This window comes from Dipteris shenzhenensis, chromosome 7, assembly GCF_047967505.1.
Source record: "Dipteris shenzhenensis isolate YYH24624 ecotype China chromosome 7, Dip_SZ_1.0, whole genome shotgun sequence".
NCBI classification, from domain to species: Eukaryota; Viridiplantae; Streptophyta; class Polypodiopsida; order Gleicheniales; family Dipteridaceae; genus Dipteris; species Dipteris shenzhenensis.
Genome location: NC_141602.1, coordinates 22,625,971 through 22,698,059, shown reverse-complemented (window position 1 = coordinate 22,698,059; position 72,089 = coordinate 22,625,971). Strand labels below are relative to the sequence as shown.

At 42.7% G+C, this 72,089-nt stretch overlaps 1 protein-coding gene across 13 annotated transcripts; it reads right to left on the bottom strand.

The window, feature by feature from the left end:
- Window positions 1–35,433: 35,433 nt before the first annotated feature.
- Window positions 35,434–61,767, bottom strand: LOC147900112 (uncharacterized). Of its 13 annotated transcripts, none has more exons than XM_087377104.1 (5): window positions 60,882–61,767; window positions 60,653–60,739; window positions 36,394–37,168; window positions 36,181–36,285; window positions 35,434–35,990 (listed from the first exon to the last, which is right to left on the bottom strand). In XM_087377104.1, exons 1-5 carry the CDS (start codon window positions 61,260–61,262, stop codon window positions 35,599–35,601), a joined length of 1,740 nt encoding a protein of 579 aa, XP_087233230.1. In that variant the 5' UTR covers window positions 61,263–61,767; the 3' UTR covers window positions 35,434–35,598. The 13 variants fall into 13 exon arrangements, with proteins under 13 accessions (XP_087233230.1, XP_087233231.1, XP_087233228.1 ...); XM_087377105.1 differs by having other exon boundaries at window positions 36,253–36,285; XM_087377102.1 differs by having other exon boundaries at window positions 36,181–37,168; window positions 60,882–61,386; window positions 61,484–61,767.
- Between the last annotated feature and the right edge of the window lie 10,322 nt (window positions 61,768–72,089).

The following is a 72,089-nucleotide window of genomic DNA, read 5'->3' as shown; positions in this document are numbered from 1 at the left end:
TTGTTAGCTCGGTGGGAGCAGCTGATACATACTATACGAGTGCCTTTTGTCGACTCGCAGAGATATATACGTGCAACTCGAGCCCTGGTGATTTTTGGCGACTTCACGTTCCAGGTCGGGGGTCCAGTTCATACATACTTACGTTTTGCTTCATCAAATATCCATGATATCTCTGGATTTATCCCTAGTAGCCACAGGGATTTTGTATTCAAGGTTAGAAGACCAACTAGAGAGTGAGAAGATCTTTCCTCACTGGATTATGATGAAACTCACTGGTTTGACGTGCCTTACCGTATATAGATTGGGAGCAATCGACGTGCTTTTAAGAATAGCCTCTTCTATTCGAGACAGAAGACCAAGAATTGTTATTTTGTTCATAGTAATGGAACATAGCATACTCGATGCAGTAGTAGTACTGAGGCTCTGTAGAGAACTCAAAAGCCTCTTCGTTACGACTCCCACCTGGATCATATACTTGTGTGTTACTTGTGATATGATACTTGTAAAGAAGTTAGATCCCGTAGCATAGTACTAATGCATAAGCCAAAGACAGTCGTTCTACTTTCTCATACGTTTTTGTGCTCATTGTTCAGAGCTCCCAGCGCTGAACAAATGGGAGACGCTCATGGAACTAGAACTTAGAGCTTGACTGACGAGCTTGGGTGACCGAAAAGTAATGGATAGCCTTGAACATTACATAGCTGCTGGTGAACACTACATTTGGGTTTCCACCTACCATTCTAGTTTTTTGGAAACATTATAGCTAGCCCTACTCTCGAGCTATACTCGCTAGCTCCACTTTGCTAAGCACACTCAGATCTGGAAAAGAATATATGGGAAAGTGGACAACCCGGGTGTCACTTCTTTGCCTTATATTTTGTTGCGAGCCTACGATTTTTGAATCGGACATAGTTACTTTGAGATGTAGATGTGATCGGGCCAAGCTGAGGAGACAAACTTATCTGACTGCCTCTACAGGCCCAAAACTAAGCATACTGCCGCTGCTCTGCACCCAAAAAGGGCCCTCCATGACAACCACTTAGCTATAGTGCACCAATATAGAGCTCTCGACTCCAAAGATCTCTGGTGATCATGTAGCTCAGCAATTTATAATGTATATCCCAGGCTTCCGACACTCACGCAGACTATGAAAATTCCCACGCTGTAATATATACTATACCATAAGGCTTACGTGTGGAGTCTTCTACCTTGCAGAGGGGAAGGACGGCTTGCTTATACTCCTTTTGAATAGGCTGTGTCATGTTCGTGGAACCACGTTTATGTGATGTGTGCAGGCAGCCTCGAACTACCTGATTACCTTAGAGCGTTGTCTATGTCATATGACTGCCTCTAATTCCTCCCACTCCTCCAACTACCTTATTACCTTAGAGTGTTCCATACCCTCACGGCCTCTTTAATTCCTTCCGCCCAGCAAGTTTGGCTCATAGGGATATCTATTATTCCTTTGGGAGCATAGTTGTCTGGGGTAGTCTACTCAGTAGTAGTAGTGGCATGGGTGGCTCAGCCCATTTGCTTTGTAGTGACAAATGACTGTCATTTTTAGGCTTGCTGCCTTGATATTTGAAGTGGCTGGTAGCAAAAATTGGCAAGGTAGAGAATAGCCAGGCTGACGACTCTTCTTTGATGCTTTGGAGCTGTATGTTCATAACTCTGTAAAGTGCCTGCAATGATAGAATTTCATTTACATGATACTGTATGATCACGGTTCCACAACTACTATATGATCACGATTACTCTGTGGAATGCTTGATGACTAAGGACTCATTGTATAAATAATTTAGAACCTTCTAAACTATTTCTTTTTAAAGCGCATGGCACAACTTTGCCTATACATGAATTTGTCTCACTAGCTTTGGATCAGTTTGCAACTTGAATCACAGGGCCTTTTGTTGGACTCATAGCGGCATATTGTCACATATGGTTTCCGTTATATCACTAGGAATCGTCATGGATAGATGGCTTAAGTGTGGACGAGAATGCATGGATAGATGGCTTAAGTGTACTAAATGGATATCACACGAGATTGTGATATTGTATAGATGGCTTAAGTGTACTAAATGTTTGAAAATGCTTGACGGGTAGATTTATATTTAAAGCCTCTATTGAATGGCAAGTTCTTTGATTGAGATAAATTTCTAAATATATAAATGTATAGAAGTAGATGATGAAATTTAGAAATATAAGAGTATATAGTTAACTCTACACACACACACACACACACACACACCCGCACACACACACACACACACCTTGTGGACCCTTGTAGTCCTTGGGGTTTATCAGTACTTTAATATAATGATAATGATTATTGACACACAGACTCATCCCCTTGGGGAGCAGTGTTTTTTGAGCTCTTGCAAAATTGTAAAAATTAAAATGTTAGTACACTAGAATATGTGACTTGTTTCTACCTATTTTAGGTCAACTGAAAGATTTGGGATATACCTTTGGTGGCTTTACCATGGTTTGAGATTTAACAAAACTAGTCCCTTGGATTTGTGGGAATCATATCTCTAACTTTTCCTTTCCTTCCCTAGGGGACCCTTCAATCCCTTGAGAACTTATGGGCATTCTACATGGACTAACTCGATAGACGTATTGGATTTTTTAGGAACATAAATTTGGGATATATTTATATATATACACCCCCATGGCCAATCCTCACGTAGCCAATCCTGAAGGTAGATTTTCAAGGATGATTTTTGGAAAGAGGTATGTTGGAAAATTATGGAGGTCTTTTGCAATGGCAGGATCCGAAGGACCAAGTGGTCCATTTCTACAATTAAAGACATTTACTTTTATCACTCTTAGATTATAGGCTGAGCACTAAGTACACTTAGGTGGAGTGTAATGGAGAGATGGAGAAGGAAGTGGCCACGTGCCCATTGGCCTTGAGAAGAAGGGTCTATTGTTAATTGCCTAGGAAAATACATCTCTCCCATTCATTGCCAGCCATAGTGGGTGGTTTGTCCAAACACAGCTCATATTGCCATGTTTTCAAAGAAAGAATGATCTTATTAGGTCTAAAAGTAATGACTGATGGGCTACTTATCATTTTGTGGTTGCTCTCTTAATTTTTTTAAAAATCATGTGCAAGGGACCAAAGTTATAGCAAAAATGACATCTTGTAATTAGTGGAATCCTTAAGAATGAAAACATAGAGGCACTGTCAAAAAACAATTCTCCATAGGATATCCCACTAATAGGTAATAAATATGGACACACACACACACACACACACACAGAGAATTGAGATATGCAAAAGCTATTTTAAGTATCTTTATATTAATATATAAATAGATAATTTTATATATATCTATTTAAATATTAATATATATATAATTTTATTGTGTTATATGGTTATAAATTCAAATGTATAAAGGTACAATTATTTATATATTTGTTTAATTTGATCATTCAATTATGTAAAGTCATCTTTTTCTTAAAACTGATCAAATGACTATTCAGTATCAATGTAGTGTCGTATTTGGCCTTTTGGCACAATATGTAGATCGCTTGATTTGTCATGTAATAATTGAGTTGTCTTTTGGGCCATGCATTTGTATGGTGCTTATCGGCTTGCATTGGGTCGTACCACTCAACTATAAGGGCAGTTTGATAAGTAAATCTGCATTTTGACACTTGGTGTAATACTCGACTTTCGATGTCACTATAAGGTCTCCCTCCTCTTGTTTTAAAACTAGATCAACACTTAGTTGTACCATTCGGTTGCATGTGTTGTTCACCAATCTTAGAAGGGTAATAGGATTCAACACTTGGTTGTTTATTCAGCTTGTGGTGTTGTTTTCTTATGTACATATTCTGTAAAATAACTAGTCTTTGACACTTGGTCGTTCATTTGGCTTTCGGTGTCATTGTATGTTACATTATAGAATAATTATTTAGCCTTTGACATGTGGTCATTTATTTGGCTTATGGTGTCATTGTAGCTTGTCACAAAATATAATTGTCTAATCTTCAACACTCGGTCGTTTATTCAACTTTAGGTGTTGTACTTTATCATTGTTAATTGTAATTATCGAGGTTTTGATACTTCATCATTTATTCAGCTTTCGGTGTCATTGTAACTTGGATATGAAATGGTTGCATATGTTTTTTCCTTTAAAATGCTTGTTTAGTATGATTAAGATGTATGAGTTGTAATTTTATTGTGTTGAAGTAAAGTTGAAATAAATTTGAAAACTAAGTGCTATAGAGATAGAATTTCTCATAACCATTCATATGAGGTTAAAATGTGCCACATGGTAGTAGCAAAGATAGAATCTCTATCCCTTCTCTTTGGGTGGTAACACGTTTGGTCGGTATGCTTTTTGTGCTTAAAAGCTAATAATCTAAGAAGTAAAAAGCACATGCAAATAACATGCCAAAACACATACAGAGCTTTGCTAAAACACTACCAAACCAATCACAAAAGCAAGTAGTGAAAAAGCACCACTAAAGCATTGTCATAGCACTGAAAGCACATGTAAAACACTCCTCAAATAGAAAGCCAACCACAAATCAATGTTAAAGCACTTATAAAGCAGTCAAGAAAAGGACAAAGCAATCATAAAGCATAGCTAAAGCAGTAACAAGCACATGCAAAGCAGTGCTAAAGCACATGTAAAGCTCTGCCAAAGCACATGCAAAGCACATGTGAAGCACTCTTCAAATAGAAAGCAGTGGTGGACAAGTTGCCACCACAAATCATGCAAAGCACATTACAAGTGGAAAGCAGTGTGGAAAAGCACTCATAAAGCAGTCAAGAAAAGGACAAGCAGTCATAAAGCACTACCAAATTAGTAACAAGCACATGCAAAGCACATGGAAAGCATTGCCAAAGCACATGTAAATCTCTAACGAAGCACATGCAAAGCACATCAAAGCACTCTTCAAATAGAAAGCAATGGATGAGTAGCCACAAATCAATGTTAAGGCACTTTCAAAGCAATCACAAAGCACTTACAAAGAACTTATAAATTTCATGCAAATCACATTACCAGTAGAAAGAAGTGGAAAATAACTCATAAAGCAGTCAAGAAAAGGACAAGCAGTCATAAAGTACTGCCAAAGCAATAACAAGCACATGCAAAGGAACAAGCATATGCAAAGCACATGTAAAGCACATGCAAAGAAGTGCCAAAGCACATGTAAATCTTTGCCAAAGCACATGTAAAGCACTCTTCAAATAGAAAGCAATGGACAAGTTGCCACAAATCATGCAAAGCACATTACAAGTGGAAAGCAATGGAAAAGCACTCATAAAGCAGTCAAGAAAAGGACAAGCAGTCATAAAGCACTGCCAAAGCAGTAACAAGCTCATGCAAAGCACTGCCAAAGCACATGTAAAGCTCTGCCAAAGCACATGCAAAGCACATGTAAAGAACTCTTCAAATAGAAAGTAGTGGATAAGTTGCCACAAATCATGCAAAGCACATTAGAAGTGGAAAGCAGTGCACTCATAAAGCAGTCAAGAAAAGGACAAGCAGTCATAAAGCACTGCCAAAGTAGTAACAAGCACATGTAAAGCACTGCCAAAGCACATGTAAAGCTCTACCAAAGCACATATAAAGCACTCTTCAAAAAGAAAGTAGTGGACAAGCAACCATAAATCAATGTTAAGGCACTTTCAAAGCAGTCACAGAGCACTTACAAAGAACTTGTAAATTTCATGCAAAGCACATTACAAGTAGAAAGCAGTGGAAAAGCACTCACAAAGCAGTCAAGAAAAGGACAAGTAGCCATATAGCACTGCCAAAGTAGTAACAAGCACATGCAAAGCACTGCAGTGCCAAAGCACTGCCAAACAGTCGAAAAATCAAGCTGTAAAAAAGAAGTTTTTAAAAAGAAAGCAATGGTAAAGTAGTCACTGAGCAATTTTAGTAGAATCTAAGAAGTCAAAAGCACATGCAAATAACATGCCAAACCACATATAGAGCTTTGCTAAAACACTACCAAACCAATCACAAAAGCAAGCAGTGCAGCACTAAAGCATTGTCATAGCACTAAAAAGCACATGTAAAGCACTCCTCAAATAGAAAGCAATGGACAAGTAGCCATAAATCAATGTTAAAGCACTTTCAAAGCAATCACAAAGCACATACAAAGAACTTGTAAATTTCATGCAAAGCACATTACAAGTAGAAAGCAGTGGAAAAGCACCCATAAAGCAGTTACGAAAATGACAAGTAATCATAAAGCACTGCCAAAGTAGTAACAAGCACATGCAAAGCACTGCCAAAGCAGTCACAAAGCATTGCTAAAGCACTAACAACCAGTCAAAAAATCAAGCTGTGAAAAAGCAGTTTTTAAAAAGAATGCAGTGGGTGGTAAAGTAGTCACTAAGCATGTATCCAATACCATAGAAGCTTCTAAAGTGAAAAGACAGCCCTGTACTTGCAAGAGCACTTCTAAAGTGAAAAGATAGTCCTAAAGTACTTGCAAGAGCACTTCTAAAGTGACAGACGTTGTTGGGTGCATGTGAAAACACTTCTAACATTGCTAAAGCACATGCAAAGCACACTGTAAAGCACAAGCAGAAACTAGTCACAAACCATTCTCAAAGCAATTACAAGAGAAGATATGAGTGACACGGCCAAACAAGAGGACCAAGCAGCATTGATAAAGCAGTCCAATAGAAGATCCACTTGAATGTATGATTCCTTAACTTGGAGTCTACACGGCTCCAAGCAATCACATAGAAGTGAGAATGCAACCTCAAATCACTTTATCATGGCAAAAACCAGTCTAGAAGCAGCTCATTATAAAAAAAACCAATCTAGAAGCGGTTCATTATGGTAGAAACTAGTCTAGAAGCAATTCATCATGGCAAAAACTAGTCTAGAAGTAGTTCATCATGGCAAAAACAAATCTAGAAGCAATTCATTATGACTCAGATGAGGAATCATGGGGAGGCAAATCCATACCTGAGGTTCCTGAAGAAGATGGATAGGGTGCTTCACATAGGTTTTTCTACTTATCCTCTTTCTACAAACATCTTCCTTATTGGGGGACACTCGTGTTTCTTGAGTCCAAAATGCAAACATAATATCTTGAACCTCCTGCGTAATGCTGTTGCATTGTTGTTGTTGTCTTCGGCAGGAGGATACTGACAACATTCCCTAGTCTTCAATGGGCAAGCGAGATTTTGCAGAGTAGAAGTTTCTCCTGTGGACACCCAAAAGCTTGGAAGCCTTTGCAATGCTAAAATCTTGGCATTCTTGCCCATCAGAATTCATCAACATCATCATAGTAGAGCTTTTGAAGAAAACCATGGCTTCGTGGTTGTTTGACATGGGTTAAGGTGTTGCGTATATTGGTTATAATTGCTTCTTGCAACAACTGAACTTCTTCGTTGGCACTGTGCAAATGCTTCATATTGGGATGAAACAAGTTTTGCATGAAGATATCCTTTTCTGGTTTCTAAGTCCATTCCTCTTGTTTGTTCTTCAAAGAAGGAAACAACCTCCTTTGCTATATTTTGTCTCTTGTCCATGTCAGATACAACATTTTCCTGATCTGCCATAGCTCGCTTCACCCTTGCTTTATGTCGTTTCTTTCTTTTCTTTGTAGCCTCGTACTCTCTGACAGCGTCTACCTCTTTTTCTTGATGGGCCAATTGCGTCAATGTCTCTGCATTGACATCCTCAGGTCCCAGAGACAAATAAACTAGATGCACCTACAAAAAGTAGCATCTCATTTGCAATGTCATTTAAGAAATAAAAAAGAAAATGTGTTTCCTATAGAGGCATGCACAATTTTTCGACAAGAATTCTGAGTATAAACTTTGATGGTCCTGGGGACGCTGTTAATTCAGCAGGATTGTTTGTAAATATTTTGTTGATTTGAAGTGTTGCTACTCTGCTCTGGTCTCAAGTTGATTTGTTCCTCGCTAGTAGTGGAATTTTTAGACTCCACTCCACTTAGGATCTCACCTCTTTTGGCATCTATTTGAAGTGCTGCTACTCTGAGGCCGTTTCCGAGAGATAGAATGCAAAGAAAGAACGAGGAGCACACACACACAAGAGAGAGAGAGAGAGAGAGAGAGAGAGAGAGAGAGAGAGAGAGAGAGAGAGAGAGAGAGGGAGGGAGAGAGAGAGAGAGGGAGGGAGAGAGAGACACAGAGAGAGGGAGAGAGAGAGAGAGAGAGAGACACAGAGAGAGGGAGAGAGAGAGAGAGAGAGAGAGAGAGAGAGAGATGCTGCGACTGCATATTCAAAGTGGAAGGTTTGAGAGAGAGAGGTTTCAGAAAGAGAAGCATGACTGGGAGTTACAGTGTCTTTGTTAGTTATGCATCATGGACATGGGACGTGGTTTTTATTTTTAAATTTACACTCCTGACTAGTCTCATAATCAGTTTGAAAGATGCTTTTACAAGCACTGAAAAAGCAGTGTCTATGGACATTGCTTTTTAGTCCATCCAATCGTGCTACCACCCCTAGACGTCGATGAAGGGCTTAGAATTTTCACAACAGAGTACTCTTGATTTGTTGGGGGGGCTGTAATCTCAATCCTAGCAATGTGCATGGTCTTCGGCCTCTCCATCGTCTCCTCCATCGGCTCTCTAAAACGTTTTAATTTGCAACAAGTTGGGCTGGTGGAAATACTGAGTTGTATAGATTTTCTCTTGCTCAATGAGGCTCATAACCACTCAAGGTTTGTGCACATTTAAATAACACACCTCAAATACTACTTTTGGCGGTTGTGCATAATACTTGATGAAAAAGTGGGTTTGTGCCGACTTTGACTATCCAAAGCATATCCAATGGGTGCAATACTTTGCACTCACCTCAACATAGGTTTTATTTACATGTGTGCAAATTATCCTCTTCTCCACTTTCCATTTTAGTCCTCCCATGTCACCACTTCATCCCTCTTCTTCTCTTCCTCTCCCGTTGGTGGGCATTGAAGGCCTTTGACGAGCATTGAATGATGGGGCACAAATCTTACAACAACACAAAGACTGAAAAAAGCACCTGCAAATTAAAATCACCTGCTCAATCCAAGTTGCCTCTCCACACCACCTCGCATGAACTTGCATCCCTCTATGTGCCTTAACAATGGCTAGATGTAATCTTTTGGCCTCTAAGGCTCTCAACAATCTTTTGGCTCGGTGGATGGCTCTCAACAATTGCTGAGTTTTTTTATTACATTTATGTAATCTCTTTTTGTTCAATTTGAGGCTCTCAGTATGCACTGTTGTTAACTTTTATATTTGAATGATTATGGTCGCTAGATGAAATCTTTTAGCATTTAAGGCTCTCAGGAATTGTTACTACGTTTTTATAAATGTAAGATCCTCTGTTCAAATTTTGCTCAGTATAAGCTGTTAATTTTTATATAACCTGTTATTGGATGTAGATCTACATTGTAATATCTTTTGCTCAATTTTCACTCGATGAATTGAGCCTCCAATCACCACCGCGATGGCATCAAATAGCTCCAACGACCCACCATTGTGGTTTCGTGGAGATACATCTAGGAAAATACAATTAAACTTTTAGAAAATGCAATTAATGATATGGCCCTCCCCTGTAGGGGCAAGGGCCATACTGACATGCATTATACAATATTCAGGATGCCACTGGACAGATATATGCAAGGGCCATATCAACATCCATTATACAATATCCAGGATGCCATTGGACAGATATGGCATGTCGATATGGCCCTTGCCCCTAAAGGGGACCCCTCAAGGGCCATATCATCATTTTCATTTTTCTTGGTTGCACACGGAAATACATTTTTGTTGGTACACAAATATATAACTCCAAGAACCCACACGGTGGCTATCATAGATCTCCTTCTATTTTCCAACGTGGTGGTTGTCATAGACCTCCTCCTGTAATATGTAAAAATAGGTAACAGAGCTATAACTCTAAGAACCAACGTGGTGGTCAACCTTGAATTCTGGGCAATGACAGGTCATCTCTAGAGACTATACTGAGGCGATGTTCAGAATGATAGATTGCATTTCATTATTATGCTAACAACCAACGCAATGGTCTCTCCAATTAAACCTATGATCTGCATGGGTGCACTACCAAGTGGCAGGTAGCAAAGCTACGGGAAAAGTTTGCACGATGATAGGTAGTCAGAGACTATGCTGTGATGATGTTCAGAATTATATAGATTGCATCTCATTATTATGCCAAGAACCAGCACGGTGGTCTCTCCAAGCCAACCTTGAATTTTAATGATATGCATGGGCTCATTGCCCAGTGACAAATGGCAAAGATGTGGCAAAAGGTTACGCGATGATAGGTGGTCAGGCCAAAGATTGTGCTACATGAAGCAGTGCAGAGATGCACGATGTAGTGTAGAGATGCCATCTGTTGAGCTCTGTGGTGTTCAGAATAAATAGATTATGTCTCATTATTACGCCAGTGTTGAACCATGATGTTAGAAAAATTTTTGACAAGAGCACGAGCCCGTGAAAAATTCAAAATCTCACCCAGGAGCACGTCACGTTGCAGCCCCAAAATGGCCCCAAAAATAGTTTCGCGATTGGCTACACCCAAGAAAAAGTTGACCCATCAAGCTAGCTTAGGTGCTCCTTGATCTACATCCCAACCCCCTCCATCTAAGTCATGCAGACTGACAACGTCCACCAAGATGACTGAATTAAAGACCATGGCTATGGTAGGTGCTAAGTAGGTGGGTACCTAGCCAATGGCATTAACTATGCCTCTTTCCAATTATGGTTTTATCACCCATGTACTTTTGTTGCTAGATTTTGAGCCTCATCATTCCCCACAAACTTTGGCCACTCTTCCATTCTTTCTCTTTGGTCCTTCCCTAGGAATGTGGTTTGAAAAGATGAGGAGAGAGCTGCACGGTGAGCTTGCCCCCTGCCCACGGTGGCCTGTTGCCTTGCTGCTCGTTGCCCTTGTCTGCCCTGCTGCCCTCTGCTCCTCCTCGCCTCCCTTATGCCTCACTCTTCCCTCATCTTCCACTCCGCCCCACCTTCCCTGCCTTCTCGCTCTCCCACCCCCCTTGCTACTCCTCCCCTCCCGCCTCCTACCCCGCCCGTTTCACACCCCCCGCTGCTCCTACCTCTTCCATCCAAGTGCCTCCCCTCGCCATTCCACCTCCCCCCTCCATCCTTCTCCTCCAGTTCCCCCCTCCGCAGGTGCTCCCCCCCCCACCCTCTTTCCACTCCTCCACTCCATCCTCCTCTTCTCCTCTCCTTCCTCGCCCCTTCCCCTTTTCCCTTCACCAGGGTGGGTAGTTTGGATGGGAGTCAGTCGGGAGAGTCCAGGATTGAGAGACTAGACCGTTTCTATGTTGGGGATTGGACACTACACAGAGATGGCTCTATCAAGATTTTGGTAGGTACCACGATGTCAGACCACTTTCCCGTAGTACTTCACTTAGAGCAGCCCGTCGAGATCTCCCCCATAAGGGGGTCCACATCCCAGAGGACCTCTTGTAGGATGAGGAGATTTAGTTGGCCATGGCAAAGATTTGGGAGCACTCAAAGATAACACCAGATGAGGGTTGGGCTTCGTGGGTGGCCGATGTGATCTAGAGGAGCAATGAGGAGCTACAGGCTCACACCCTTAGGTAGAGGAGGATGCTTTAGGATCATGAGTGAGCTTTGAAGAGGGACCTCGCCTCTATAGAGCGGCTCAAGGAGTAGAACCTAGGTTCCTAGTGGTTTAGAGATAGGCTCGAGAGCGCTCGCCTTGAGCTTCAGGACACGAAGATCCGACGGGCTGAGTTCTCTTATCACTCTTCCCGGGCACGGTGGGTATAGTAGGGGGACATGATGATGAAGCAGTTCTTTCAAACCACCGGACCTTGTTCAATAGGCACACAGCTACAGCGTCTCTGGGATCCACAGGGCATCATGCACATTGACCCATAGGAAATACTAGACCTGACCACAGATTTCTACATCCAGACTTTTCAGACGAAGAGGATGACTCTAGCTGGTATAGTGGTCGAAGAGGTAGTTTGGGATTACATTCTAGCAATGGTCTCGCAGGATTTATGCAGCAAGATAGAGGAGCCTTTCAACGATGGGGAGCTCTGGGAAGGTATCTGGGCTATGCTAGAAAGCAAGTTCTTGTCTGTAGTATGATCAAGGATCCAAACTAGCAAGGAAGAGCTAGGCTTGCTCTGGCTTGCATGAATGAAAACTGGACCACTGGGCCCCTTTACAGCCATCCCACGATACACATAATTACATTACAAAAAATTAAAAAACAACAACATTAAACACTAAATAACCACTACACAGTACTCAAAAATAAAACACCAATTAAATCAAGTCATTTTATTCATTTCATCGTCAATAATCTTTTTACCAAAATTCGAATAAACCGGTAACAATAGAAGACCATAAAATTTTGGCATTGGAAACCTTCATATAACTGGTATCAACCCCCCAGCAACCTTCATACAACCAGGAACTCATAAACCACAATTGTCAATCCTTCTAGATGAATTGGATGCAACAATTATTGAACACAGCACCATGCAGAACTGCAATAGGACCTCTGTGTGATAAGTAAGCCCTGATGCATGCACTACAACAGGTGACACATGAGCAAACTATTCCAAAATGATAGAATCATCTTCACCACCATACAGATAACCATAATCAACTGCAGGAGAAACTTCTCAACACTAATGTCATGTGAGACCTCTTTACCACTACCATTCTTCCCCAGTGAAACCTCTCCAGCACAAACATCGCCAGCAGAAACATCCTTCAAACCAGCACAATCCATAGCAAAAAATTCCTTCACAGATTTGCCAAGTCACACTCACCACTACAACAAGTAACATGACCAACCAATTTAGGATGGCAGAAATAACACATTCAATAGAACTCCCAGAACTAGCAAAAAGAAATGCTCCACCAGAAGCCAAATTAAGACCACCATTTGCACCAATCACAAAAGTTTATCCATCATACACAGCAGCGTTGAAACCCGAACCACCAAAAATTGCAAAACAAGGAACAACAATAAACCAAAGCAAGCAACCAAAAACAATACAAAAAGCAAATACAAACCCACAGAATACCTCCACCTGGAGAACACATACCTCCACCAAGATCAAAAACTGAAGAATTAACCTTGACCATGTACAATCTCACAACTCCATTAACTTTCTCACATAATGCTTCACAAGCTTTGTGACAGACTATGCACCTATATGAAAAAATTATGTGAATCTCCACTGAAGTAAGCTTTGAAACAACAACTGCAAGATTAAAATATAACTGCACCCTTACCTACACTCTCCATGTCATCCTTCTCTTGTCTCGATGGACTAGGTGGTTCTTCATCTAAATGGAAAGGAAAGAATAACATTATTACACTATGTCAAACCTACATTATGGACAACAATTGGAACTCAACATGCGTGTATCTTAGGCTTACATTTGTTTTGAGTTGGTTCTTTTGTTTGTGTTTTCTTTTTCCTTGAGCTTCCCTCCACTTTATCCTTACTTTCTTTGGTCACTTTACCTGAAGCATAAGTATTATACAAGTCTCTTTCCCACACCAATACTTGTCCTTTAGGGAAATCAATCCACCAAGGATAGTTTGCCAATTCCCCAATTGAGATAGGTTGTGCATGCTAGGTGGATACACGCATGCATCATGTCCGATCTCCACCCAACTCTTGCACAAATTTGGAATCTCTGAGATCTTTCTCTCTCTCGCTAAGTGTGCAAGATACCTTTGAATCAACAAACAAACTAGTTGGAATTCTTATACCTAGAAAAGGTTCACAAAACTAGTAGAACAACCAATAAGTTCTATGCAATAAACACACAAACAAAAGGAATGAATAATGAGCACTATTAAAAGTATTAAGAGCAAACCTATAAACAACCCTATGAGCACCCATGTTTGGCTCAAAGAGACCATCTCCTTTTTTTCAACCCTTATCCTCAATCTTTAATTGTTTTGATTTTAGTGACATAAACACATGTTTTCTCCCTTCCAATTTTGCGTAAGGGACCTTGGCCATCATGGCCCTCTCCTCATTTGATTTAAGATTATCTTCCTGACTCAGTTTCACATATGGAGGCAATGGAGTACTTATTGCCTTCCCCCCCTCCATATTGAAACATTGCAACACTTTTGTAACATACTCCTTCTGTGAAAGCCAAAGGAGTTTCCTAGTGATGCGCATACCAAGAATATGTCCCAAATTCTTCATGTCAAAGGACTCATGCAACTTGCCTTGGATGCATCAAGCTCATAAGTGTTCTTGCTAGCCAATAGCATATCATCCACATAAAGTGCCAGGAGCATCGGGCTATTATCCTTAGCCCTTTTAGTATAGAGGTAGTGATCAATCTCACTCCTTCTGAAACCCTGGGACCGAATGAAAGCATCAAACTTGTGATACCATTCTCTAGGCGCTTTCTTAAGGCCATACAGACTCTTTTTTAGCTTGCAAACCAAATTCTCTTTGCCCTTTTCTTCAAAGCCTTCCAGCTGTACCATGAAAATTTCCTCATGCAAAACCCCATGCAAGAAAGCTGTCTTGACATCCATCTGCATAAGCTCCATATCCTCTGTTGCCACAAGTTCAAGTACACTGTGGTCCAGACCAAGTTCTTATTGGACCAAGAATTTCATAGTTATAATGATCAGGTATCATAACTGTGGACAGAGCTTGAAGAACACATCCAGGATGTAGAGAGATGCTCCAATTCAGGGGTTGACATGCAATTCGTTCCATCTATGTTCCCTGTCAAAATAGAACCGACTGTCTAAAGAGCTTCCTCTGACACTCACATTTTCTATTACAGTGTTCCTCTGCTCCCAGGTCCACTTCATCTAGCTTTACTGCCAGGTCTATTGCAGCCTTGGAGGTTTCTAGCACAACAACATCAAATTTTGTTAGAACAACTGTACTTTTTTTGGACATAAGATCAACTACAACAGATCTTCCTTTCTTTGGATGGATAAGGAGGCATCTTGGTTTCAGGATATAAGATACAATCATCCTTCAACAAGCAAAGCAACACTTGATAAAGTTGTACTGATCAGAACAGTGAAGCTGAGCTCAAGCTCCTCCCCTCTTTGGCTACCAAATTTTCTGTTTCTCACTCTTAGTCAGTGGTTTTCTTGTATGCAAGATAGAAATTCCTCTCTAGAGGAGAATATTCTATCAACTTTTGACATCATTGTACAAATCATATGATTATAATATAATCAACTTTTTCTTTTCCCAAAAAAAAAATCGTCCTTGTTCTAAGTAGCTCTCAAAATATTTTTCCTTGCCTGAAATAGCTCTCAAATAGCTTTAGGAAAAATTTCCATTAGCAAGGGGTAGTAGCTCCCTAAGGAGAGAGTAGGCCGACGAGAAATCTCTGTGGCTATATTAAACCACATTCCTTTTTTTTTTTCCAAAGAAAGGAACCTTCTATTAATGCTTGAAAGACTTCATACAAAACAATAGCCCCGAAGGTGCTGAATATGGAGAGAAATCAGGAAAAGACTGAAAGAAAAACCAACCTCTTCCAGAGAAACCCAACTCATTGCCTAGGGAATATCTGGTACTGGGGCTAATAGCCAAGTAGGGGGACTGTACAACTAGCAAATCCCTCGCAGAGTGAAGATGTAGAAGACTCATGTAGGCCAAGCCTTGTAAAAATGAGCTCGCCGCTCAATAGTCACTCTAGAGCCTGGAATCCCATGCTCCTAGGTGGAGCGTAGAGTATAGATGATATCTTGCCAGATGGCGACCATGGTAGCCGAGGGTGGAACCTGATGCTCAACCATCATGAGATTGCAACAAGCCACCTAGATGTTCCACGCAGTGATGCTGTGGCTACCACCTCCCAAACACTGTCCTCTAGAGCAGAGAGGGGAGCTAGGCTATCTGGAGGGACTGCCTCATGGAGCACTATCCTCTGTATGCTATGACTCTGTATCCGATAGGCTGGGGAGATCTCATCGATCTGGAACGCGTGTCCTCCTAGGCCACCATCCCAGTCCCTCTGAAGACTCTACATGCAGGTCATGATCCGGAGGGCTCTCATCTAGATCCTTGCTACTCTGCGGCAGCTCCATAGGTAGTGCGGAATCACACTAGAGCAACAATGGCACTGCCCCTCCACTCGCATCTACTCCAACCATGGCCTGATATGGGTAAACCTCCATGGGCAGCCAGCCAAAAGAAGTAGTATATCTTCCTCAGTCGCAAGCTGGACCATAGTTGTGTCCAAAACCTAGAACGGACATCCCGAGGCACTCTATGGGTCACCCAATGTTGCTCCCTCAACGGGGTCCACCTCAAAGAGTCCATCTGAAGCCTCCTACCAATCCATGTGGTATATGAAAACAAGGGCATCTCATCCATCTGCTCAGCAAGGCCAGAACCACTCTCCTGGATCCCACTAGACCTCCCTCAAGGGTCTACCCTCCCACAGCTAGAGGCACCATCTGGGGGCATCCTGCACTGAAATACTAGGAGGGTCAATGTGCCACTCCTTCCCCAAACGTCCCACCACTCTGATCATTTGCCAGTGAATCCCACCAAGACTCCCATCCATCTCAGGGTCCCTCTTCGTGAGCGGATGGAGTAGGCCTCCTGATCCTATAGAGTAGAAGCCAGGGTGCGTGCTGCCTCACTGCATCATCATCCTCAAAGGGACACCAGTCCGAGAAAACTGCCCCAGCCAAGTGCTGTCCCTCCAAGCATGAAGTCCCTCCCACTAGGACTCAGGGATGGCTAGGTCAATCTCTCTCATCCGTTGTCCTACCCCTCGCAGATGCGCTACGGTTCCAAGCCTTGCCTCTGACTCCATGGGTAATCTACTCCATTTGCCAAAAGACCAATCCGGGCCATTGTCCCACTATGCCCAACTAATGTGCGTCTGGTGTCCAAGCATATTCCCCTCCGATCTTGGATCTGTAGGAGCCACATAAGGAGCTGATGCTCAAACTCCTCTCTACATTTGGGTGGAGCATGAATGAGACCCCCTGCTAGCCTCTGCCAGACCCTGTGAAGGCTCCGCATCAAAGGGGAACCCTTCCCTGTAATCGGGGAGCCTGTGAGAAGATCCACCTATGTGAGGGCTGCCACTGTCCTCCGGTGCATGGGGTGTCCCTAAGAAGCCCTCTCTATAAGAGGAGCTTCCAAGGCTTTGCACCTAGAGTGAGGCCGCAAACAACCAACCTGCCCAAGAGGGCTGTACTCTGCATCTCCGAATCTATGATACCCAAGCCTCCCAGTGCCTGTGGCATCTACCTAGCAACCTGGGCTCTAGTATTCTACATGCCGTTCGATCCTACCCAAAGGGAGTTTCGAACCAACTGGTGGAGCTTCCCAATGCATCCTCTGTGAAAGCACCAACAGGAGGCAATATACCAGGCCGTGGTGAGAAGGACGATGTTTGCCACTAAGGCATGCCTTGCTAGGGAGAGCTTGGCCACCGAACACTCTCTAGGACCGGGGCAATCTACTACTCTACTGTAATATCAATACCAACTTGGCAATCAAGGTATTTCGCTGTCTAACCCCGCAGTCTAACCCCGCAGTATCCATTTGAAGCCAAAATCACTCCCCCACTCGCGGATCTCTGCACACTTGAGGCCTCGCAATAAATAGCCAAGGCTCCCCTGACTCTCTCCAAGCTCACTGTGGTGCCCTCAACATATAAGGCCGTGTCATCTACGAACTTAGAGTCAAGCAGTTCCTCCTCCTGATGGATTGGGAGCCTCAACCCTGTGAGACCCACCACCTGTGATCTCAAATAGTAGCCCAAGGCTTCCGCCACGAACAGGAAGAGGAAAGGAGCAAGTGGGTAGCCTTGGTAGACTAAGCACTAGAGAGAAAAGGCCTTGCCTGTGTGTCCTCCAATAAGCATCTGGCTAGAGCTCCCCGCATAGAGCATTGAAACTCCTTTGACCCATCTGTCTGAGAAACCCAATCTCTGGATAGTGCCCTCCAAGAAGGACCACTCCACCCTATCATAGGCCTCTCAAAATCTAAGGGGACGGCCAACAGGTATGACTCCTATCTGGACCAATCCACTGCCTCCCAGAAAGTGAAGATGTTGTCCAGGATGTTGTACTCCTAGACAAACCCTATCTGTGTGTTGTGGATGATGTCCATAAGATGGGGCTGTAACCACAAGCTCAAGACCTTGGCGAGGATCTTGTAAGTGATATTAAGCAGAGTGATCGATCTCCATTGCCGGATGTCAGACCTATCTCCCCCTTTTGAGATAAAACAAATCCAACCCTTGCTCAAGGAATGTGGGAGGGAGCCAATGTCAAAAATCTCCTGGCATGCTAGTAAGTAAGGGGTGGAGATGATCTCCCAAAAGTTCCAAAGGAAGGCCGGAGTCAAGCCATCTTCGCCACTAGACACTTCTGGGAGATGCACACAACATTTATGAGTGTGATCCTAATATATTTATGAGATCATTGTCCCCTATAGAGGTGAAATTTATAGAGAATAAGCAGGCTCAAGAGAGTAAAGGCAAAAAGCCTTGGTTTCCATTGGCAAGAGGATATCTTGCAAGATTGGTCTTCCAGGTATAGTGGTACATTTATGAGATCATTGTCCCCTATAGAGGTGAAATTTATAGAGAATAAGAGGGCTCAAGAGAGTAAAGGCAAAAAGCCTTAGTTTCCATTGGCAAGAGGATATCTTGCAAGCCTTTGGTCTTCCAGGTATAGTGGTACATTTTTGTTGGTTTTTGTTTTTGTTCCAATCCTTTGCTTTTTCTAATAATATTATGTTTGTGTAGGTTAAATACAATACAGAGCTTTAAAAAAGCCATCGATAAGATTTCCACAAAATTGCCTATAGATCAAAGGAGAGAGGGTGAGGGAAAGAAGCTTGTTGTGATTCAAAAGAGAATTGTTGATAGGATGGGAAAGGTGAGACTTGAATTCTTCTACTTTATTACATTCATTTTCTTGTAACTGCTAACATGCACTGCTTGGATAGGTTTTGAATTGTATAGACCTAGGTTTGGGTGAGGCCTGGTTGAATAAGTTGTTTAATTTGCACTTTGATGGTGCGGACTCCTGCATGACATTAGAGAAGTTGAAACTCATAGCAAATTTTGATTTAGGATAATTTTTCTTTCATTGTTAGAGGCCACAAAACCAATGAGGATATGTATATCATGTCTAAGGGAGATCTAGATTATAGACGGCAAGTTCTTGCTTTCATAAATAAACTTCTTTTGTTGTGTTTGTTTGCATTGTAGAAGTGCCATAATTCTTGGTTTTGTTTATAACTTGTTTTTCACTTGCTGTACAGATAGATTAAAAGAGAGATCTTTCTAGAGAAAGTAGAGACAGAGTCAACAAAAGTTCTTGATGACTTGAGGGTAGTGACAACAATGGGCATCCATTTGAGACCCCAAAGGATTACACAATACAACAAGATATGGAGTCTTATGTATGCTATGATAGCTACTAGACCGGACATTGCATCTGCAGTGGGAGTTGTTAGCTAGTATATGGCTAATCCAGGAAAGAGGCATTGGGAGGTAGTTAAGTGCATCATGAGGTACATGAAGGGTACCAAGGAGGTGTGTATCTGCTTTGGCAAATGAGAGATGTGTGTATTTGGGTACACAAATTCAGACTATGCAGAGCGTGTAGATAGCAGGAGATCCACTTCTGGTTATGTGTTCACCTTTGTAGGTGGTGTACTCTTGTGGATGTCTCATGCACAAAAGTGTGTTGCTTTGTCTACCACAGAGGTTGAGTATGTTACAGCCACAAAGGGTTGCAAGGAGGCTATATGGCTTGATTGGCTAGTGGGAGATTTGGGGATTCATACAAGTGTACCGACATTGCATAGTGATTCCATGAGTGCGATTTAGCTAGCACGGAATCCAATCTTTCATGCAAAGACCAAACACATTGAGGTTAGGTACGATTTCATCAGGGAGGTACTTGAGGACAAGTGGATAGAGCTTGTCAAGGTTCATACAGATGATAACCTTGCAGATATGCTGACGAATAGTCTATCTAGTCAGCGATTTGATTATTGTCATGTGTTGATGCGCATTGGATAGCATGTCCATTGGTTGTTCTCCCCCTTAAAGGCACATTGGCTTTTAAGTGGGAGGTTGTGGCAGTTAAAGGCCACAGTACCTTAACCCTAGTTAAGTACAATACTCAAACACATATATATATACATGGATAACATAGAAGATTAGGGTGTTTTGCACCCAATAAAAACTTGTGTGACTCTCTCTTCTGGCTGTCCCTCTCTCTCACCTTCTTCCATTCCGCTTCCATTGTTGAGATCTCTCAAGTAGAGGTGGTCAAAGTGTGCTCGACGATTGGAAATTGACTTGTAGGTACAGCTGCATATAAACTTCACTTTACACTGGTTATTGAAAAGTGGATGCATCGATACCAGAGGTGTGTATGCCCGATTGCTAATGTAATGCTAAATACCTTCACAGTAATTTTCAAAATGGTTATTGCATGGTTTATGCCCAAAATTGAGGCTTGTTGATGCCCATACCTCACATGTTCTAAATTGGGGTATTTAACCACTTGCCTTTGGAAGCATTTGCTTGCATACAACTTGAGGTTCAAGCATGGTGGAGAGTTCACAAAAAGTATCCCAAATTGTGGGTGAAAATTTGATGAAAGACAATTACAACGTGTGGTCATGTAATATGGAAAATTTCCTCATGGGAAAAGGCACGTGGGACTTAATAACAGCTGATCATGAATGCCCAAATCAGAAGATGATCCCATGAAAGAGCCTAAAAAGAAATATAAGAAAAGGGTGGAGAAGTTTGGAAAGTGCTCCTACTCCCTTGGATTTCATTATATATTTTAGAGACATTAATTCCACAAAGTAAGAAGGCATGTACACCAAAAGAAGCTAGTTATATCATATATAAAATATATGGCACGAGTATGAAGGCCACGGAAGATACAATTGAAGCAAAGGCTACATGGAGTATGGAGAGGAGAAAGGTCAATTATTGATTATGTTGCTGAGATTAGACATATTGCTGAGGATAGCCTCCATAAGACAGTGATATTTTTTTAGTGACATTGAATGGGCTTGGACCCAAATATCACGCATTGGATATCTCCATCTTAGTGCGGGGTAGTATGCCAAACTTTGAGGACTTAGTTGCTATGTGCATGACAGAGGATACAAAATTGGGCTTGAGAGGCACTAGTAGCAGTGGCTAGTGGTTGTGATCATGTGTTTTATCATGACAGAGGTAGAGGCTCTCGTAGAGGCCATGGTGGATCTTTCAGAGGTAGAGGACATGACAGTCATGCTTATGGACAGCCCTCTGGTAGAGGAAATGATAGCATAGAGGTGGTTATAATATGCCCAGAGGTAAGGGGAGAGGAGTCCCCAGGGGTAAAGGCTTTGCTAGCTCACCCATAAAAAAGGATACATGCCATCATTGTGTGGAATATGGGCACTATGAGAGGGATTGCTACTACAAACAAAATGAGAATTCCTGTAGTGGAGGAAGAGTAGACAACAATTCAACTATTATGTTGGTCATGATGATAGTGGATATGCTCATAGAGGAGGCATGAGTAGAGGTAGGTCAAAGTGGAAACTTATTTATCATGGAGCATCTTAGAAATAGCATGATTCCTGCATGTAACAAAGGTATGTGGTACATTGACTCAAGTTGTACAAATTATATGATAGCCCATGACGAATGGTCTGATCACAAACAAAGTATGCCTATGAAGGAGTATGTGTCTACAGGAGATGACTAATTACATTAGATCACTCATGCTGGTTCTATACCATTGGTGACAAAATATGGAGTCAAAAATATATTGGTTGAAGTGCTGTGTGCCCATAATCACTAAGAATCTTGCCTCTATTGGTCAAATGGTTGACTAAGACATGTAGGTGACATTCAATAAAAATGGATGTTTCATACATGATTTTAAAAGAGGAAGGCAAGGTAGGATGATTTTAAGAGGAAGGAAAGAAGGTATATTATTTACTTTTGATGCAAGAGAGCCATTTTTCTAATCAAAGGTCAATGTATGCCAAAGGAAGTAAACAAGATGAGGCTGAGCTATGGCTTAGAAGAATAGGCCATGTAAATTATAGGAGTCTGTAGGAAATGCAAAGAAAAGAGATAGTGAGAAGTCTACCCACTTTTGGACACTTGGATTTTGGGCATATATGTGAAGCTTGTTAGTTTGGAAACCAAACACGGTTGCCTTTTCTAAAGAGAGACAACATCAGCAAATATGCACTTGAGTTAATCCATACAGATGTGTGGTCTTGTGACAATGTGTCTATGAATGGCTCAAAATATTATCTCACTTTCATTGATGATTACATCCAGTATACTTGGGTGTATTTTATGAAGCACAAGATTGATGCCCTACCCATTTTCATGAGTTCTAAGACACTGGTGGAGAAGCAAGTAGAAAGATACATAATATGTTTGAGGTTAGATGGAGGGGGAGAATATATATCTGATGAGTTTGATTATTATTTGGAGAGTCATGGCATTAGGAGGACTATAACTTGTAGGTACACACCATAGTAGAATGGTGTGGATGAAAACAAAAATAAGGAGATTGCAGAGGAGGTTGGCAGAGCCATGATGGGTGAGATAAATGTTCCACTTTATTATTGGTGGGTAGAGGCTATATATATAGCAGTTCATATCATGAATCAAACACCCACTGCTATGATACACAGATGACACCATTTGAGAGGCTTTAGAGGAATAAGCCTATAGCTGAATACTTTAGAGTATTTGGATGTGCATGTTATGTTCATGTACTTGAACAAGTGAGAAAGAAGATGGTTCCAAGAGCTGAAATATGCATATTTATTGGGTATAGTGAGGAAAGAAAGGGATACAAGTGCTTGAATCCACATACCGGAGAGGCGTTCATTAGTAGGGATGATGTGTTTGTTGAAAATGAGGCATGGTATGCACCTATTATAGTGGTGATGGATGATAGGGATGATGCCCATGTAGATAGACCCACACATAGAGTGGTAAGGCAAGTTAGCCAAGAGTTATCAAGTCCTTTGGAGAAAGATAAAAGCACTAATGTTAGCTCTTGGGCGGGTAGGTTAAGCAATGCAAAGGACAAAGGCAAGGAGAAAGTATATGAGGATGCTCAAGATCAATACTCAAGTGCTGTGAGCATGGATGAAGAGGTTGGTTTACCTTCAGTGTCTACATCAGAGATAAGAGGACGGCTGGATAATATTTTCAACCACTTGCAAGGAGAGAAAGGACTGAAATTCAGCAACCATTGAGGATATCTGAGAGGGTAAAACACCGAGTCGAGAGACTGACATATAATGGATACATGAAAATGCATTATGCTTATATGGTTTCAAGAATTTAGCATGTTGAAACATCCATTTTGGAAGAGGCGATAAGCAAGAAAGAATGGGTGAATGCACTGGATGAAGAGATGAATGCCTTGGAAAATAATAAGACTTGGAAATGAGGGAATTGCCACCTAGGAAGAAAGAAATTGGCTCAAAATGGGCATACAAGGCTGATGGTAGCTTGGAAAGGTATAAGGCTGGGCTTAAGAGTATGCCCAAACTCAAGGTTTGGATTATGATGAGACATTCAGCCCGGTAACAAATATGACTACTGTAAGAGTGGTGATTGCATTAGAGAGTATGTTTGGATGGTTGTTATACTAAATGGATGTTGAAAATGCATTCTTGAATGGTCACTTGAAAGAGTAAGTGTGCATGCATCCGCCACAGGATATGTTTATCCAAAGTAATGGGTTGAAGCAGCTTGGTGTGAGAGGATCAGCAAATTCTTGATGAGCATGTGTTACAACCAATCAAAATCTTATTACTCTTTATATGTGAAGCACACAGGGCAAGGAATTGTGAAGCACACAAGGCAAGGATTTGTGGTGAAGCACACAGGGCAAGGAATTGTGGTGATAGCCATTCTTTATATGTGAAACACATAGGCAAGGAATTGTGGTGATAGTCATTTATGTTGATAATCTTATCATTACTGGAGATGATCATTTTAAATTGCAGCCATCAAGAAGTGGCTAGCAAGTGAACTTGAAACGGAAGATTTGGGACAGCTTACGTACTTGTATTTCTTGGGCATAGCAGTGGTGGACACTCCCTCATGCATATGGATGATGCAAAGACAATATGCCTTGGAGATGTTGAAGAGATATGGAATGACTGCATGCAAACCTACTGATACCCCACTTGACAAAAACGTCAAGCTAGCCATTATATAGAGGATGAGACTATGTATAGGAGGATGGTAGGCAGTCTCATCTACTTGACCATTACCAGACCTGATATCAGTTATGCAGTTGGCATAGCTAGCTGGGGTATGTAGAGGCCATGTAAGAGCCATTTAGATGTAGCTAGGAGGATAATGAGATGTCAAAGCTACCATTGGATATGGGATGTGTTATGAGAAAGAGATTGATATGTGTTTGCATGGATACTCAGACACAAGGATTGGGAAGGTAGTATAGTGGATAGGAGATCCACGAGTGGATATGCCTTTTATTTTGGGAGTGTAGCACTTAGTTGGTTGAGCAAAAACCAACCAATAGTGGCATTATCTAGTACTAAGGTAGGGTATAGAGGAGTTGCCATAGCAGCTTGTGAGCAGAGGTGGTTGAGGATGCTACTTGTAGACTTTGGTACAACATCATGCTTGCCAAGAATCCGGTGTATCATGCCAGGACAAAACATATTGAGGCTCATTACTACTACATCAGAGAGAAGTGGTATGTGGAGATATTGATATGGTTTATGTCAAAACCAGTGATTAGGTAACTGACATCTTTACAAAGGCGGCATTGCCTAGGGAAAATTTTCATAAATTCAGATTTGACCTTGGAGTCTTACATGTTTCAACTCATGCTGAGTCTGAGGGGGAAGAATTGAGAATGTATTTGATATAGTTGAGTGATATGTATGGGAAGTGGTTTATTGATATGATGATGTGGTATGTTGAATAGCCAAATGGAGTGTGTGTGGCCATAGCAGATGAGGCAAAACAATGAAGATGAAAATGAGTTTGCATCCATGAGTTGGGTCTATTGAGTTTCTGTTGCGTATACATCTCGCAAAGTACTTAGAATTGGTAGCTATCATAACATTAGGGACTTATCATCGTCCCAAGAAGTTAAAAAACAATCTCAAACCAATTCAAAAGCACCTAATCTTGGTTGTTTTTTTTCTTGGGGGACTCATAAAAGCTCTAAGAAGTCACAAAGAAACCTAAGAGTAGGTTTACTTGGCGGTTTGATTGTTTGAGTAGTCTGCATGGCTCTAACTAGCCAAAGAGCCATCAAAAATCAATCAAAAAGTACTCTAAAAGAAGTCTCAAAGGAGTCCATCATGGCTCCCCAACCAGTCAAAAAATAGTCTCAAAGCATTTGAAAGTAGTCATCGTGGCTCCAACTAGTTAGAAAGCAATTTGAAAGCAGTCTCAAAGCATTCTCAAAGTAGTTCATCATGGCTCCAATTATTAGAAAGTGTGTAATGTAAAATGATAAATAATGTGGGATTTATTCAAAGAGAATTGCACATATATGAATTTAGTTTTTTTTAGTACATCCCTTTATGGGCGAACTAAGCTACAAATTTCACAAAAAGTCAAAGCTTCCACCATGCACTAGCTCCAGAAGTCTAGAGTACATTTTTTCAAAGAGTGCCTTTTCAACCAAATAAGAAAAAGTTATTAAGATTTTCCTCAAATGTATGCACACAATTGCGAAAGAGTATTGGATATATATATATATATATATATATAGCCTCCTTTGGTTTGTGGGAACCCAACTTTTTGGAAAGCATTCTCAAAGAAATCTCAAAATAGTCTGAAAGTAGTCTCAAAGAAATTCATCATGGTCCCAAGCAACCACAACGTAGTCTCAAAGCAATCTGAAAGTTGTCTATTAAAAGAGTGTTAATTTAGTGGTTTCATTTCTTGGGGGACTCCCCGGGACTCATCGTGGCCTCAAGCAACCACAAAGTAGTAGCAATCCAAAAGCTCATTCACTCGGTGGTCTAATTACTTAGGGGAGTCTGCAAGGCCCTAAGTAGTCATAACATAGTTCAAAAGTAATGACAGAGCAATCCAAATGCAGGTCGTTTGATTACTTGGGGAGTCTACATGGCCCCAAGTAGCCAAGTGTCTACATGACCCCAAGTTGTTACAAGAAGTCAAAAAGCCCAACCAAAATCGGTAGCATTATTGCATGTGCTCCTCATTAAGGCCCTTAGCAACCGTTAAGCATTCTCAAAGCAGTCAAAAAGCACCTAAATCCAAAGCAGTCCAAAATTAGGTTAACTTTGTGTTTTGATTGCTTGGGGTAGTCAACATGGCCCCAAGAAATCACACAAACAAAGCTAAACCAATCAAAAGCACATAGAATCAATAGCTTTATTGCTTAGGGGACTCATCATGGCTATAAGAAGCCACAAAGTAGTCTCTAAACAACCAAAAATCCCCTCCTCTTATGTTTTTTTCTGCTTGAGGGACTTATGATGGCCCCAAGAAATCACAGACCAGTGATACAGTAAGCAAAAGGCACCACATATTGAGTGGTTTCATTGCTTGGGGGGGTGATCATCCCCCCTAGCACTTGAAAACCCATCAAAAAGCACCAAAAATTGGTATCTTTTTTTGCTCAGGGGACCCAACATGGCCCCAAGCAGCCAAAAATTAGTCTAAAAGTAAGTTCACTTGGTGATAATGGGCTTGAGAGAGGCTTGAGAGAGTCATCATGCCCGTAATCATAAAGTAGTCACAAGGAACCCATTCATCATATCCCCTAGTAGCCACCAAAGTCACATAGAATTTTTTGGGAGACAATGAGTGTCTAACATAGTGTTGTGACTACTCGAAGCACACAATAGCAGTCCCATGAATGCTACAAGGCATTGAGTGATGGACAGGGTGCTTCATGTAGCTTTGTCTACCTATCCTCTTACAACAGACATCTTTTATATTCGGAGAGACCTATGTTTCTTGAGTCTAAAGTGCAACTTGAATCTCATGTGTAATGGTGCTACATTGTCGGCTTTGTCTTTGGCACGAGGATAGCAATAACATTCCCTGATCCTTGACGTGCAAACAATATTTTTCAAAGTAAAAATTCCTCATATGACACCCAAAAATTCTTGGTATTTTGGTCAATCAAAATTCATCACCATCATCATGATAGATCTTTTGAAGAAAAATTCATCATAGTTTCATGGCTATTTGACATGGGTTAAAGTGTTGTGGATGTTTGATATAAGTGCTCCCCTCGCCGTAAAACTGAAATTCTTTGTTTTTGGCATTGTGCCAATTCTTGACACTGGGATGAAAAAGGATTTGCCTAAAGATATCCTTTGTGGCTACTAACTTGCATTCCATTTATCTATTTCAAAAAGAATGAGATAGCCTCATTTGATATGAATTATCTCTTGTCCATGTCTACTACAACATTAGCCTGATTTGTCATAGCTTGTTTCATCCTTGCTTTCTATGGATGCTTCCTTTCCTTTGAAGCCCATACTCTCTAACCTCTTTTAACTCTTGTTCTCAATGGTTAGCTGTGTTGTTCTTCTTGGTTTGATATTGTGAAGTGCCAATGACAAATACGTTAGTTGTACCTACCAAAAATAGCATAAAACATCACTACATGCCCCGTCCTAGTGTTAGTCCAAAATATCAATCAAGAAAAGAAAAGAAAATGTATTTCTTGCAAAATCATGTACCATTTTGCTAATAGAGAAAGAAATACAAACAATAGAGAGCTTATAGGAAAAAAGGGAAAGAGAGCCCCCAAAAGAGAGTGGAAGGCTTATAGGCAAGGAAGAGACATAGGTGTAGGCTAGGGAGAGACATAGCTGCTACAGGCTAGGGAGAGGCGCAGATTATAGGCGAGGGAGAGCAAGGGAGCTCTTCATCTTCCATTAGCATTTTTGTGGCTACCCGCATTGAGTCAACAATCATTGCAATGTGCTCACTTTTAAGGGCAAGTAGCTTATCCTCAATGCTCAAGACGTATGTCTTTTCCACCTCCAAGCATTTGTGCGTGCATTCCTTTTGGATTGTGCTTTTTCCCATCAATGTTTGCACATCACGCAATGGTGGGGATGTCACCTCCCCAATCCTGTAGTACCTTGCCACCTTTTAGCCATAGCCATCCTAACTGCATGGGATATCCCTGTTCATCCTCCATCTTGGCCACGATGAATATGAACATGAATTATGCTCCACTAATTTTGATGTATGTGTCCCAACCTCTCAGCATCACCCTCTAATCTAGCATACAAAATTTGAACGGAGAGTTCTTTAAGTATGATTTGGCATTGGCATTGTGATTTCATGACCACGTATGCATCCACTTCTGCTAGCACTACTCTTGCTATTGGTGCGTGATCATCTTCTTTGCATTCCTTTTGTAGCATGCCCATCTCCTTCCACAACTGGTGTTTTCTCTTATACTTGCCTTTCTTGCCACAAAAGTAGCAGGTTGTGTCGGTGTTCTTTGATCTTTCTCCTTGGTATAGGCCCTTCAAGGCTCCCTTTCTAGTCAATGCACATCTACATTCCTCTTGTTCTACAATTGCCCAAAACTCTACAATTGTGTGGCTTAGGCAGTTACAAATGTTGCTACAATTATTTACCTTGCACTTTGGCACCATAATTTTCCCTTTTTGGGGAATTTTTTATCTCCATTTTCTCCTACATGTGTTTTAACACCTCTTTATCAAACTTTGTGTCTATCTTGATCATTAGTTCATCTTCATCTTTTTCTTTGCTCACCACTTCTTGGAATAGCACCTTTTTTTTACTTTTGGGTTTGCCTCTGCCGCAAGTGAAGTGCTTTGTGGAGCAATTCATCATATGTCTTTGTTGGGTAAGTGATCTCTATGTTGTGCAATTCCCACACCATTGGTGAGGCCGGTTAACAACCAAGATCGCAACTTGATTTCATCTTTCTTATTGTTCAATCGATTAGCTACTCTCATTCATGCTGCAAAATCTCACACCAATTCGACGGCCCGTTGTTGACTCAGTTGACCTTCATCATGGCATCTTCCTTGCTAAACTCATGATGGAACCTTTTTAGAAAGGCCACCTTCAATTTGTCCCATGTGGTGAGAAGTGCTAGCTATTTGTCCAACTATTGATAGCTTTGTCCACAAATATGGTAGGGAATTACATCAAGTATCTTCCTCCAATTTAATTGCAGTGTTGATGCCATTCACCAAAAACTCTGCGACTTGGGATCATGGATTCTCTCTCTCTCATCCCATTATTTCATCCTTATCTTCATGCCTGGACTTGGTGGTGAGCTTGTACCTAACACGTCCATTGTGAATCATATTGATGGAACTTGAACTTTGCCCTTGTGAGATTTGTGAGGTTCCACTTCTCGATTCTTGCAAGAACTTGCCTAAAACTTCTTGAAGCAGGGGACATTGACTCTTTTCGTCTTCCCATTCCTTCCTCCATTCATTGTCATCTTTGGTGAGCTACTTGACCTACTCACTACCTTCAATCAGTCACCATCTATAGTCCATTTCCTTATGTTCGTAATCTTGCTATCCACTCATCTCTTTGTTAATGATACATTTGTCAACATTGCAGTATTATGTCCATTGTTTCTATCATTCATTGCGAGTTGATTCGTATTGTTCCCATCACTTGCATCTCCAGTGCAAACCACACTTCATTCCCCAATAGGATCACTGAATGTTATGCCCAAATTGCGGTGTTGTGTGTAAGTGCTTCATTTCGTCTTGGTGTTGTGTCTTCATATTTTTCTGGATGTCCAGCATAGATAGCCATTTTGGATGACCATGATGGTGTGTTTCATGTTGAACAACTGCTAGTCATATGCAGTAACTTAGAAATTAACTCGATAAGCAAAGTTATAACACACAATGAATTGTAAAGGAATATCTCCTTTATTACTTAGCCTCTTGGATAGAAAGAAGCATACATTGGTTGCATGCTACACACGGCTTGCTCTCACAACAAGACAACTCTAACTCTATGGACTCTAGACCTTTTATACAAAACCTGTAACTATATGCGGTTGGTACTATCCCCCTGCATTTAAAACCATTACTCAAGAACCAAAACATCATCGACACTTCTAGAACAGTTGTTGAATATTCTGACAATTGCAACCCCCCCCTCCCGCAATCTAGCCTTATCATTTTGCAACAAAATGGCCATCTTGGGTTCGGCTTAATAACGATAATGTTGACATGTGTGAAGGAGTTCTCTTCAACTTTGCCTTGTCATTCACTTTGCACTTTGACAGAGCTAGTCCTTTACTCCTCTGTTGACCATTTGCTACTTGGTCACCCCGAATTCATTACTAGTCTTTGCAACCCCATCGCTTCACCTAGTGGGTTCAACAATCAATGATAAAGATCGATTAAAAATTACCCTCAACAATCTTTATAAGTATTTGTGAAAATGTTATCTAGAGAAGAAAAGCTTCTAAAAATTGAGCACCATTTAATGAGGAGACTTGTCAGATTTATGTGAGGATGCTTCATATGCGGCCTTAACAAGGTAGATAAGGTTGAAGCTGTAACTGTTAGTTCATCAACAAACAATGTTGACTTGTTTGATGCTCTTGGTCACTTCATAGAAAAAGATAGCTATAATCATAGAGTTTATCATGGTTTATCATGCTCTTGGTCACTTCATAGACAAAGATCACTATAATCATAGAATTCATCATGGTTTTGGAACATGTGAACACAATTAAATACAAGTAATCTCAACTTAAGCTCCAAAATACTACTCAAAGTTTACAACTTAGGGACATAATTCCAGTCAATGCAAATCCTTAAATCAACCAATACAAATGTCTTTTCCATGGACATAGAGAAGAATATTAAACATGTGAGCAATCAACTAGTTCTGTGGAAAAATGCATTCAATTGGACACCAACCTTGTTTAGACGGAGGTAGTCCTGTGAATACAATGAACTATCGAATCAAAAGTCTTTGGGTCACTTACCTTCTTATGTGGTATTGCTACTCACAAATCATGTATCATCTAGCTCATGTAATATCTTAAGAGGTTAAACTACATAGATAAAAACCCTAGGTAGGATAACACATTGAGTCTTTTTTAGTGTCATGTATCCAAGTAGACATCAAGTATTTGATGGAATGTTTCTGAAGGGAAGGACATAGTATCTTAAGCTTGCATCAAGTTATATGAGTCCAAAACATGTAACCCTACTTCTAAGAATTAAAACAAATCATGTATGATGTAAGTCGTGTCAATATCTTGTATCAAGTGCCATGTAATAATTCTTGTACCCTCATGGGAGAACTATCCATCTAGAACCATAACCCTAAAGCCTAAACCCTAAACCCTAACTAAGGTTGGCCTTCTAGTGATGTAACCATGCTGCTAATGTGGTACAAAAGTGTAGAGTGCTCATGTGCATGCCACCTCATACTTAGGATAGGATGCCATATGTAACACTCATGTGCATCCTTGGACTCTTATCATAAGGCAATCTTAAGGGTTGTGCTCTTGTGAGAGGAAGTGTAACCTTGTCTCCTAAGACACTTGATGTTCATGTACCTCTACTTTTCTTGTTCATGTGTATTCCGCATGTTGTCTTTACTTTGACAATACACGCACATCTTAAGCATGTGCACACACTTGCACCCGTGTGTGCACACATGCACACCCTATGCATGTGCAAAAACATACACACACAACCTCTTTTGTCATGCAAGTAAAGTATCTGATTGGCATTCACACCTTCAAACTACAAGTATTTTTCTTCTTTTGCTTTTATCTCGCATTCATTGGATAACACTTCAATTTTGTATGTTGCATGCAACTTACATCTCCAAAGGTATAATGTGCACTCATGTTTATCATTCTTTGCTTGTGTTGTTTTTAATTCCACTATGACATTTTAGTGTTTAAGGGAGCACTTTTGCGAGCTGACAACTATCAAAAGTAGTGAAACTAGCACCTTACAAGACCTTACCATTAACATTGAAACCTATAAAAGCAAGAAATGCAATGGCAATGATGGAATATATAAGACGAGAGAATAGCATTCTTTCCTAAAGTTTGACTGCTCTATAGCAAATTTTCTACAATAGGCTTATATGAAAGGGTGATAAAGTTGTTTTCTCCAATTTGAGTGGCATTTCGGTAAAAGCAAAAGGCAATCCCAAACTTGGACTTCATAAAGATATGTTGAAGAGTACCTCTCTCTCTCTCTCTCTCTCTCTCACACCCCCCCCCCCCCCCCCCAAAAAAAAAAACCCCACCCACCCAAACCCTCAAAATGGAAATTACAATATGAAGTTGAGGCAACGCACATTTGCAAAAGGTCAAGTCGTGCACTTGCTGAGCTATCAAATAAAAGTTCCAAAACCTTGATAGGAAAAATCAACAATGTTATAGAATGTGTGTGCACTAATACAAGGAAATTGAATCATACCAATAATTATTTTAAGCAATGACATTTGGGACTATGGATCTGGTTTCTTTATGGAATGAGCCCCATATTTGTATAATTGGGAAACAAGACCATACTACATGCAAGTACAACACATTGCATTAGCTTAGCCAACTCCTAAACAAAAGAGAACATGCAAATTAGTGAATTCCTTCCACCCACTCCATTCCACATGAGACTTCCACCAATGCACAAAAGACAACTTAAATGGGATTTGTGCAAACCCAAAGACAGTATCAATCTAAACTCCTCTCTCAACAAACTTCAACTTCATGGAAAGCTCCAAAACCCTGATACGAAAAATCAACTACATTATAGAATGTGCACACAAAGTTTTAGAGATGTTTGGCCTAGAAGCTTCTATGCCTAAAAATACCTTGCACTATAGAGTTGCTTAGAGGGCATTTTTTATGAAATTGACAAATGAGTGCCGACTCATGAGTCCCATCGTCATGTTACCACTTAAAAACTGATGGCTTAAATAAGTCTCGTGAAAATCAGATCCTATGTGTGTGTGTGTGTGTGTGTGTGTGTGTGTGTGTGTGTGTGTGTGTGTGTACCATATACATACATACATACATACATATAGATATAAACATACATGTATATATATATATAGAGAGAGAGAGAGATATATAAACATACATGTATATATATATATATATATATATATATATAGATAGATATAAACATACATGTATATATATATATACATACACCTTTGTAAGACTAGAATAAGTCCAATCATACAAATTTAGATTTTTTGTTGTTTTAAAGATAAAAAATCTACACAAAAAATAAAAGAGAAAATAAAAGAGAATATGAAAGAGAAGAAAAAAGAGATAAACAAAAACTTTTAAGAAAAACAAAAGGAAGACATACTTAGCAAGCAAAGCAACACTTATGTTGTCATCAATGCCCAAGCATAAGCAGCTATACTGGGTTTCTAAAGACCCGCGGAGTCTCTTGGGCAAACCCAATGCTTACTAAAATACGTCAAATAAACAAAAGAGAAAGAAAACAAGAAATAAAGAAGAAAGGAAGCAAGTGACTAAGCAAAAATAAACAAGCAAGTCAAGAAACAAAATCTTCCAAAAAACTAGAATATCGTGCTCTCACTCTCTCTTACTCTCACTCTCACTCTCTCTTATTTAAAACATAAAAAGCTAAATGGTCCTTTACACTTATGTATTGTTTCCTACAAAGAGTCAAAAATACATTTCTAACTTAGAAAGCACAAGCATACTCAAACAAACTCTCTTTTGAAACTAAAAGAAAAACGGGCTATTTAGCTCCCCGCTTTTTGTTTTCAACTTATGTTCAATCATTCTAAACATACCTAAGGCCGATACACCATAGATAAATCTAAGATTGTGCGTACTTTTTTCATTATTTTCCTTGGATTATACCTCTTGTGTAATAGTAAAGTGATCAAATTACTATAATGAGTGATAAAAGACTCCTTAGTTGTAACGTACAAAGGCGAAAAAATCTATGGAATTGGGAAGAAATGACTCCATATTTTGCCAAATCAAAAATGTTTGAGTCAATGTGAGGCATTTTTATAATGTGTAAACCACTATATTCAAGTTGTTCATGTTTATCGTATATATCAACCTCTAATCCTATGGTAGATTGATAAATTCTAAGATCTAAGAAAACACAAGAATCCCCTCTTGAAGTGCAGTTCAATTCACAAGGGTCACGAGGATAGATTCCTTCTCCAAAAGCACTAGCGTCTTTGTACAAAAAGTCCTGAAAGTTAGAAACATCTGGTACAAATAAATCAGCTATAAAATACCTAACTTGGCTAAGCTTATGTAAAATGATAGGACAGGTATTGATAGAAATAAGACATTGCATAAGACGTATATATATATATATGTACATATGTATATATATACATATATATATGTATATATGTGTGTGTGTGTGTGTGTGTGTATACATGTATATATATATCTATATACATGTATGTATATATATCTATATACATGCATGTATATATGTATACATGCATGTATATATGTATACATGCATGTATATATATATATATGTATGTATACATATATATATATATATATATATATATATGTATATATAGATATATATACATGTAAGTATATATATATGTATGTATGTATGTATGTACACACACATAAATATACATATATATATATATATATATACATATAAATATACATATATGTATGTATATATACATATACATACATCTATGTATATTTATATGTATATAGATGCATATATATATACACGTATATATACATACATATATGTATATTTATATGTATATAGATGCATATATATACACACATATGTACATACATATATATATATATATACCGGACACATCCCACACAGAAACCACATCCTGAGTACATGTAAGTACAACACATTGCAATAGCTCAGCCAGCTCATAAACAAAAGAGAACATTCAGATTAGCAAATTGCTTCCTCGCACTTCATTCCATGTGAGACTTCTACCAATACAGAGAAAGGCAACCTAAATCGGATTTGGACAAACCCTCTTCTTCACTAGAAACGATGTCGGCTTCGGACCTTCAGGAGACGTCCTCAAGCTGTACATGGATTTGACTCATTCACACAATATTTGTCTTGTATTTGACATGGAGTTTAGTTCCTGAGACCCTTAATACTGAATATTTGCCTGTGGAACTAGCACTCGGGCTCCCTCACATAACAGCCCATTTTGTGTATTTTTCTGGTCTAGACTCTAAACATAAGAGAAATTTGGGTCACTAGAAAGCATCATTAGACTTGTCTTCCTTCCCGATTCCCTCAACATACAAAATCTAGCACACATGGTTAAACCATTTGTGAACCTTAAAGATTCGATCCCTAAGATTGTCATAACAAGTAGAAAGATTCTCATTAAATTGAATCAGATGACTGCACAGTGCATATTTGGGAAGTATGTACAACACAAAAAGGTGATTCTAGCTGGACAGCATAGGCCTTACAATTGCAAACTCTGTCACCCTTTTAGCAAACAAAGACCGAAAATTGATCATCAGAGTAGTTGTAAGTTTGGTTGCTTAAAAGCTATGGAAATCCTCATTATGTGTGAGAGAATACAGCTCCTCAAAAATTATATGGAGTAAAATCAAACTCGTCCCATAAATCACTCCGATCAAGCTGTGCCAAGATGTCATCCAATGAAGGAGATGCATCTGTCTCGTGTCCCAGAGAAACCTGCTGGTCTAGAATATCCCGATGGGAATCCTCAAATACAGCTTGGTTAGCTCTAGACATATTAGAGTCCATTCTCATCTGGACTACTTGCCCTGCACCTGCATTCCTATGTGCCCCACTTCCAAAATTAACTGCACTGTCCTCAAGTTGCACATCATAAGACTCTGACCTACATGAAGGTTCGATTGCAGATAGCACACTGTTCTCAGAAGCCAGTGAAACATTTACCTGTTCACAATGGCTCTGAATTTCCTTAGAAGATCCTCCCCCCCCAGTGTCATCTGAAAGAAGTTTTGAAAGAACACCCTACATCAACAATGGGGGGTTGCAAGACGCAAATCAAAGAGAGAATATGAATTAATATGAGGTGACAATACTAGCTAAGCTACAAAGACAAAGACAAAACCATGAATTATGATTGACTTTTGGCTTTCAACTAGCTGTTCTATGACTGCGCCAGGTAGAATCAACCTGAAATAAAACTGTCAGCAATATTAGCCCTTTGAAGTGAACCAATCTCTGGCATGTTTGATCTACACGCACCTTGCATCATGTGTTGCTCCCTCTCTCTTTGCTCTGAAAGACCATTGTATAAATAATCTCGCAAAGTCACCAGTTCATTGCCTGTGAAATTATTAAATGAGATTGCAAAAGACTGTGTTGGACCTCTATGAGTCAACCCACCCAATCTCTCAACTGGATCCCTTGGGCCACTGCCAGTAGCTTCAGAAGCAACCGTGCTCATTGCTTGAGTTTGTTTCTGGGCAGTCCCAGGTCTATTGAGTGGTATCTGAGTGCTATTGTGTATGGATGACTGTCTAGTAAAACCTTGTGATGTAACTGCACTGGACGCCTCATGTCCATTAGCTACATTCGCCAGAAGTCTGCCTGGGCTTCCATTATCAGCACCAAATATGTTTGTTTTTGCCATGCTGTTCTGATTTACAGCATTGTTGCTGCATTGGTTTGTAAGCCTCCGCCTGTCTGATGGCAATGATCCTACACTTACAGTTCTAGCTGAAGAGGAGCCTACAGTCACAGGGGGTGTAGATGGAAGCATCGTTCTGGAAAAACTTGGAGCATTAGTCGTTACCGGAACATAAGGCCTCAATTGATTGGGCAGGTAACTTCCACCACTTGACCAGTCTGAATCAGAAGGGAGAGCAGGGAAAAAAATTGAACCCGGGAAAACACTGTTCATAGAACTGCTGAACCCACTTGAAGTAACAGCCGTGCCAGGCAGTGATTGACTATGGCTCCTTGGATGAATTCTGGATCTCCCTCGTCTTGGGGGTAGAGGGTGGGATATGGCATTTCTTGATGGGGGAGAGGGTTTGCTGATGTTCCGAAGTATCTTCCACTTCTCCTCTTTGTCAAAAGCATGGCAATGATCATTGCCTTGTTTTCCTTGACCCCAAAACAAGCAAGGGGCAAGTGTATCACATACATAGCAATGGCACTGCACAAAACAGGACAGGATCAATGAGCAGTCTCCTTAAACTAGAGTCCAACATACGGAGATTGTAGATGGTGATGTGAAACAAAATCTCATCCGTGTCGGGCAAAACACAACCACATTCAAGAATTCAAAGACACTAAGAGCATGTGTTCAAATCTCAGCTCAAACTAAATGTCAAGAAGCAATCATCCATATAACAAGTATGTAGCTTTTGCACAACCTTCTTCAAATCAGAGCTTATTGATACACATCATATTTAGCAAATTGGCAGCCGTTTCACTTTGATGCCACCAGCAGACTTCAATCAACTAGAATATCGATACCATTACATCCTGACAAATTCTGTCAATTTTACATTAGTTGACACCGTCCAGTGTGACCTAGAAGATTCCCAATTCTAACCATTATCCTGGCTATATGAATCAAGCTGAAAAAATAGACCATAGAACACAAGACCATGGAGAGAATAGTAGCAGAAAACAAAAAAATAATATGACCAATTTCTTAAGTGCACCAGCCTACATACCAGTAGCAGAAATTTTATTTCGGCTTGATAGACACCCAAAGAGTTAGGATCCCAACACATACTGAAGTTGTCAGACAACGAGTGACTGTAATATCATTCTCAAATTTTCCAAACAAGGGGGAAAAGAAAAAGATTTGACTGGATTGAAGATTCTAGTAAGAAAAGGTTCTAACGGCAATAATTGACTGAGGCAGTCCCAGATACACCACCACAAACAGGCTGTCAGAATGATCAGCAAGAATTGATATACTTCAAAAAGGTACCAAATCATATCTGTTTGGGGAAGTAAGTGAAACTCGAAGCTAATGCTAGCTTCTTCTCACATTAGCTATTATGAAGCAAAACATAACGCTGAACCCAAATCTGGATTTTGGCATATGTAAGCTCCTCGTAGTTGACCATTTTGGTCATAATGTCTGTTTAATTAGCCTAGAAAAGTTTGTGAAATTAATGTAGAAAAGTGCTGAGCTAGAAGGTATATACACACACACACCCACACTTTTTTTTACTTCCTTTTCTTTTCTTTTCTTTTGGGGTGCGGGGCCGGGTGGGGGGGGGGGGGGGGGGGGGGGTTTGAAATCCATTTGCTATTATATTACAAGAAGCTTTCCAGAAGGAGGGGAGATGCTGCTACAAAATCAGAAATCTCATTGTATGACAAGTTAGCAGGATAATCCAAAACCCAAGCATGCAGACAATCATAAAATGATTGCCGCTGCAAAGATGTCCGGAAGAAGGGATACTTGGCAAGGGAAAGGTCACCAAAACCCCTCCTTCCATAGAGTCCATAGTGCTCAATAGTATACCCATGTAAAGAAAAGATAATATCCTTGGCGGACAGAGTGGATCCCAAACAACCAGAAAAGCTTGCCAAAGCAAGCACCAAAGAAGCATGCCTGGAATCGCTGTTGCAAAAGAACAAGAGGTCATGAGTGTGAGGGCACTGCCAAAAAAGATGAGACATTGAGAAGTATGAGTCAGAGACCAAATGCGAGCGAACACCCAAGGCGGAGGGAGCAAAACCTTATACAAGGTTGCAGCTGTGACATCTGCCAACAACGACAACCGACAAGCAGGATCATCTAATTGAGGGACCCAATCTTTCAGACAGTCTATAATCTCAAGATGTGGTACTGAGTGAAAATCATAAATCATCTGAGATAATAAATGCCAAAGGGTCTCTAATGCTGTCCCAAGCCAAACTTTCTGGCTGTAGCAGGGAAAGATAACACCATGCCATCATCTAACACATCATCCACAAGGCGTATGCCTTTCAACCAAATAAAATAGGCTCTTGTAAGGCCAAAGGAAGCGCAAAAACCTATGATTAATGAAGGCACTCCACCTACAAAAAGTTTCCATGCAAAGTATCCCTGTCATCCCATTGAAGATGAGAAAGTATATGATCCAGTCAGAAAGCATGCGAGAGACAAACGGACAGCCTTTATATCCAAGGAGAAAGTCTCCAATGAGCAGGCTGCCTGTGACCAAAGGCATCTGTGGTCAAATGCAAAAGCAAGTTCTTCATCATATACACCCATGGCTGATCATCTTGCATAAACTGAAGCATCATTTTCCCCTCATGTCCAGAACATGCACATGCAGGATATTCAATCCTCCATGCATTTTCAGTGAGCAAAGATGCTCCACCAAAAGTAACCAGACAGCTTTATGGCCATGATGTCATCCCCAAAAAAGCTCCATAATACTAGACATGAATCTAGAGATGTCCTGCTTAGCAAACATCATAAAGGGCAACTAAAATCGCATATAGGCAACCATGATAGAGACAATACGGAAACGGACATGCGGTGGCCAAGTAGCCAACTTTCAATACTCCAATTTCTTTTTTAGCTTTGTGAGCACCCAGTCCATTTGCTGACGGCAAGTAACTGTCCACCCCAAAACGGTAACCAAGCTGACGCACCCAATCCATTTGCTGACAGCGAGTAACGGTCCACCCCAAAGGCTAACCAAGCTGATGCACCAACTGCGTAGGTAAAACAATCTACCCACGCCATAAAATATAATGCCAACCCAATGCTTTCATGGTCTGCGAGACAAAATCCCAGTGTATGTATCAAAAGCTTTAGCAATATCCACTTGCAACAAGAGAACATCTTGCTTAGTATACTTAGCAATAGATAATATGTCACTAGATAGAATGGCGGTAACTTTAGTATCTTGATAAAGCCAATAAATAACATGTTGCATTTTCCCCCAAAATCCCAATGCTTTCATGATCTCGAGGTAAAATCCCATTGTACCGTATCAAAAGATTTAGAAATATCCACTTGCAACAAGAGAACATCCTATTTAGTATACTTAGCATATATATATACATTTGTAAGACTAGAATATATCCGATCGTACAAACTTTTGTTCTAAAGTCCAAAAATCTACACAGAAAACAAAAGAGAAGAAAAAAGAGGTAACAATTTAAAAAAAAAAACAAAAGGAAGACATACTTAGCAAGCAAAGCAACACTTATGTCATCATCACTGCTTGGGCATAAGCAGCTATACTGTGTTACGACTCGTAGAGTCTCTTGGGCAAACTCAGTGGTTACTAAAATACATCAAATAAACAAAACAAAAAAAACACAAGAAATAAAGAAGAAAGGAAGATGGCATTTGTTGAGATTCCCAAGCATGATTTATCAAGTATAAACATGCTAGTGAAATGGAATCCGATTCCATAAAAATGCTAGTGAAATGGCATCCCATTATTGCAAAAAGAACTCCAAAGTGAGACCCTCTTTGTTAGAGATCAGCCAACAGAGGGTATGCACAGCGGAAGACTAATAGAATAGCCCAGAAGCTCACACAATGTGTGTGGTGAGAGGAATCACAAACTTCTTAAACTTTCACAAACTTCTTAAACTTATGTGCTTCAAATAGATGTGAAGACTCAACAATAGACAATGATCCATCCAGATATAGAAGCTACCAAAAGAATATATATTTCCATCCAAAGCTATGGACACAATGCAAAAGAGATAGATCCAAAGTCCCACCAAAGTGTGGTCCTTTGATCTTACCACAAGGTGCTTCTACTATCTACTGGATATCTCTAGAACATTGAGCCCGCGTGCTCCACCTCGAGCATATGTAGACTCTTCGTCCAGATCCTTTCCACCTTGCTGTGCGGAAGCCAGCTTAGGTGGGCAGCTCCTTGAGCTCAGTCTGCAGCCCTATGTCAGCCTCCTTCTCCTGTGTGTAGGTCCAAGGGAGGGCTTTCTGCTGCTCCTGTCTGCTCCAAAACTGCTGCTACAAGTGATAATCTATAAGCCCCAAAGAGGGCCCTTTTATAGGAGCTCCAAGCCCCTTGGAATGTGGGCCAACTAGGCCGTACTGCTGGCCGACCAGAGCCGACTTGGTTGGCTGCCCCTACCAGCTCAACCAGGGCCCTATATATAGGGCTTTCACTTGCCCTTCCAGGCTGTTGCCATGCCCCACCTCCTGCTGTACTTATGGGCCTTCCACTGCTGCTGGTCCTGCCTCTGTTCAGGGCTCTTCCAGCCCCTAAACCAGGCACAAACCTTACCTCCAGCCATAGCCCTTTGGATCTGCAGGTGCTCCATCACAGACATGTCTCTCCATACAGGGCCGTACAATGGCATCTTCTGTCCCGGATCTGATCCATGCCCACATGGCAGTCATTATCCTGCCCCTGTGTCTCTTTTCTGGGCACATGTTCCCCTAGGTCTCCCTCCCCCACGCTCTCCTCATTTGGAGGCTTACAGATGGGGAGGTGACCTTTCCAACACCCCCTCTCACCGACACATCTCGGCCCAATGCCAACAAGTCGATGATGTTGCCCCATCAGCTCCCATGATGAAACCCTCTGACATAATCCGGTGTTGATTCCGGTTCCTGGCTTTTCAACCAGTGGCTCCTACTCTTCCATGTCCGGTCCTCCACAAGCAAACCATCCTAGTACACAGGTCCATCCACAGTAGCACCCGTTTGCACCACCACCTTCAGTCACGCTCCCGCCTTCGAACTTGAGCAATCCAAATGCCATGATCTTCCAGTTGTCCCCCTCATAATGAGTGAACAACCTAGAGTCTTCTAAGCACTATGCTCTAAGGGTCTGTTTCAACCCGTCCTTCTTTTGGCAAGGTCCACAACAAAAGAACCATCTCGAGAAATGAATATTTCTAGATAACCTGGACCACAAACTCTCACTGAGCTCTCAAGCAAGTACTCTTTTGGCTTCAGACCACCTTGCCCACCATCTTCCAGCAATCTGTGTCTGAGATTTGAAGAAGCACCCACACTTCCCCTTCTACCTTCGAAGAAGGCCCATTCCTTCCAATCTCGCATTACCTGAGACATATGAAGAGCAGATTCTCTCCACAGCATGCTATAAAGGCTTAAACTAGGAACATCAAGTACATACCAGATCGTCGTACTACATGTGTGCTTGCTCTGAAAGCAAACCATGCAATTCATCGAGGCACATACCAATAACTTATCATTGTCCCCTTCTAAATTACAACAACCATCTGAACATGAAACCCTAGGGCATGGCATAGCAACTTGGTTGACAAAGGAATGACATGCTTTTCCCATTGAGATGGTCTAACCGATAAGGTAGACTAACTATCACTCACCTAGACATTCAAAACTCTCCCACTCACCACACGTGTTCCGTCTGGAGTCAGTATGGGAGACCATTGCCAACATTACCCCCTCAAATATCTCGGTAACATAATGCAGTTTAGATGGGAGGACATCAAACTCAGCCTATAGCCACCATCATCAACCTTTGGGAAGATATATAGACCCTGCGCACCACCCCGAAGCAAGGCATAGAGGGATGTAGAAAGTATTAAAATGGCAGCGGAAGATGCAAACAAACTGAAGCTACAGAACCAAACAGAGAACACTAGAGACAACAAGATGTGCCACAAACAGATCTGCTGTAACTCAGCCCATAAACCAGGGCAGCAACTGAAATACAAAGTATCCTGAACAGGATGTGAAACAGGAGCTGCTGAAGGGGCTGCACTGAAGCAGAGGAAGGGGGCACAAGGAGGCTGCAGAGGGGCTGAACTGAAGCAGAGAATAGGGCACAAGGAGGCTGCAGTCTGAGAGCACAGAGGCTTGAGGAGCCTGAAGCGAGGAGGCAGGGGCCTGGGAGGGAGGAGGCTAGAGGAGCCTGAACCGAGGAGGCAGGAGCCTGGAAATGAGGAGGCTGAAGGAGCCTGGGGCGAAGAGGCAGGAACCTTGGAACGAGGGGACTGAAGAAGCCTGGAGCGAGGAGGCAGGAGCCCGGAAAGAGGAGGGATCTGCTGAGGGAGCGTGGGCATCCAACAGGGCAGCTGAGGGGGGCTCAGGTAGGGACTGCCAGGAGCAGGCTTGAAGACTGAAGCCTTGAGGAGCTGCTGGAGGGAGTCAATTAAATGAGGAAGAGGGGAGGGCCCTTATATAGGGAAGGCCAGGAGGGTCGGTCAGTTAGCCTAGACCTGATGAAGGTATGAAGCTGTCCTTCATGAAAAAGATAAAGATTGGGATCAGCCAGAGAGCGATGAAGCCCTTGGCGGCAGAAGAAGGTATCAATACGCTGATTCCAGGCCATAGGAGCTTGCTTGAGACCGTAGAGGGCTTTGCGAAGGCGACAGACCATGGAAGGAGAACGAGAATTAATGAAGCCGGGTGGCTGATCCACATATACCTCTTCTTGAAGATCACCATTCAAAAACGCAGATTTGACGTCCATTTGAAAAATGGGCCACTGATGGTGGGCAGCAAGAGCAAGGATCGTTCGGATGGTGCTCATCCGGGCGGTAGGTGCAAAGGTCTCCCCATAGTCGATGCCGGGTCGTTGGGCATAGCCTTTAGCCACCAGCCGAGCTTTATACTTGTCGACAGAACCATCAGAGGCGTACTTTGTTTTGAATATCCACCGGACACCGATTACGGAACGGTGTGAGGGACGAGGAACAAGGTCCCAGGTATGGTTCCGAAGAAGAGCATGAATTTCCGCTTCCATAGCCTGTTTCCAATGAGGCTGGGCCAGAGCCTGAGGAACGGTAGTGGGCTCGCGAGTGGCGAGGATGCGAGACATAAGGGCGTAATTGACATGGAGGGGATCAAAAGAGGACGGTGGGGGGTGGCGATGAGAGCGTCGAGGCCCATCATCAGGGTGTGGTTCGGAGTAGGGGTCCTCAAGACCGGAGGAGCGGAGAGTATCAATGAGCCATCGCGGAACACGTACCGAGCGGGGTTCCAAAGGAGGAGCAGACGAGGGTGGAGCCGGAGAAGAAGGCGGAGGAGAGAGAATAGGAGGTGATGTAACGGGGGACGAGGCAGGTGGAGGGATCGAGGGCTCCGGGGCATCGGACGGATCTCCAAGAACAGGAAGAGAGTCGGAGGATGGCGGAAGGACCTGCTCGTCAAAAAGGACATCCCTGCTCACGGAGATAATGCGGCGGCGAGGATCATATAGGCGATATCCAGTGGAGACGGAGTTGTAGCCTACGAACAAGAGCTTGTGGGACTTAGGATCAAGCTTTCCACGATCAGATTTAGGAATATGAACATAAGCATCACAGCCAAATACCCGAAAATGAGAAACATCGGGCTTAGATCCATAGTAAGCCTGATAAGGGGTCATGCCTGGAACTGCTGATGTTGGAGAGCGGTTAAGAGTATGGATCGCGGTCATCATGGCCTCGGCCCAGAGGGACTGAGGGAGTTGACTGTGAGTCAGCATGGTCCGAGCCATTTCCACGCCGGTACGATGTTTACGTTCAACCACGCCATTAACAGAAGGGGTACCTGTGTTGGCAAATTCCCGTTTGACACCATGACTACTCAAGAACCGATCAAACTCGAGAGAGGTGAACTCACCACCCTTATCAGCACGAAGAATTTTGAGCGAGTGGTTGGATTCCTTTTCCACCAGGGCCAGCCAAGTCTGGAAACGACTGAAAGCCAGATCCTTGTGGGAAAGAAAATAGATCCAAGAATAGCGACTGAAGTCATCAACCAGGAGCATGTAGTACGAGGCTCCCCCCAGTGACATAATCTGCATAGGGCCACATAGGACGAGGTGAACAAGACCAAGCGGAACGGTGGCACGGCGAGAGGCATGATGGGCGAACGGCTCGCGATGTTGTTTGCCCAATATACAAGAGGGACAGAGACCTTGGCGAGTGCCAACGTTAGGGAGGCCGATGACAAGCTGATCACGGAAAGCACGATGGAGAGCATCAATGTGTAGATGACCAAACCGATAGTGCCAAAGGTCGCCAAGAGAGGTGCCTGTAAGGGAGGGAAGGGCGACAAGCTTGTAGATACCATTAGTAGAATGGCCGGTCCAAACCGGCTGTCCGGTAGCACGATCGCGGATGGTAACAGAGGCCGCTTCAAACTCAACCTTCATATTGTTTTGACAAATCTGATGAACCGAAAGGAGATGAAAGCCGAGAGACGGAACATCAAGAGAGCCCTCTGAATGAACAGGAATAGAGTGCTTGTCGCCGATGCAGACCCGACCAGAATGAGGGGTGAGATCCTGGAGCAGCGAGGAGGAGGGGGTCATATGCCGAGAGGCCCCACTATCAACAATCCATTCACGAGCATCGGAACTATGGAGAGCCAATGACTCTACTGCAGGAAGGGGTCCCGAATTCAAGAGCTCAAGGTGAACAAATGCAGGAGTGGGGTTAAGGGAAGCATCAGCCGCAGCGGCCATGGGTGCGTCAGCTCGTTTGTGTTTGCGGTAGGGACAATTGCGCCAATAATGGCCAGGAGTGCCACAGTGATTGCAGTTACCTTTGGGAGCAGGACGGTCACTGGAGGGATCTGAAGAAGATGAGTTAGTGGCAGAGGACGGGGCATTCTTGGATCGAGGTTTGGGACGGTGGGCCACAAGAGCCTCAGAAGAACCATCAGAGGTTTTAATGAACTGTTCCTCCTGATCCATCATCATGGGGACAAGTTCCTCCCAAGTGATGGTGCTGAGGCGGCCAGAGGTAATAAGAGAAGAATAGAATGCTGCATATCGACTGTCAGTAATAACATGAGATAAGAGAGTAATAGCCATATCTTCGGAGGAGATAGCCTTGCCTGCATGGAGGATGTCCTGATGCATGCTCTGCATTTTATTGATGTGGTCCCGTATGGAAGGGGAAGTAGCCGGATCGAGGCGGCGAAGCTGAACTTCCAAGAAGATACGTTTCATGGGAGTGACACGAAGGTACATGCCATCAAGGAATTCCCAAATAGCACGTGCAGAAGTAAAGTGCTTGATATGATTGAGAACCCCTGGTTGACAATTGAGAAAGATGAACGAGCGTACACGAGCATTCAATTTGTCCCAGATAAGAGAAGCATGTGGATCCTCCTCAGGAGACGGACGAGGGATCCCGGGATCAACAAACTCGGCAAGATCATAAGATTCCAATACAGACGCCATCTGAATTTTCCAAAGGGAATAGTTGGTCCCATCTAACTGCCGAGCATCTGGAAATGTAGGAAGAGTGGGGATGCGTACAGGCTTGTCAGACTCTTGAAGGAAACTGGACATAGGGGGAACACGAAGATCCGGAGCAGAATCCTCTGTTTCATCAGCCATGACTGAAACCAGGGAGTGGACAGCAACCAAGGGCTGAAGAGAACGGGGCTGGTGAGCAGATCGAAATCTAGAACGGGGCTGCCGACAGGCAGCAAAAAAAAATATATAGGGGAAGAAGAGAGCTCGGTAGTCAGCGGGAAAGAGAGTTGCCGACAAGCTTCTTCAACTTCATCAATACAGGAGCGCCAAGATCAGAGAGTATTCTGGTGCTCTGATACCATATTAAAATGGCAGCGGAAGATGCAAACAAACTGAAGCTACAGAACCAAACAGAGAACACTAGAGACAACAAGATGTGCCACAAACAGATCTGCTGTAACTCAGCCCATAAACCAGGGCAGCAACTGAAATACAAAGTATCCTGAACAGGATGTGAAACAGGAGCTGCTGAAGGGGCTGCACTGAAGCAGAGGAAGGGGGCACAAGGAGGCTGCAGAGGGGCTGAACTGAAGCAGAGAATAGGGCACAAGGAGGCTGCAGTCTGAGAGCATAGAGGCTTGAGGAGCCTGAAGCGAGGAGGCAGGGGCCTGGGAGCGAGGAGGCTAGAGGAGCCTGAACCGAGGAGGCAGGAGCCTGGAAATGAGGAGGCTGAAGGAGCCTGGGGCGAAGAGGCAGGAACCTTGGAACGAGGGGACTGAAGAAGCCTGGAGCGAGGAGGCAGGAGCCCGGAAAGAGGAGGGATCTGCTGAGGGAGCGTGGGCATCCAACAGGGCAGCTGAGGGGGGCTCAGGTAGGGACTGCCAGGAGCAGGCTTGAAGACTGGAGCCTTGAGGAGCTGCTGGAGGGAGTCAATTAAATGAGGAAGAGGGGAGGGCCCTTATATAGGGAAGGCCAAGAGGGTCAGTCAGTTAGCCTAGACCCACCAGCCTGGTCGGTCAGCCAACTGGGCCGACCAGCTGGTCGGCCAGAGGCTGGTCGGCCAGGACCAGGTCCGCCAGGGGCTGGTCGGCCAGCCTACCCCCTCTGGCCCCCTTGCTGCGTGGGAGCTGGTCGGCCAGTCTACCCTGGAGATGGCAATCTCAACAGAAAGACCGCCAAAAGGCGGGAATATTTCTACAAGGCATGTCTTGCAAGCATGTTGTACACTCATGGATCAAGAAATCCATTGGTTGCATAGCCCTTCACCCTAGTTGTTGGCACCTGTTTCCAAGATATTGTACGCAGTGAGCTGGAATCCTGGGAAGCACGTTGCAATAGGAGCCGGCTGCCCTTTTTTGATTGGCCAAATTACTCAACCATCAAGTATTTTACTCATTTCTTAGGGGGGGGGTGGGGGGGTGTCTGTGTGTGTGTCTGTGTGTCTTTGAAAAGCATAGGAACCAAATGACAGAGATTTAACTCCCTGTAGGCCCACATCTCAATGTCAGACATCATCACTGTGACTTCTAGATCGGCATATCTTACCCCAGTAACACATGAAGATGTCACCAAGAATAGTCGTTTGATTGCCACATTAGCTTTGGCTTTTGTGTCACCATCTGAATCTGAGTCGAACTCCTCGTTTTTCTGATCCTTTGCAATCCTTTGCAAAATGGCCTGGCATGTCACAATAGAAGCACTTCTTCTTCTGCTTCCTCTTCTTGGAAGTGTCCTCGTCATCTCCAAAGTCATCCTTCTTGGGCTTAGGCTTGCCCTTTCCTTTGCCAGCATTATCCTTTGCCAACAACGCCTTGTCATTGTTATCTTCGATGTAGAGCTTCTTCCTAGCTTCTTCCTGGAGCAGTAATGGACCCAACTCCTCACAAGTTAGAGGTTTGGTCCTCTGTCCTGCTGTCATAGTCGTAACCAAGCTTTTGAAACTCGAAGGTAGCCTCTTCAGTACCATCAAGGCTAACTGGCACGAGTCCACCTTCTAATTAACCGATGCTAGTTGATCCCTCCCCACCTTGACCTTCGTCAAGTGGTCATGTACCGAATCTCCCTCATCTATATCCAAGTTGCAGAGCTGATGTTGAAGAAGCAAGATCCGAGATGTATTATCTATCTCGTACAAATCCTTTAGAATGACCTACATCTCTCTATTGACATGTCGATCATCTAGATGTGAGGAAGGACAGAGTCCGCCATAGTCCCTATGATCAATGACAAGGCGTGGGTATCTCTATCTTCCCAAGCTTCGAGTTCCTCGCCCTCTACCGGTATAAGTATCATGCCCTTGTTGTCCACCACATCCTATGGTTTCGCCTCCGTTCCCAATGTGAGTTTCCACAGTTTCTGAGCCACTAAATGACTCCGGATAGGATAGTTAGTCCAGTCTAGTTTCCCAGACTCTCCAAAGTTAGGAATGGTGAAAAAAAGAACTCGATTGGGATAGAAGGAAGGGAGAGAAGGGGCTGAAGAGGCCTCTGCTTGCTGCTAAACCACACAACAAAATGGAAAAGCAAACTCAACCTTCTGTAGACCAGAACTCTGTACGCACCTGACTGAACCTGAGTCACCCTCCTCCTCACAAGAGCACTATCCTCCAGTCATGGAAGTCGATTCCCAAGAGCTTTTGAATCAAGGTCGTCCTTCAACAAGGTAGGGGCCTTTAGGATCCCACACTTGTGAGCCTCCTACTTGGGCTCTGATACCATGTTAGAAATACGAGGATAGAATCTCTCACTCCGATCTCAGCTCATACAACACTCAGAAACCTCTTGATAGATGATCACACATATACTATGAAACCTCGCTGGAACAGCACATGAGAGAGAGAGAGAGAGAGAGAGAGAGAGAGAGAGAGAGAGAGACTCAAACTATATTCTTCCACAAAGTGTGGGATAAACAAGCTCCAGATGAGCACAAAGTAGGCAGCAAGGGTGCTGTCCAAAACTGCTGAGTATCTCAGAGAACTCCTCTCTCAACGAACACTGCCCATGGGTAGAGGCTTCAGTCCAGTGGATGAAGGAATGGAGTGAGGTGATCTTTATATAGGCCCTGTCCAGGGCTCACAAAACGGACCAGCAAGGGGTCGGCCCCTTGCCTGCATGGCCGAACTGTAGGGAGCCCTTTTCTAGGCAATGGGGCGCCCCTTTCTAGGCAGTAGGTCGGCTCAAAAGGCCGACCAGCAGCTGACCAAGCCGACTTGGCCTGGCCTATAAACCATTTTGGCCTGACCAGGCGCAAGCCTTACCTCCAGCCATCACCCTTTCGATCTGCAGGTGTCGCCTCTTGTCTGCCACCTTCCTGGCCATGTCCAAGCTCCATCATAGATGTGTCTCTCTTGTATAGGGATGTACAATGGCGTCTTCTGTCCCGGATCTGATCCATGCCCACATGGCAGTCATTATCCTGCCCATGTGTCTCTTTTTTGGGCACATCCCTAGGTCTCCCTTCCTCCTTTGGGGGCTTACAGATGGGGAGGTGATCTTTCCAACACTCTTAACCTGAAGATTCAACAAGAACGAATTTCATCTTTCAATTCATTATCCTTGAAAGGAGCCTCAATTTGCATAGCATCACAAGGTAAGAGAATGGGACCGACATGTAGGAAAGTCCTTGTCTTGCACCCCTAACGGCATGTGACGGGGAAATAGCTGTACCAAACTGTCGGAACACATGCTTGAGCGAGTGGTGCCCAGGAAATGTGTCCAACTCCCATTTGAGTTTTTAACCCAGCAAATATTTTCAGTTTGCCTTTATAATGCAAGATTTTTAATAAATCCTTAGAGGAGCAACCCTTATCAGAGAAAGCCCTTTGCCTTGCCTTGGTTTCCCAATTTTGAATTTTTCTATTGGCATTGCATTGCAAGAAATGCCTAGCCTAACACACTGAAGTGGCTTCAGCCTGACAAAATCCCTGAAATGACTGATTTCAGTCAGGCCTGACATGCACTCCTAGCCTTGGTAGCATCCTACCTGAGAGTATGAATGTAATTCTTATCATATTCATGGATTACATGTTGCATACGATTAACAAAAGCAACACAAGCATAATCAACACCAATGTGACGATGTACCCAAAGTGGAGCTATGGCTACTGCATCAGACCTTTGTAAGGATCATGCTGTAAATAACTATTCAGCCTCTTGTCTGCGAGCTGATCATTTTGCACTTCATAAAAGCCAGCTTTAACCATAATGGACATGGTCTGAATGTGGAATGCATAGTCAGACCACATATGACAGGTAAATGCATTATATTAATGTGCTGCGTGCATTTAGCATAAAATGACAGTCTGCTGAAAAAGGAGCCAATCAAAGAACGATTCATAGACTCAAAAATCCTAACCTAGTGCGAGTCTTGCAACAGTTTAAAATGCATATTCGTCAATCTCCTCATCACATTCTGCTATGCATAATCCGACAGTTTCTTTAAAGAGATCTTTCAAAACTACCTTTAACAGTATCTTGTTGACAAAGGTCATACCACTAACATACCAATTGCAAATGTAGCAACAAGCTTTGTCACGAGGGCGTGAGATTCTGATAATTTAATTAGTAGGGTTTTATGTGTGACAGCCTAAGCCCTAGAGTGATAAAAAGGCTAACCTTGTGAATTAATCCCTAGGGCCAAGGGCCAAGGTTGTGAATTAATTCCTAGGGCCAAGGGCCAAGGTTGTAAATTAGATCTTAGGGCCAAGGGCCAAGGTTGTAAATTAGATCCTAGGGCCAAGGGCCAAGGTTGTAAATTAATTCCTAAGGCCAAGGGCCAAGGGGTTAAAAGCGGAAAAAATCCTTTGGAGTAAAGCAGAGCTTTTCAGGGCCACATGGCACAAGTGATTTTGGGCAAGTGATTTTTGGCAAAGCAAGAAAGCAGTGAAAGTAAAGCTTTCCCAACAAGTTTAAAAGAACAGGCAAGGCTCTCCTTCTCAGAGTGCGATTTGTTCCAGGATAGCTCCCACTCCAATTCCAGGTGCCCTGCTCCAGCTCCCTTACAGTTTCAGCTTCCAGATCTCCACGCAACCCTTCTACTGACCTCCACACAGCCATTCTCTCTCTAGTCGCAATCTTGGGCAGCTCTCTTCATCTCTGTCGCCAGCTTCCATCATCTTCTCTCCCAGACGCATTCTTCTGCTCCCTTTCTGCTATCCTTTCCCCAATCGCATGCTCTTGTTCTGACCTCGGAGACTGTCTGGAGTGGATCGTGGAGTTTTCCAACTGCCAATATCTGAATCGTTGCTGTTTGGAGCTATCTGGAGTGCCACTCTTCAATTCGTTGCATCAAAGATCTTCAGTTTGCAGCCGAACCTGTCAGGAGGAGTTTGCCACTATTTCGCACTGTTTTGCTGAGGATTTCAGCATCCTGTACTAGCCTGGACCAACCAGGGGTAGCAGACAATGTTCTCCTTGACCAGAAGAGCCAACCTTTGCAATCGCAATTTTCAGCCAGGCGATGTTCTTGCAGTTTTTCAGTTACTGCTTTGTCCAGAGATCTTGCCAGATGCCCAGGGACAGTTAGGGATTCATGTCCTTCAGTTCGCAAGTTGTGTCGAGATTGGGGGAAGGTTCGAGACCAGACCTGTTTGATTTTCTTTGACCTCGGAGCTTGCGCCAACTTCATCTCACCCGAGCTAGCAGGTAATCTAGGTATTCATGCCGAGGAGATGGGCCCACTCTGTGAAGCAAATATGGCTAGCCCTGAGTTCACTTCTACTATTACTTTGGTCATTGGGAAGCTTCGCTTGCAGATTCATAACTACATGGACTCCGAGGAATTTTATATCATGCCCTTGTCTGGGTGTGACATTTTGTTGGGTATACCTCGGTGCTACAGGCTAAAGTCATCGGGGAAGAAAACACATTTTGGATGTAAAACTCAAAGGGGAATTTGTTCCTGTTGTATCGGCTTCGGCCATTTCTTCGATAATGAAAAAGAATCTTTCTACTTAGTTGATTTTTGCAAAAGAAATTCCACCAAATCAAGCTAAGTCTCAGCTTTCTGGGCTGGAAAAAGCTAGGACAGATTTTCTTTATGAGTTTATAGATTGTTTTTTTGAGTCTTTGCCTGGAAAGTTACAACCAAAAAGACTAGAGGATCATCCGATTGATATAATTCCAAACAGTACCCCGCCTAACAAGCCACCATACAGAGTAAGTGCAGCCCAGCAAGAAGAGATTATGAGCCAGGTGAATGATTTACTTCAGAAAGGACTCATAAGGCCAAGTTTCTCTCCTTTCTGTTCCCCAGTTTTGTTAGTACAAAAGAAGGATGGATCTTGGAGAACGTGCATTGACTACCGTGCAATCAACAAGATCAATATCAAGAACAGGTTTCTCATTCCTCATATTGATGATGTTCTGGATAAGGTTGGAAGGCTCTGCCATGTTCAGCCGAACTGACTTGAAGAGCGGATATCATCAGATTCGCATCCGGCTAGAAGATGTGCACAAGACAACTTTTCGGAACAGTTTTGGATTGTATGAGAATCTCATTATGCCATTTGGTTTGACTAATGCTCCGGCCACGTTTAATCGGATGATGGATAGGATTTTCCGAAATTATAGGGCCTTTGTTGGTACATTCTTTAACAACATCATCGTGTTTTCAAAGAACGAGGAGGAGAATAAGAAACATTTCGCTATTGTATTCCGAGAGTTGCAGAAGCATCAGTTGGTTATCAATGCCAAGAAGAGTGAGTTCTTCATGTCAGAGATCCACTTTCTTGGGCACATCTCAAAATAATGGAGTCAAGATGGACCCTGCCAAGGTAGAAGCAATCCGTTCTTGGCCACGGCTCAAGAATGTTCATGAGGTACGGAGCTTTCTCGGTTTATGCTCCTACTACAGATGGTTTATCAGGTATTTTGCTGAGATTGCATGCTTTGCAAAAGAAAGAGATGTCTTTTCGGTGGACTAAGAAGGAAAACTCAGCTTTTGAGAAGCTGAAAGAAAAGTTGTGTTCAAATCCATGCTAATCCTTCCAGATCTTCAGAAACCCTTCGTTGTTCAGTGTGATGCCTGTGGCAACAGCATTAGGAGGCGTTTTGATGCAGGACGTTCGGCAACCAGATGAGATGAGTTTAAGCATCTATGAGAAAGAGATGCTTGCTATAATTCATGCCTTGTCCATGTGGAAGCCCTATTTGCTTGGTGCTGATTTTTATGTACAAACAGATCATTCTTCCTTGCGCTACTTCCTTACTCAGAGGAAGTTATCAAAGAAGCATATGAGGTGGGCAAACTTCTTGTCTATGTTCCATTTTCAGATTATTCATGTACCGGGCAAGAAGAATGCGGTAGCTGATGCCTTATCCAGGAGACCAGTGCCTGATGCAGTTTCCAAGAAGCCTCAAGTCTCAGCAGTAACTATTGTTTATCATAAGAGTTGGATGCTATGAAGGAACAATATGCACAGGATGATGATTTCACAAGGATATTTGACCATCTCATTGATGGACAGAAGCATGATCATTATACTCTCAAGGAAGGTTTTCTTTTAATGCATGGTCGCCTTTGTGTCACGAAGCAGTAGAGGCTAAAGATTCTTACAGAAAGTCATGCTCCACCGTATGCAGGCCACACAGGTATTGAGGCCACGGTGAAGGCTGTTGAACATTTCTTTTACTGGCCAGCTTTGAGACGAGATGTGGAGGCATTTATTCGGACATGCTAGAAGGTTAAGTATGACCAGCAGAAGACACCGGGATTGTTACAACCGTTGCCCATTCCTGATAGACCTTGGCAAAGTATTGCTATGGACTTTGTCTTTGATCTTCCAAGTACACCATCAGGTCATGATGGGATTTGGACCATTATTTGCAAGTTTAGCAAGCGAGCCCACTTTATTCCAGTGAGAAAGAAGACTTCAACTGATCAGATGACAAAATTGTTCCTAGGCAATATCTTTCGGTTACATGGTATACCAGAGTCTATTGTTAGTGACAGGGATCCACGGATGACGAGTTTTTTCTGGAGAGGGCTTTTCGCGAATGTCTATACAACTCTCGAGTTCTCATCCTCCTTTCATCCATAGACTAACGGTGAGTCAGAGAAAGGTAATGATACAATACTAGATCTTTTGAAGTGCTATGTTTTAGAGCGTAAGGCAAAATGGGAGCAGTATCTGCCACTTGTGGAGTTCGCTTATAACAATACTATTCATAGTGCAGCTGGTAAAGCACCTTTCGAGATTGTGGAAGGGAGTAGAAAAGTTCCACCCATTTTGCATACTAAGGATAAGATCTTTGAGGCAAACAGGTATGTGGAAAGTTTGAATGAGGCTTACAAAAAAGTCAAGATAGCTCTTGAGACGACTTGGGAGAAGCAAAAGAGAGCAGCTGATCGCCATAGGCGAGAGTTCATCTTCAAGGAAGGTGATTGGGTTCTGTTGCGCTTCCATAAAGCGAGACTTCGGAACAAGAAGGGTAAGGAAAGATTGTACGTCAAGTTGAATATGCATTACTATGGGCCTTTCCAGGTTTCGAAGAAGATAAGTGATGTAGCTTACAGGTTGAAGCTACCAGATGATGGGAAGATCCATAATGCCTTCCATGTTAGTCTGTTAAAGCCGTTCCACTGTGATGTTCCAGAGGACTTGCCTCGTGAGGAACAACCTCAAGTTGAAGAAGAGGATGAAATTCTGGTACTAGAGCAGATTGTGGCACATTCAGAACGCAAGATTAGAGGTAGAGTTTCCCATCGCTACCTAGTTAAGTTTCGCAACTATTCAGCGTTGCATGCGATGTGAATGGAAGAGGGTGCACTCGCAGAATACCCTACAGTTTTGCAGCTCTACCTAGATGCTTTCCAGTTGGAGCCGACTCTCGTTTAGGCTCCCTCGGGCTCAGTAGAGCACAGGTCTGGAGCATTGCCTGATGCTTAGGAGGGAGGTAGCGCTTCCCCTCCCTTAGTTCAGACAGCTCATCTGATGTCATGAGGTTGCTTGGTGAAACTTTTATGTCTAACCTGAGGTACTGCTTGCTGACAGTATTTTTGCCGCAGGGCCTAGGATTGGTGTACTAGTCACTATCAGATATGCCTTCAGGTTTTTGGCATGATTGTTTATGTATGATTGGTTATGTGCACCTCTACCATATCATATGTATCTGTTGTTATCTGTTATTTCTGTTCGGACACATCTCTCTTTTGGATCCAGAGATATTTGATGTTTAATCCGAACATCTGTTGTTCTTTTCAGATCATGTTATGTATGTGCTGTTTACTTGTCATGTTAAGTTTTCTTTTTACCACTTGATTTCACTTGGACAGCAAATGGGGCCATTTGCTGGGTTTCCAAGAGGGAGGGGCGTGAGATTCTGATAATTTAATTTGTAGGGTTTTAAGTGTGGCAGCCTAAGCCCTAGAGTGGTAAAAAGTCTAACCTTGTGAATTAATCCCTAGGGCCAAGGGCCAAGGTTGTGAGTTAATTCCTAGGGCCAAGGGCCAAGGTTGTGAATTAATTCCTAGGGCCAAGGCTGTAAATTAATTCCTAGGGCCAAGGGCCAAGGGGCAAGTGGTTAGATGGGGCAAAAATCCTTTGCATTAAAGCAGAGCTTTTCAGGGCCACATGGCACAAGTGATTTTGGGCAAGTGATATTTTGCAAAGCAAGAAAGCAGTGAAAGTAAAGCTTTCCCAACAGGTTTAAAAGAACAGGCAAGGCTCTCCTTCTCAAAGTGCGATTTATTACAAGACAGCTCCCACTCCAGTTCCAGGCGCCCTGCTCTAGCTCCCTTATAGTTCCACCTTCCAGATCTCCATGCAACCCTTCTATTGGCCTTTCACACGGCCATTCTCTCTCTAGTCGTAATCTTGGGCAGCTCTATTCATCTCTGTCGCCAGCTTCCATCATCTTCTCTCCCAGATGCATGCTTCTGCTATCCTTTCCCCCAATCGCATGCTCATGTTCTGACCTGGGAGACTGTCTCGAGTGGATCGTGGAGTTTTCAACTGCTAGTATCTGAATCGTTGCTGTTTGGAGTTATTTGGAGGTGCCAGTCTTCAGTTCGTTGCATCAGAGAGCTTCAGTTTGCAGCGCACCTGTCAGGAAGAGTTTGCAACTATTTCGCATCAGTTCGGGACTGTTTTGCTGAGGATTTCAGCATCCTGTTGCTAGCCTAGACCAGCCAGGGGTACCAGACAGTGTTCTCGTTGATCAGAAGAGCCAACCTTTGCAATCACAATTTTCAGCCAGGCGATGTTCTTGCAGTTTTTCAGTTACTGCTTTGTCCAGAGATCTTGCCAGATGCCAAGGGACAGTTAGGGTTTGCTGTCCTTCAGTTCGCAGTTTATCTGGGCAGTTGTCAGCAGTTGTTCTTGATGCCCTTCATCTGTTTGAGCTTGCCCTGAGGTCCTACCCTGGATTGCTAGGGTTTTGCACAAGGTTTCTGTTAACAGTATTCACTGATTGATCTCTCAGATATTGGCCAGGCTATGGCTCTGTTGTAAAGTTGATCTCTCTGATAATATTAAAGAACCGCAAGGGGCGCCACGTTTTGGGGTCAATATGGTGTCAAGTGTGACCCCGGGGCAATCTAGCTCTGGGATTGTTGTTCAATGTTTCTTTCTTGCAAATCTGAATTTTCTTAGTGGCTGTAACTTCAGTTAATTGCTCATTAATTGTATCTACCACCCTTTGGGGGTTCTGAAGGCCGGCGACAAGCTCATTCTTGAAATCCTCCCAATTATTAATTTGCAGGTATGATGCCCAATGTGCATCTTGGCAAACATTCCTCCACCACGTGAGGGCTGAATCCTCTAAATGAAGAGCTCCAAACTGAATCTTCCCCAGGATATAGCTTGAACTCCAATTAGTAAGCAACTCTCTAGCTCAGTAGGAGATCCAGTTTCATCTCTGAACTTCTACAAAACAATCCCCTCTTTGAAGTTTGTCTGCAACCAATCTTGAGGTTCTATTATCTTACCTTAAATGTAAGCGTAGTTTCATTATACTGAGCAAAGGTTAAAGCCATTCTTATCTCAAGGACAAGAGCATTATATTCCTGCAGCAAAGTCTCACCCCTTTTCTAAGGCCACCTCTCTCACCATTGATTGGACTGAATCAATAGACTCCTTTCTTGCCATGGGATTTCCGAAATTCCCCGTGAGCAATATTCATCTTACATGAAGTGCTTGGCTGCCTTGTTTCGCTCTGAATGCCATGGAGGTAAACCCTAATAAATTCCTGTTGGGTTTGACCATTAGGTGGATTGTATCTTAAATCCTAAAGAAAATCTTTTCCTTCCATCTAAGCGTAGCTGTCTTGGGCTATCCTTTATCATAAGCCTCACTGCAAATCATCACTGGAACAGTCATCAGAGTCCGGGCTCATAGCCTTCTTTTCCTTGGAATTCAGATTCCTCTTCGGTTTTCCTAACTCATGCTCAATACCCTTAACTTAAGACTTGATAACCCCAATCTCCTTACACCCACCGGTCCACTCATCTTCTGCACCTCTTGAGAGAAAAAACCAATAGAACTCTTTAGATCAAAGTTGCTAGATCCACTGAATGGAATGCAATAGTTGGAGAATGACTGGGACTTTGGCAACGAAATAAAAGGGAATTGGTTCCAGGTAGAGGGATGGAAACATGAGTACAAGACCTCAACACAGACTGATGGCTGTTAAATCTATGCCAAGGAATGATGACTCCAAGATGGAGACGCAGATGGGCTTAAAGATTCGTGAGTAGGCTGTGGATCAATCAAGTGTGGAGATTGGCTGAAATTGTTAGTTTCGATTGGTCCCAAGACAAGCACTCTTATATTAGCTTGTGGCTGCAGGTAGACTCCGTTAAGCAGCCTCATCCGGTTCTCCTCTCAGAACACCTTGATTCACAGCCCCTCCACATATATCTTCCTGCTGTTCCCTTGCCAAATACTTCTGACCCCTTTGTCAACCCATTTCAGAGACCAAAAGAGTCGAGGTAATTGCTGAAAATGACCGTAAATTGAGATAAAAGCCACTCGGTTGCCTAGAATAACTCTCTGAATATCACAGTAGCCTTCAGTGCCATTAAGATCAGATAATAGCCATTTGCCCCAAATTTCTGCCTGGCTTATAAGCTGTTTGGACTGTCAAGGTTCAAATCTTGAGTGCTTCTTTCTCCACACCCAATGGACATCCTGCAGCAATCAAATTGCACTATTGAGTAGTTTATGGCTATTTGCCTCAATACCCCCCCCCCCCCCCCCAAAAAAAAATTCTGTAATAACTTGAGGTCCAAATATGAGTCAAATTTGTGAAAACCTTGTACACCTTGAACTACGCCATAGGAACATACATTAGGAGGCTGGAATGACTTGGATGGAAATTAATGCATTTGCTTCAATTCAACGATGTCGTCTGCAAGGATAGTATTGACAGATCAGATATAAAGCTGAACAAATCAAATCAAATCAAATCACACCTAGGCCGGCTTTCCAGACAGCAAGGCAGAAGAGATCCTTCGGACAGAGAGTCTACATACGCTCAGTGGAGCACACCGGCTCAGAGATCTAGAGGTGCCAGGCATATAGTAGAACCTTTCGGTATTGTATCTTGTCCAGTTTGTGGAGAGACGGAAATATATAAGAGTTGCTTCTATATTGTCTTTGAGCACAGTCTATTTGCTAGTTTGCACACACAAAAATGGTTGTGAAGTACACAGGTTGATGAAGCTTGATTCCATAGTGAAACAATTCCGTGTGTAATTCCTGGGCTATCTGTCAGTCTTCCGCTGCAGGATACCCTCTGGTGAGATTTCATTTTCGAACAAAGAGTCAAAGGAAGATTCGCGCATATAGTAAAGATTTCATAATCATGTGCTTCAGGACATTTTAACAAGATAAATCTTATATACACTCGCACTCTAGGTGGCTATCATAGCACGAGTCCATGACAAAGGTGAACATAGTTAATGAGGGGAGATAGAAGGAAAAGTGAGCGACGGACAAAGTGAAAGAGGAAGAGAGAGGGGAGGGGAGGGGAAGAGAGAGAGAGAGAGAGAGAGAGAGAAAGAGTAGGGTGCCAGGGCAGGCATCAAATGCCATTTCATTCATTGGTGAGTTAGGCTAGTGTATGTGGTGGATCCTTCAATGAGGGATTACAGCCATACACAGGCTCTTTGGTTGTGCAAAGAACAGCCATCATTCTTCTGCAGGTTGGGGGTGAGCCTTGGTGGTGATGGGGAAATACCAGTCTCAGGAAGATTCAAGACCATTAGCATATGGTAAGCTTTCATAAACATGTTCGCCAGGACATTTGACCATGAGAAGGCTTATATACACTCCCGCTTTAGGCACCTATAGTACAGGGGAAGCTAAGGACTTCACAGGGGTGGAGAAGATAGCAATATGGGGAGATAGAGGAAAACAGAGAGAGGGAGAAAGGGAAAGGGGAGGTCGGTAAGAAGGGAGAGAGACTAGGGTGCAGAGAGGATTTTAATCCTAAAATTTAAAAGTCAATCGTTGTAATAGTGTGCACAGATGATGGGGGGTGGGAGCGGGGGCGACTGCTATAGGGAAAAACAGTAGATGCAGTAGACTACAGCAGGCGCAAGCCAGCAGATGGCAGCAGGCATAGAGGCTGCCACATGGCACGGCAGCAGCACAGCAAGAAAGGGGTTCAGTCAGCCAGTCTGTCTAAGAGAAGCGATTCAGCCACAGGTGAGAGTAAAATCAAAGGTTATAAAAAGGCCTGTCTTCGACCATTTCAGCATCGACCCATAGCAACCTCAAGTGCCCTCAAAGAAGCAGCAATAGCAGCTAGCATAAGCAGCCAGCAGCACAGCGGTACAGGCCTTGGCCCCACAGCCACAGGAGCAGGATTCACAGGTGCCTTCAATGGTACATATGCAATCGGGTTTCAGTGGAGAGCTCAGCCCACATGGGCAGCCATTATGGATCCCTTTTGTATTCAGTGTGGACGCTCCCACTGCATCTAAGCAATATCACATATTCTCGACAGAAGGGGGCAATTACAATCCAAATTTGCATGTCTCCTTAATGTTTGATGCCATCTCTGCTGTATTTGGACACGTAGCCATAAGCCTGCTTCAGACGAGAGGATATACTAGAATGGTTAGAAAAATCGCAAATGGCAGTCAGTATCTTATTTAGTTTATTAGCTTATTAAGTCCCAAATGATGGAAAATGTGCAACTCTGAGTGGATCAAAACGGATCACGTCCCTAATACGTTGTAATGTTGCATGCTCAGCACGGATGCCTGAGACTGCCCTCCCTGATAGATCCCGCAATCAAAGCTATGAATGTGCAGCTTTAGCTATGATCCATTTTGTAGGATACCGGCAGGATAACTGCTAAGAGGATAACTGCAGGATAACGCCTAAGCCATCCGACATTTGACTTTTAATATGAACGTCCTTTTAAAAAACCTTCTCAGCTGGCCTCCCTACATTATGTGCGCAATTCCTAGGCATCCAGTCTACCTATATTTGGGACTAGTGGTCAAGAGTAGACAAGACTGAAAATAAAGCAAGCAACAACAATAAGCAGGGAAAGACAAACCTGTTCACAAAAGCTCGCATGAGAGGTGGTTTTAAAGGGAAATTTCGCACAAAGATATCTAGCATGAGGATAATCTCTGCAGGCAACCTGAAACGAGAGAAAATATTAGATTGCCTTCGAATCACTAAGCTTGTTAAACCAGTACATACTCTGCATCATTGAGTCCTATATTCACCAAAATTCTGGTTCTATTAGATAAATAAAGCAGAGACAAGAGAAAGAAGCCTACAGGTCCACTCTCGCCTATCACCGCAAGATCATCTGCTTCATTTGCTTGAGAATCCACGGGGCGCACACTCTTTTCCGGGTCATGATCCAAAATACAGCAATCCTCATCACCTGTCTTCCTTGGAAACTTAATTTCCTCCAAGAAAAACAGCGTACTATTGACTGCTGTGCTTCTCTCCATAGTTCGTCCTTCAGAACAGTGCGATTTTTCTATTAAAACGACGTCATTGTCCGCACTTGAATGCAGGGACGCCATTCTTCTCTTGTGTGATGCTGGGAACCGCGACCGCCTCGAATCTTCAATACTTAATACACCATCTTCCTCTTCCTCGTCGGAGGAAGAAGAAATTTCAAGTATCGGATGTCCTGATTTTGTGAGCATAATTGAGGACAAGCAGAATCCAATGTCAAATATGTAGCAAGTGTTTTGCTACCCGTGCAATCTCCTCCTCGATCTCTAAGGCGAATGATTAGAGGGAATCTGGACCCATGAGCTCCTGGAGAGCCTTCAAAAGAGTAGCAAATGGAACTTGAGGGAAGGGCACACCATAACCGGACAAAAGAAAAATTCTTTCAACCAGAAGCAAAATATGAATCGCCCACCTCGGAGATTCTTCCGCTGTAGAGCTTCCAAGCATCGATTAGCCTCCGGTGGCTCATGCATGTTCAAGGGCGAGTCTTAATTTACAAGCAACAGAGATTCTGCACAGCGACCGTGGAGGAACTCCCAGATTCATTTCACGGACGCCCTCATTCGCTCTGACGAAACACAATAGGTTGGCGATCCCACAGCCCGAAATCGGCATGAAGCCACTGCTGGTGTGGATGATACAAGGAACAAGATAAAGTCAAGACATTTGAAGACATGCTATGCTTGATCATGCATGTCTTATGGGGGGAGAGAGAGAAAGGGAGAGAGACATATATATATATATATATATATATATAGAGAGAGAGAGAGAGAGAGAGAGAGAGAGAGAAGAATCAAAGATTCTCCTTGTTTTATAAAATACCGATAAAGAGCCTCAGCGGACTCGGCGACCAAGTGTGGGTGCGAGAGTCAGTAAAGAGCCGCTTGGTCGCCGCTTCACCAACCAATGAGCACATGAGGGGCAGAGTGTGCTTACAGATTGCCCAAGCAAACATTTTGACATGGTGCTCACTCTAGACCCATCAAAATGAAATTCTTGGGGGCCAAACTTGGCTCGGCACCTACTTATCCATTAATTTATAAGTTTCTTATTTAATACTTTTTGGTTGGCACGCAGCATGAGACGTTGGGCAATCGATAAAGACCTTTGCCCATGCTTTTGTCATGGCGGTGCCCCAACATCGGGTAGTGCTTAGGCAGGCGTGGGTGGTCTCTAAAGGGCTTTTATCAAAACCACTAGAGTTTGGTTGCGAAGTTGGGCTGCAAGGAACCCACCCAAAGTCTAACCAAGGGTTAAGGGAGCAGCACAACCTGTGATGAGTAAAGGCACTAACAATTGGACGAAAGCAACAGCCGGGTAGCTAGGAGTGAAGACCACTAAGGCAAAAAAGGGTGCTTCTCAGCCTGTCAAGGTTGGAAGCTCATTGAAGGGCTAAAGGTCGCCAAGAACAAGAGGCCTAAGGAAGGGAGGACCTAACACTATTGAGATGAGAGTAGAACTATTCCTAACATTTGAGTTTACTTTTCCGTCAAGGTCGCTAGTCATCTCAACTGTCCATTCGTAGGACCCTAAAACCCGGAATCCAGATACCCCAAACTTCGACCAAATTTGATCGAAAAATGAGGAATTCCGCCTCCCAGGCCACCTTGACGGCTGGGAAGGGCCACTTGTCGCCCTTTCCCAGTCAAAATCCGGTCGGATTCCGGCTCGCGGCCTCCGATCGGTCACCGAAAATCCTCCCAACTTCCCCCTCAAAAAGGACTCCCAGTGGCCCTTCCCTACTCCTTGAGAGCATGTGAAGGAGGCCTCAGGCTCCCTAATTGTAAGCCTTTAGTGTAATTAAATCAATGGTTCCCTTTATCATGAGCTTTATTGTTTGTATCATATGAATCATGGATGTATTTTGCAGTTCTGGCATTGCATAACCATTCTTCTTGAATGCAAACCCATAGCATAAAAATTTCCTTTAATGTGATCACATCCCTTTCCTAGGGCACCAACTTAATATATAATATGTTACTACCCTCATCCAAAATATAGGGTATGGGGGGACAAGGCCCCTTTAAAATTTTCAAATATGCAAGGGAAAAATATGGAAATTTCATGTCCCCCCTCTAATAAAATATAAGGTATATACCTTGAAAAATATGCAAGATTTTAAGATTTGTACATATTTTTCATAATATGTGAGGCCCAAGGGGATGAGGGGGGCTAAAACAAAAAATACACTAAAATATGAAAACCCATCTCATGTAACTTTTTCATGTGTTACCCAAATTTCAAGGTGTAAAAACATATTTGAAGCTCTTTAGTGTAGAACATAACCATTTATAATTTCTACTCATGGCATATTGTTAAATTCATCTCATACTCAAGATTTTGATAGGTTTTCTTACTAAAGGGAGTTGGCGCCCTAGGATCCCTTTTGTCATAATGGAAATGATTGTCACATTACATTTCCAATCTCACTCTAAAAGCCTTATATCCAAGCACCCTTTGAACTCAAAAGATTTGTATCCAGTTTGAGGCACCACTACTATGTCCACCTAATTGGTATATCCATCTGTGCTTAAAATATTTGCCCAAGGGTGACTTGTGGATCAAGTTTAGAAATTGGACCTCCTTACGATCAAATCACATGAAAGAACATGGTGATGGACTTGCAAGTAGTTGGGTGTCAGAGCATACTAAAAAACCTTTATTCCAAAATTTCAGATGTTAACAAGGGCTTCAAAGACTTTCATTTGTGATGGAGTTTGGACCAAAAAATGTGCAATGATATAGAGGAATCCAGGTTGGAAACAAGGTACAGATAGTATGTCAATAATTTGCAGATGACACAAACTTCACACCGAGCAACAACGTCAGGTCAGTTGAGAGGAGAGCATCCTCAGATGCTTGAAAACCTTCGGCATAGCATCTAGTTCTAAAATCAATCATGAAAAAACAAGGGTTTTTGGTACTAAGGCTGCTCCCCCCAAATCCTCATCGACAAAGGGTGTAAGATCCTCAAGGAGGGAGAAGTTTTTTGTCTCCTCGGGATTCCAATGGGATTTAGATGCACAAAGACAGATAGATGGGAATGGGTAATTGACAAGATCAGGGACAAAATCAATAGGTGGCAAGGCCTGCAACCGCCGTCCCTAGCGAGGAGAAAATTTGTGTTAAATCATTACATTTACCCGTCCATTTTGTATTTTATAGCCTGTTTTCCCAGCAAGAAAACAAATTGACCAACTCAATAGACTATTCCAAACTTTCTTATGAAGGGCTTCTTAGATCAGAATAGAAGGTCCAAGGTAAGATGGAGCTTCTGTACCCTTCCGAAGGCTGAAGGTGGTCTAGGAGTGGTGGATATTAAAAAATCCTTAGCAAGATTTATGGCTCAGTGGATTCTAAAAGCCTATCAAGAACCTGAATCAGTTTGGGCTACCCTTATTTTTAAAAATGTGAGGAAAGTCAAACTGGACCACTGTAGGCACTGGAAAGATATTTCTTTAGGCTCTCTTCTTTTGGGCAAGAAAGGTGTGTCACGAAAGGATCAGAGCTATGGAAGGGCATGTGGAGAGCTTGGGAAAGTATGCGATCGTTTTTAAAATGGAAGCGGTTCACAAGGAAAACAGGTACCTTCTGTCGTCAAGACTCAATCTGGTTCTCGATCTTGTATAGCTCTCAACTGCTAAGAGAGAATCAACTTAAAGCAGCACTCAGGCTAAGTAAGAGAGGGATCAAAGTCTGAGGAGATCTTTGGGACCATGGTCAAGGTAAGTGGCACAATGACAATTTTCTCCTGATATCATATATACTAATCAAATTTGATCTTATTTTAGTAAAGGAACGTCAGGCACTCTGGACTAGAGAAAACCTCCTCTGGCTAGGTGGATGGCTACTTCCTACCATGAGAGAATTCAGATGGGTGGGCCAACGAAACTTAATACCGGTCCCGGTTTTCTATGATGGATAGGGGGATTTGATAGCTAGACTCAATAAAACTTGGTTCTGGAAAGATGATGCGAATAAATGGTCTCTAAGATTTGCCAAAGTATGGGATAGATGTGTTCTTGAGAAACATTCGTGTCTTCTATGGCTTATCCTACACCGGGGTATTTGGACGGCCATCCGAGCCCAAAAGATTGGCCATGGGAATGGATGGTGCAAATGATGCAACAGAGATCAAGAGGACATTCCACATATGTTCCTCAATTGTGTATTTTCCAGAGAATTATGGGACCTACTTTACAAGTGCATTGCACCCTTCCCCTTAGTTACTCGGTTATCCTTTTTGGGGACTCTCCTAACAGGGCCTCGCAAAATTGGAACGTCATCAGAGCTGCAACTCTATGGTCAATTTGGCTTCAAAGATGCAATAAGTTGTTTAATAACATGTTAATGGATAATAAAAGTGTTTTTGAATCATTATGCCTGATTACAAGAATGAAGAGCTAATGTCAAAAAACTCGGTCATCTCCACACTCAAGCCCAAGGTTGCCTATATGTTGAGGAGAGACTTGCAAATGAAGATTCCACACTACTGGACCAAGCCACGGTGCTGGCAAAACTGGTGGAAGCAAAAAAAGAAGAATTTGTTTGGAATAGCCGTGCCCCACCAGCCCCAGCCTCCTCTGCTTCTCCGATTCCTCCTCCACCCCCCTCGTTAACACATTTTTCTTCTGTGGGCCCAACCATCGCCCCTTCTACACCTGTGGTTCCCCACTTGGCCACTTCTCCCCTTGCCTGTCCCTTCAAGAGGCCAATCTCACGTGCAGATCCATCCAGCGTCTCATATAAGGTTCGCTGAGAAGCACTTACTACAGAGGAGTTCGTGGAAAGACTGCGTACTCCTATTGCCTCCCTGTCAGCTCCTATTGCTACTCCGTCAGCTTCTAATGCCTCTCTGTCACCTCCCACTGAAGTTGAAGAAGAATCGGTCTAATATTGCCTTATGCTACTTCTGCTGAAACCTCTCTTGATTAGATGTTTTTCTTTTACCCTCCTCTTACTGTCTCAATGTGCTCAATCATGCTTCCCTGGAATGCGGTGATAATTGGCTGTTTGTATGATAGTAGTCTTTTCTATCTAGAGAAAGCTTTTATGCTGATAGCTCTCAGATGTACATAAACTTTTGATGCAATAATATAAACCCTCATTTTTTGGAAAAAAACAAAATAAACCTTGAATTATGCATCATAGCATAATCAATAGAAAGGGCAATATTCATTACAATGTCCTATATATTTCTACCAAGTATGAGACCGTACTACCTAGCATGAAGGATTTTACTTAGAAGGAACTTAATCCTGTTGGCCATAGCTTTTTTCATAGCTTTATAAACACAACTTAATATAGTAAGGGGCCTCCAGTGCTCAAGTAGAGACCTATTGTGACCCTTAGGAATTAATTTCACAATGCCAATAGTTATGTTCTTAGGTTGTAAAAATAGTGATTAATGATAATAGTCATGTCCTTGCCACATACCTTCTAGTAATGTTAATTAAAAGCAATAGGAATCCCATTTGGCCCAGGAGATTTTCTCTTGGCCATATTGTAGACTATCTTGAATCTTACTCAATGAGAAAGGTCTTTGCAAGAGAGCGGCTTCATACTGTAAAACCTTAGGCTGCATTTTTCTAAGAAAATGTTCAACTCTATGCTCACTCTATGTTTGTGATTCAGCACCAATCAAGGGACTGAACCTGTTATCTTTGACAAATGGCTGACAAATACCTCCTTAATCTTTCCTTCATAAATCAATGCCTAGAGAGCTTTTAATGGAAATTCAATTAATTATATCCCTCCCCTCCTTCACGAATCAATCAGGTTAAGCTAAGTTATGATGACTAGATTGAATTAACCTAACTGCATGAAAAAACTTAAGGTCTCCCTATCACTTTTCATAAAAATCTAGCTGTCCTAGAAATCCGAGTCTTCTAGCTCCTTTTGAAACTTGCCTCCCTGTGCTCCTTGCTCTCCCTTTCGTTGGAAACAAACAGTATGTTTTCCGCACAAGTATGAGAGATTCAAACACAAGCACCTGCAAAAAAAGAGTCTAATCAAGCTAAGTAAAGTAGTCAAGCTACTAGAAAACAAAACATTTTCAGTACTACAAAACAAATTGTTTTCAACCCACTAGGCTAGTTTAGGACAATCACATAAGTCCAAGCCAACCCGATTTGGAAATTGACTTTAAATAATTTAACTTAAACAATGAAACACAAACAATTTCAACCAACCACTGGGCTGGTCATCAACCATTTCTATTTGTGAAATACATTTTTGTTTCAACCATGCTGATTTAGGATAATCACATAACTCTTGTTTAGCTCGGTGGTATATTGCATGATGTTCCAACCACCGAGCTAGTTTAGGACACTCACATTAAGTCTAAGAAACCCATTTTGAAAATTGACTGGTACATGATTTGAGCTTGACCCAAGCATCACCCGAACCAGCTCAAAAATTAAACTTACATAATTTCAACCAAGCACAACAAAAATTTCAACGAACCACTAAGTTGCTCATCAATTTTTTTTGTTTATGAAATATATTTCTATTGACCATGCTAGTTTAGGAAATCGCATAACTCTTGCTCGGTGATATATTACATGATGTTCCAACCACTGGGCTGGTTTAGGATACTCACATTAAGTCCAAGCCAGCCTGATTTAGAAATTAACTAGTATATGACCCAAGCCAACCTAGAAATTAAACTTAACTAATATTCAACTACTAGTAAACACAACAAATTCAACCACGGGTTGCTCATCAATCAGACAATAACAATATATTGTTGTTTCTTTCTATTGCAAAATATATTGTTGTTCAACCATGTTGGTTTAGAACAATTGCATAACTGGTGTTTGTAGCATGGTGACAAATTGCATGATGTTCCAACCAACAATCACATGAAGCTCAGGTCATCCCAATTTAGAAATCAAACAATTAGACTACTCCAAACTAATTCACAAACAACCATCAGGGTGATAAAATATATTATTGTTCAACCATGCTGGTTTAGGACAATTACATAACTGGTGTTTTGACTAAACTAGCATGGTGGTATACTGCATGATGACCCCCACCACTGGGCTGTTTTAGGACAATCACATTAAACCCAGTTTAGAAATTAAATTAAACAATTAAACTATTCCAAATCTCATTCACAAACAACGATCGGGCGGGTTTGGCAACCACTGACCTGCATTGTATCAATCATGTATATGATGTGCTCGTCTATTAACCTTGTGGCAAAAGGGCCAGAAGTGCAGTCTAGGGCAACAACGATGAGAGCATTGTGTGTGTAGAGTAGTGGCAAAGCTCCGCTTGTAATATCTTGAGCCTGAAGGATGGTATGATGAATTTTAAAGGATGAGGATAGCCCAAAACCTCTCTAGAAAAATTCCAATCATACTTGCAAAATTAGGATCTAGAGAGAGAAATACTAAATCTAGAGAGAGAAAGACTAAAAGCCTACTCTTTTTGAGGTCCCCACCACTTTGTGTAGAGACCCAAAAGGTCCCCCCACTTTGTGTAGAGACCCAAAAGGTCTCCTACAAAAGAGGTCCCTCCACGGAGGGACCTACGGATTGTGTAGAGACCAATATGTATAAATATCTGTCAATGGAATGAAGCTCCCACTATTTGGGGCTCAGCATTCAAGCCACTATTGTGTTCATGTGATTGATCTCCATTGCGTCCATGCTCTCTTACACTATCGTGTTCTAGCATGCCCTTACCCTTGCACTCCCTACCCTTTTACTCCCTCTTAGAAAGGAGGAGGGAGGAGAGGGGAGGGAGGAGGAGGAAGGAGGAGGCCTCCTCCCTCCTCCTCCTCCCTCCACCCTTCTCCTCCCTCCTTCTTCCTCCTCCTCTTTCATTCTCCTCCCTCCTCCTTCCTCCTTCTCCCTCCTCCTTCCTCCTCCCTCTTTCCTCCCTCCTCCTCCCTCCTCCTCGTCCTCCCTTCTCCTCAACCCTTACCCCTCGAATCCATGAAGAAGACTAGCTCTCCACTCCTCAGCCTTGGACTCCTCCTAAACCTTGCAACCCTCTCTAGAACCTCGAACTCCTAGATAGCTCTCTCAACCCTGTCCCCTTTTCGAACCCTACAATCCCCTTCTAAACCCTTGAACTCCCGTGGAGGTGAGAGCCTCCATCCATCATTGTGATCAAGCCCTCTTTCTCACCCATGCATGCATGAGAGATCTGCTTTCCACGCTTTAGCCTACACCTCTCACCGAAGTACAACCCGAGGACCTATGCTACACTTGTGAACACCTATGCTATAACAAGCAACGACACGACTGTAGGTGACCAACACCCTCGAAACTTGCACTTGGGGAGAAACAATGACAACATTTTGGTGCCGCTCTCGGGGAGGTTATCGCCTAGAGCGGAAGTGGGACACATGTTAGCATGTGTGAAAAAGAATGCCCTTCGAAAAACCATTCAAGACACATCCCTCAAGGCAAAGGAGTGAAAAAATGCTTCCAAGTGGTGCAAAAGGGTAATGTTTCCTTACATAATCACATTAATACACTAAACACCCAAAATTAACCCTTAATCCCCTCACATCCTATAAAAGCAACACCAACCCTCCCTCACTTCTTTCCCCACACTTTTCCAAGTCACATCCATCTCCAAATTCTGTTAAGCCTCCATATTGTCCGTCTACCTCTATTTTCTATCCTCAAACTTCCATCCATCATTTCCATCACCACCACCACTACTTTTTCCGTCAACCCCCCCCTCTTCCACCACCACTTTTTCCATCAGGACCCCTCCATCTCCATCTCCACCTCCCATCATCTTTCTCCCCACCACCTCCACTTCCATCCCCCATCTCCGCCACTCAAGGTAATCATCCTTTCCCCCTCCACCTCCTCTCTAGCTCTCTCTACACCCCCATCTCCTTACACTCCATTTTCCCTTCCCCCCCTCCATCCCACCATCTCCCCACCTCCCTCCACCTCCAACATCCCCCCCCCCCTTCCCACCCCTCCACCAGCCCCCTTGCCCCCCCGCCCCCCTTCCTGCCCTCCCCCCCCCTCCCCAACCCCCCACCCTCCACCTACAACCCCCCCTCCCTCCCTCCCCCCCCCTCTCTACCCACCCCCCCTCCTCCCCCCTCCTATCCCCCTCTCAAAGGCCATAAGGGCCTAGGTGTTGCTGACGAGTGGTGCTCGTGTCGACAACTGCCTCGACCTCAACCCCCCATGCCCCCTTCATGGAGCTCGCCCTCTCCACCTTACCAAGCGACTCCCCTTTTCCTGTCTCCTTTCGCAACCCCCCCTCCTCTACCTCCACCATCCACCTCGCCCCCCTCTCCACCTCAGTCGAGCCCCCCCTCCCCCGTAATTTTACCCCCCCAAAAAAACCCCATAAAACTAACCTCGTCTACTAACCTAGGGTTAGTTTGTCTGGTTAGGTTAGGTGAGGCTAACCTACACTTAGTTAGATAGATTGGGTTATGTTAGTATATTAACCTAGCTTAGGTTAACCTTAGTCAGTGTTAATCAAAGTTAGGTTAGTATTAATGTCAGTTAGGTTATTTTTGTTAGGGCTAATCAGAGATAGGTTACACTTAGGTTGGGTTAGATAACTACCTTAGGTTTAATTAACTAACATTTAGTTGGATTAAACAAATTTGGGCTAGGTTAGTTACAATTAAGTTAGCTTCACTGAACAATTACGATAACTAGTGGGTTAGTTAGACTAATCGACCAATTAGGGTAGCACGAAATCTAGTTTAGTTACTTTAAGTTTAGACCCATTCACAACTACACTTCAAGTCTAAGAACCCCCCCATAGGCCTCATTTGGCTCAATTTTAAAGGTCCATAACTTGCCCATTCAGGACCTGAATTGGACCCCGTCTGAACCACGGGTCGACCCATGGAAACATCATGCTATGGGGCATTTTACCAACCCATTTCCACCATTTTGACATCCCCTAGAACTTGTCAATTTGCACCCTTGTGAGTCTCCCTTTTTGCAATAATTCACTTAAGTTTCCACTGTGACCTCCGAGTGACAATTCGTCTACACCGGCACGTTTCCACACTCACGTGGGATCATCCTAGGAACATTCCTAACATGATGGTTTCTACTACACTAATGCATCTCTAACCCCCCTAACATTTTTACCCCTCTTCGGGAGCCCGTATCTTGACCATTTGAAGGCCAAATCGCACTTGGTCTGAATGCAAATTTCACACACAAAAAGACTTATATAAAATGCAAATTTTCAAGTCTTTTTACTATTTTTTTGAGTCTCGGTAGTTGCCATCATGTAGGCACTAATTTTGACTTGTTGATTGCATATTTTTTACCATTTTCGGGCTACGAAGGTCGAAATCAATTGTGGCTTTCAAAGTCAAATGCACTCACTTGAAAGATACAATTAAGCATTGTGTATGCACCTTAGATTTGGACGAAGACTAGCACCTACATACTTTTGTGAATTTCCTTCTGCCCTCAACGATCTCTAAGAATTCAACCTCTCATCATTGACAAGTAGCATGGAGGACATAAGGGTTGAAGAAGAAATTGATTACAATCATCTACATCTTGCAGGTTACTTTGGTCAACGACGCAACTGTAGAAACAAAAACAATGGTAGAAGAAAATTTGGTTGGAAATGCCAAGTATAATGGACGAGGGGATCCCTTTTGATTCCTTCAACTCTTTGATGCAACATGTTGTACTGGGTGTAATCAATCAAAATTAAACCAAAGCCGGCTGCCTAGTTTCTGATGGACCTAATTGATGAGGCCTCAAAATGGTACCTTGACATTCTCATTGAAGAAAGAGCCACATGGGCATTGTATCCGAGAAGTTCAGAAGAAGGTTCCAAACATAAAGTCTGCAAGATGACCCTGCATTGTAGCTAGGAAACATAGTAATGCGCAAGAAAGAAAAGGTCAGAACATACTTAGGAAGAATGAAAAGATTAATAGAAAAGTATTCCCCATCCAGACGGTAAGTACTTCATAGAATGGTTTATATTTGCACTGAAAAAATCCATTTTGCAAGGACATGAAAAAAGTCGACGCTCATGAAGCT

What these genes read in the sequence shown, in the direction of transcription:
- LOC147900112 (XM_087377101.1), bottom strand. Translation starts at nt 61,262, where the DNA reads ATGCTCACAAAATCAGGACATCCGATACTTGAAATTTCTTCTTCCTCC. An exon ending in TGATAGGCGAGAGTGGACCT is followed by an intron (nt 60,740 to 60,881) that starts GTAGGCTTCTTT and finishes CTCTCGTTTCAG; the next exon opens with GTTGCCTGCAGAGATTATCC. An exon ending in ATGCGAGCTTTTGTGAACAG is followed by an intron (nt 37,169 to 60,652) that starts GTTTGTCTTTCC and finishes TGTTTTGTGCAG; the next exon opens with TGCCATTGCTATGTATGTGA.